The sequence below is a fragment of the Hemitrygon akajei genome, chromosome 4 (assembly GCF_048418815.1).
Source record: "Hemitrygon akajei chromosome 4, sHemAka1.3, whole genome shotgun sequence".
Lineage (NCBI taxonomy): Eukaryota > Metazoa > Chordata > Chondrichthyes > Myliobatiformes > Dasyatidae > Hemitrygon > Hemitrygon akajei.
In genome coordinates this window covers 184415998-184488086 of record NC_133127.1, presented here as the reverse complement: position 1 = coordinate 184488086, position 72089 = coordinate 184415998, and the positions used below count along the sequence as shown (strand labels likewise).

General features: G+C 42.5%; 1 protein-coding gene across 2 annotated transcripts; it reads left to right on the top strand.

Annotated features, from left to right (window-relative positions):
- The first annotated feature begins 17215 nt into the window (after nucleotides 1-17215).
- Nucleotides 17216-49074, top strand: LOC140725982 (P2Y purinoceptor 8-like). 2 transcript variants are annotated; one of them, XM_073041887.1, is made up of 2 exons: nucleotides 17216-17274; nucleotides 46223-49074. In XM_073041887.1, the coding sequence occupies exon 2, from the start codon at nucleotides 46258-46260 to the stop codon at nucleotides 47251-47253; it is 996 nt and encodes a 331-aa protein (XP_072897988.1). In that variant the 5' UTR covers nucleotides 17216-17274; nucleotides 46223-46257; the 3' UTR covers nucleotides 47254-49074. The 2 variants fall into 2 exon arrangements, with proteins under 2 accessions (XP_072897988.1, XP_072897987.1); XM_073041886.1 differs by lacking the exon at nucleotides 17216-17274 and adding an exon at nucleotides 30661-30747.
- The last annotated feature ends 23015 nt before the right edge of the window (nucleotides 49075-72089 follow it).

Sequence of the window (72089 nt, the reverse complement as noted above, 5' to 3'; positions counted from 1 at the left end):
ATTGCAATTAGCCTATCATCACAATAGGTCAACGGCAGACGCAATCTCAATGGCTCTTCACACGGCTTCAGACCACCTGGACACCTACGTCAGGATACTGTTCATCGACTATAACTCAGCATTTAATACCATCATTCTCACAATCCTGATTGAGAAGTTGCAGACCCTGGGCCTCTGTACCTCCTCTGCAATTGGATCCTCAGCTTCCTAACCAGAAGACCACAGTCTGTGCAGATTGGTGATAACATATCGTCCTCGCTGACGATCAACACTGGCACACCTCAGGGGGGTGTGCTTAGCCCACTGCTCTACTCTCTATATACACATGACTGTGTGGCTAGGCATAGCTCAAATACCATCTACAAATTTGCTGACGATATAGCCATTGTTGGTAGAATCTCAGGTGGTGATGAGAGGGCGTACAGGAGTGAGATATGCCAACTGGTGGAATGATGCTGCAGCAACAACCTGGCACTCAACGTCAGAAAGATGAAAGAGCTGATTGTGGACTTCAGGAAGGGTATGACAAAGGAACACATACCAATCCTCATAGAGGGATCAGAAGTGGAGAGAGTGAGCAGTTTCAAGTTCCTGGGTGTCAAGATCTCTGAGAATCTAACCTGGTTCCAACATATTGATGTAGTCATAAAGAAGGCAAGGCAGCAGCTATACTTTATTAGGAGTTTGAAGAGATTTGGCATGTCAACAAATACACTCAAAAACTTCTATAGTTGTACTGTGGGGAGCATTCTGACAAGCTGCATCACTGTCCGGTATGGAGGGGCTACTGCACAGGACCGAAAGAAGCTGCAGAAGGTTGTAAATCTAGTCAGCTCCATCTTGGGCACTAGCCTATAAAATACCCAGGACATTTTTAGGGAGCGGTATCTCGGAAAGGCAGAGTCCATTATTAAAGACCTCCAGTACCCAGGGCATACGGTTTTCTCACTGTTACCATCAGGTAGGAGGTACAGAAGCCTGAAGGCACACACTCAGTGATTCAGGAACAGCTTCTTCCCCTCTGCCATCTGATTCCTGAATGGCCATTGAAGCTTTGGACACTACATCACTTTTTTCAAAATACAGTATTTCTGTTTTATGTGGCAAACACAAGGAAATCTGCAGATGCTGGAAATTCAAACAACACACACAAAATGCTGGTGGAACACAGCAGGCCAGGCAGCATCTATCAGGAGAAGCACTGTCGATGTTTTGGGCTTCTCCTTATAGATGCTGCCTGGCCTGCTGTGTTCCACCAGCATGTTGTGTGTGTTGTTTCTGTTTTATGCATTACATTTTATGTTTTGTTTATTTATTTTTTATTTATGTTTTATTTTATTTATTATTATTATTTTCTCTCTCTGCTAGATTGTGTATTGCATTAAACTGCTGCTGCTAAGTTAACAAATCTCACGTCACATGCCGGTGATAATAAACCTGATTCTGATTCTGGTTCTGAAGGGGGGCAATTATCAGAAGTTTGAGAAATCGATGTTCATGCCATCAGGTTGCAGGTTACCCAGACGGAATACAAGGTATTGTTCCTCCAACCGGACTGTGTCTTCATCGCAGCAACAGAGGCAGATTCATATTTTCTGGTGGTTGGAGCGTAGGTGCTCAGCTAAGCAGTCTCCTAATCTGTCAGGATACAGTAGATGACTGCAGCTACTGTTGTGTTGCCTCACCTGGAAGGATTGTTTGGCGTCCTGCTGTTCTGATTGGTGGAAGAGTGTTGCAGCTTTAGAATGATGTTTTTTTCTCCACGGCCTGCTAAAAATCTGAGTTGCACAGAATATATCACCAGGGATGGTGAGGGAGTATCTTCAGACAGAAGTTGCATGAGTATCTGAAATGAAATATTTTGGAGATCAGAATGGAGAAGTGGGACTAACTGCTATTTATAACTGGTACATTCGTGACAGGCCAAATTGTCTCTTCCCATGGTATAACCACTCTGTGATTTCCTGTGAACCAATGAAATAAAGGCATCGCTAGTTCATTATCTTTGCTAAAATTGGATTAAAAGTGAATAGAGAAATTGTTATTACTCACTCCTTGAACCTGTAGTGAGCTTTGTTGGAAGAGATTTCAGAGAGAGAGAGAGAGTGTGTCAGTGAAGTTAAGTGTTGCAGTTATTGAGAAAATATTCAATTTTTTATTTCCTTACAGATCCTGCACAGGATAGGCCCTTCCAGCCCTTCAAACCACACTACCAGAAACCCCTAGTTTAATCCTAGCCTAATCACTGGACAATTTACAATGACCAACTAACCAGTATGTCTTTGGACTGTGGGAGGAAACCGGAGCACCAGGAGGAAATCCACGCATTCTACTGGGAGGACTTACAGGCGACACCAGAATTAAACTCCAAATTCCGACACCCCAACATCTCTGATTAGTATAACAGAGTTGCACTAAGTGCTATGCTACCATAGCACCCCATACCATATGACAGTGATCAGAGATATTAAATCAAAACTGCACTTCTGTATTTATTTGTAAATCTGTAAATAGATTAATGCTGCTTCAAAAGTCGTTTCTCCTCTCCGCACCTTGTAGCAACCTTGCCACTTCTTTAGCATTTGTCTATATTTTTATGAGGCTGAGTTGCTAACTTGATGCTTAATCCAGCACGGATAGAAAGTGTGCAAGGAGCCGGCCGGATTCGAAACCTGGACCACTCACCTCAAAGTCTGGTGCCGATGCATTACACCAGCAGCCGGCGGCCTCAGAAAGTAACTGTTTTATTTTGAGGGTTTTTTTCTCTCTCAAAACTTTGTGATTTAGAAGACTTATAGCGAGGTCTGCCATTCATTTATTACATTCCCCTAATTTTTCCACCACCAGTGTTCATTCCAATTAGGGAAAAGGCTGTTCAAGGCATCCAGCATTATGCAAACCCAAAGCATTGCTGAGCATTTGATTGTTTCGACATCTAAGTGTAATGTTCTGGCTAAGATTTTTACTGCTAATGCTGTAGGGTATTCTATTTAGTAGCTTTCTGTCAAAGAAGTGTGTCCTGCTGGTAGAATGTTTCGGTTTCGGCTAAAGATAAGAGGCTATGATGTTCAATGGGAAAGTGAAGGAGTCCAAGATGGGAAGCTCTACCACAGGAGGGAATTCAATGCCATGAGTAATAATCAAACCCTGCTTTTTGACAATATGAGCTCCAACAATAAGCACATTTAGTTTGGTTTAATTGCAATGGGCCTTTTTATATTTCCAAAGTTGAGAGAGTGCAACTGCCCCAATGGAACATCTTTTCTGCTTTAAAAACTCACCTGCTCAGCTGTCTATTGCCATCGTGAGATACGACGGACAGCCCATTAATGCTGACTTGCTTATTGTGCATTCCATTGGTGGAATTCAACCAGCTATGATTTCATTGAGGGGCATGTTCATATCTTCCATTTTAGATCGACCGTGTTGCATTTCAGTAAAAGTGATGAGGTTCGTTAGAAAAACAATAAGGAGGAATTTGTTCAGCCAGAGGGTGATGAATATGTGGAATTCATTGCCACTGATGGCAGTGGAGACAACATCTTTGGATATATTTAAAGTGGAGGGTGACAGATTCTTGATTAGTAAGGGTGTCCGCGGTTACAGGGAGAAGGTTGAGAGTGATAATAAGTTAGCCACGATGGATTGGTGAATCAGACTTGAAGGGCTGAGCGGCCAGTTTTGCTCCGATATCTTATGGTCTTAAGGTTATTTATTTTTGCAAGAATCTCCCTCAAGCACAGAAATAAGCAGAGTGGTGAAAGTCTGGATTTCATCTTAACACTCCCACTGAGTAAAAAGCCTTCCCTGTCTCCCAGTTCTCAGTTCATGAATGAAGTATCGGCATTTTGATGGCTTAAAGAGTGAGTTGAGGCAATAATATTAAATCAATTTTTCTAAGTGAAAATTAGATAGAAGGGGATAAAAGAGCTAAGTGAAATTGAAGAAAATCACAGAGAAATCTGGGTGCAAAGAGATTTGGACTCAGAAACTCCCCAACTCACAGACACACTCCCATCCTGCAATGGTCACTTTTCATCTTTTAATGCTGCTGTTTCACTTATTTATACTACTCTTGTTTTATTAAAATAGTGCCAGTAACATTACACTGTCTTACATAAGCATTAACCCCACACTCTATGTTAACCTGCCAGACTTCAGCCATTGACTCGCCGAGAATCGTGCTAATGTTATTTTGTGATGTCACGTGCAGGATCTGGAGCCGGACTCCCTAAGGCAGTTCTACGTTGAGTTCAACACTGACTGGCAACTCCCGCGATGCCGCTGGTGCTAAATTGTCTCAGTCTCTGCCATTCTTTGGAATAATCAGCTGCATGAAGAGGAGACAGCTGAACGGGGAGCAGCTTGCTCTCTGTATCATACTCCCAAGGCTTGTGTATCACGTAGACAGCTAGGATGCAATATCCATGGTCAAACCCAACCCACAGAGGGCCTCATGTTTTACTAAAATAGTGCCAGTAGCACTCACATATGAAGGGTCTTGGCCCGAAATGTTGACTGTACTCTTTTCTATAGATGCTACCGGGCCTGCTGAGTTCCTCCACCATTTTGTGTGTGTTACTTGGATTTTCAGCATCTGCAATTTTCTCTTGCCAGTAAGATTATCCTATCTTACATAAACATCCACCTCGCACTTTTTGTCAATCTTCAGGCCATGCCACTCAGGGACTTGTTCTAATATTATTTTGTGACTGTATGTGCTGGATTGTAACTATATGTGTTGTGTGTGACTGTATGTACTGTGTTTTGCACTTTTGCCGCAGAGGAACGATGTTTCGTTTCACTGTATACATGCGTATGGTTGAATGGCAATAAACTTGAACTGGAACATAGATAGAGGAGCCAATTTTGTCATTCTGTGAAATTGTGGAAGTTTAGCTAGATGACTTGTTTTTGTTATATTTATTTCGATCAAAGAATCATTAAATCACAGAAATGTTATGACACTGTAAGAATGTTATTCAGCCTAGTGAGTACATGCGGTCTATAACAAAAGCAATTCAGCTAGTCCCACTTCTCCATCCTTTCCTCATAGTTCTGCAATTATTGTTCCTTTAAAGTGTTCAGTTCCCTCTTGAATAGTTTAAACCGCCCCCTTTATCCCACTCCTGGAAATACATTCCATCTTCCAACCAGTTGCTTCCCGGAAGGATTTTCCACAGGATCTTGGAAGGATCTTCTGTTTCGTTGAGCACCTCCATCCGCCAGAAGTGGAATTTCTCCGTGGCCAAACATTTTAATCCCGATTCCCATTCCTGTTCTGACATGTTGGTCCAGGGCCTCCTTTTGTGCCAAGACTGTCGGGTAAACAATAGTTTTTGTTGACTGCAGATCGTGGGCTCTCTTTGGGGATTTTGCTGTTGTTTGGTGGGTGGTGGGTGCTGATGCTCCAACATCAATACCAATTTCTCTTTCTTTTGAAGAAAAAGTTCCCTCCCCCTCCCCTCTTCTTCTATTCCTCACTCTGGCCTTTCACCTTTTCTCACCTGCCTATCACTTCCACTGGGTACACTTCTCCTTCCTTGCCTCATACGGTCTACTCTCTTCTATTGCACTCCTTCTTCTCCAGCCTTTCTTTACCTTTTCTATCCAGCTGACATCACATCTCACTTCCTACCCCTCTCCCCACCTTTTTATTTTGGCACCTTCCAACTTCCTTCTCAGTTGCTGGAGAAGGGTCTTGGCACGAAATGTCGAGTGTTTATTAATTTCCATTGATGTTGTCTGACCTTCTTCACTTCCCTTTTTGCATTTTAAACAGAGAGTTATTAGTGTCCAGCAGAGGAGGCTGCTGAGGGAACTGGTGAAAGCAGAAATGACAGTACCATTTAAGAGGTTCTTAGACACTTGAAGCTCTCAAGGAGTGGAGGAATATAAACAATGTACAGGCAGAATATATTTATTTTCATTTGGAATTGTGCTTTAACACAGGCATTGTGCGCTAACGTGTCCGTTCTTGTGCTGCATCGTTCTCTATAATGTTGTATTATTGCAATATAGATGGAAATCAGTTCAAAGTAAATTTATTTTTCAGGTATGAATATGTCACCATATACTACCCTGAGATTCATTTTCTTGCAGGCATTCATAGTAGAACAAAGAAATGCAATGGAATCAATGGAAAACTACACCCAAAGACTGACAACCATTGTGCAAAAGAAGACAAAGTGAGCGCATTTTTAAAAACTAGTAACAATAATAAATATATAATATTGAGAAGGTGAACTGTAGAGCCCTTGATAATGAGTCCATGGGTTGCAGAGTCAGCTCTGTGTTAGACTGGTTCAGGAACCTGATAGTAACTGCTCCTGAATCTTGTGGTGTGGGACCTAACGCTCTGTATCTCCTTCTCGAGGCAGCAGGGAAAAGGAGCATGGCTTAGACGATGGGGGTCCTTGATGGATGCGCGGTTTGTAGATGTGCTCAATAGTGGGGAGAGCTTTGCCTGTGATGGACTGGGCTGTATCCACCACTATTGGTTCATTGGGACCATTCCAGCGTCAAGCATCAATCCCATTTCCACACAGCCCTATCACAGATACTCTCTCATACACCCATAATTTCCCTTTGATTCTTTGTGCCAACTTAACCTACACTGAGGGACATATTGCTTTCCCCATTTAACCTACCAGCCCATAGCTTGGGTGTGGGCAGAAGCCAGAGTGCCCAGCAGAAACATGTGTGGTCATGGGGAAAATGTGGGAACTCTTGTTTGATCAGTAACTGAGATCAGAAATGAAACCAGGTCCCTGGAGATGTGAGATTGTAGCATTAGCCCATAAGCCAGTGTGCTTCACAAACCACCAAAGCTCTCTGTTCCTGTATCGTTTTTTCTAATATTGGCTGCCCCACTTTCAATTTTTTAATGTTAAATTTTACCAGTCAATTGTTCACTCATTTCACCAATTCTGTGTTCCCCTGCACTGTCCTCTTCCTGGTTCATCATGTTTACTTGCAGAAAACATGCTGGGCACACACAAAGATCAAAGATCAAGGTCACTGGATAGCAATGTTTTTCAAAACTGTTGCTTCCTCAGAATTCTTTTTTGTTTATGATAGACTGCTTGAAGCTGAACATAAATATAATTTCTGACTACTTGTATCATGTAGGAATATAACGGGCTTAATTGAATAACGGTGTTGATGTTTTGCAAAAGTTCAACTAGGCTAAAAATGTTTTGTTAATTATTTTCATTCTTCCTTATTGTCTGAGGTTTATTGCTTAAGTATCCAACAATAATATCCCAGCAGTGGTGGATTCCCGTTGCCCCGATACCATTTCTCCATGATCGCAAGATCCGGTGAAACCTTTCACCATGCTCGCCATTGACAGCGCTAAGATTTGCAGGGAAGAAGTCTAAATGGGAAAGCAGAAAATGGATCTTCAGTGACATGTTGCACTTCATGGTTTCGTACACTTGAAGCATGTTGTCAACCAAATGAACGTAGCTTGGTGCTCTGTGGTTGCCAGGAAAATTTTCAACAACGTCCTTGAATGCCTCTGTGCGATTTTCTCCAATCCCTCTAGAAGTTCTTTGAATTGCCTGTCATTGATGACCTGCTTGACCTGTGGATCAACAAATATGCCTTCCTCAATCTTGACATCAGGGAAACATCTGTCTCAAATATCAAAATCCTTCACGGAAGATTTTGTGCCTGGAGACAGCAGATTCCATCCTTGCAGTCTTGAACCCAGTAATACTGCTTTTGTCTTTGACAAGTCCAAGTCTCTGATCAGGTCATTTATCTTAATTTGAGTTATCAGGTGAGGCTCACTCTACATAAGGGATTCAAAATCTGTATCAGTATCAGTGTTGTTTTCCATTCCTGGCTCGTGCATCGTGGCACCTTTGCCTGCCCCCTCTAGACTCCAGGTCTCTGGTGGCTTCGATATGGGAACACTATTGTCATGTGGCACAGGTCTCACGGCTGAAGGGAGATTGAGGCATTCAATGGATTTCTTGGTTTCAGCATAGAAACCAGGCACACTAGTCAGACAGAGGTAGCAGTCTATCACACGATCCTTCTGCTCTCACTGGGAGAGCAGACGGCATTGACTTCCGTGTGCTCTGACCCAAGATTTAAGATTGACAGCATATGTTGCACAACAAATGTGGGAGCCCAGGCTTTGTCTTGGTCACCAACTTTACACCCAAAGTAGAGCTCATAAGCTTTCTAAATAAGAGAAGTCACGCTCTGTTTTTGAGATTTAAGCATACATTTGACACAAATATAATAGAAAGTATCGTGGCTGTTACAGCATTAGTGAGACATTTTTTCTGTCATAAGTACTCCTGAGAATAGAATTAGTTTATTATATTGAGCTCACTCAATATGCTATGCATGTAGAGCATGTGCATCAACAGGATCACAACCCGATATACTGTACATGTAAATGCAATGCATAGAACAGTGTGTGTGTTTAAAGAGCAAACACGAGGAAATCTGCAGATGCTGCTCCCTCTGGTGCTCCCCCCCCCCTCCTTTCTTTCTCCTGAGGCCTCCCGTCCCATGATCCTTTCCCTTCTCCAGCTCTGTATCACTTTTGCCAATCACCTTTCCAGCTCTTAGCTTCATCCCACCCCCTCCGGTCTTCTCCTATCATTTCGTATTTCCCCCTCCCCCACTACTTTCAAATCTCTTACTATCTTTCCTTTCGGTTAGTCCTGACGAAGGGTCTCGGCCCGAAACGTTGACAGCACTTCTCCCTATAGATGCTGCCTGGCCTGCTGTGTTCCACCAGCATTTTGAGTGTGTGTGTGATGCTTTTATAGCCTTTGCAAAACCTGTCCTGCCGTGCAGCATCTGCCCTGCCGAAGCATACTTGGACAAGATAGATAACTTTCCAGCTTACATTGTGGGCAACATTTTAATTGACTTGAATTATGAATTGAAATAACAAATGTCAGTGATTTTTTTTTTAAACTCTGTGGCGGGGAAATTTCATGAAGATTTTCATGATCATCAGCCGAAAATCCATAAGATACACCCAAAAGTATTCAGGAAGCGAACTCCTTGCCCATTGGTAATACACAGTTCAGTTAAAAAAGGGTAGTGAGATAAAGATATGTCTCTACCAAAGGAGGTGTAAAACACTCCTTCCCTCGCTAGCCTGCAGGTCACTTTTGGGTAAGGTGTAGCACTTGCTTAGCCCTCTGATTAGTTTATGTGAAGCTATGAGAGCAGGTGGGCTGTGATCATACGAGCAGCTGGTACATATCACAAGTCCTAGTTATGTGACCACTGACACCAGGCGGATAATCTCTTACGAGTATTGATCATGGCTGAGATCACCCGTCTTGTAAAGATACTGCCCAGAAGAAGACAATGGCAAACCATTCCTGTAGACAAATTTTCCAGGAACAATCATGATCAAAGTCCTTGATCGCTCACGTCATACTACACGGCGCATAACGATGATGATGATGACATTTAAAAGTATTAGATGTGTTGGCATGACATGCATCAACAAACAACAATGTTCAACATTCAACAATAATAAAGGTTTGAAAAAAAGTTTAAAGGTTAAAGTAGAGATATGGAATAAAATGTGCAGAAACTCATAAATACCAGCATGTATTTACAATGTAAGCAGTATTATAAGAAGTGGTTTAAAATGTTTACAGTGAAGTGCAGCAAATATGTTAGTGGATAGAAGTGTGGGGCTATCTAGGATTATTGGGCAAAGTAACTGACTGGGGGAAGAAAGTTTTAAGGAGGGGTGATATTTTAGTTCCAAAAGCCCTTTAGCCACTTTACAGAAGAGAGCTTTTGGAAAAGGCAGTTTGCAGGGTGGGTGTGTCCGCAATGATTTGTCCTCCTCTGAATCTTTGTCCTACACACATACAAGTCCCGCAGTGATGGTAGACTTGGGTTGTTAACTTATTCTAGACAACAGGGTGACCCGATGGGGCCCCCTTTGAGAGAAAGGTAGTGCAAGTCTGATGTGACCAGAATGAACATTAACTTTCCCTGAATGCTATTGGTGTCGCTTTGCTTTGGAAATTGAAGAAGAAAACCTCAGTTTATTAAAGAATGATGCGTAGCAAGACAAATATCGCTCCTCCTCATTTAACGAAGGAGATTTTTGATTTCTGGTTGATCTGCCACCCTTGTGCCTCTCGTTGTCATTCTGGAGACGTGCAGTCCTTTCATCCCCCCGTCTCTTCATCTCTTCTGCTGTTTGTTGTTTGTCTCTGATTCTGGAGATGTGCATTTCTCAGCTCCTTTGTCTCTTCCTCTCTCCTCCTTCTGTGCCCGTTGTTGTCATTCTGGAGACGTGCAGCCCTTTCATCCCCCGTCTCTTCTTCTCTCAATGTTTTTGTCCTGACTCTTTGATCCTGGAGTCGTGTGGACCTGGCCTCATCCGATTCTTGTTCTCTCCCTCTCCTTGCCGCTTCCTGATGGCGTTTGACGTCATCTTTTGCCCATAATGTCCCCCTTCCCTTTCCACATGGCATAATTAGGCTGTCCATATTTTTTTTACCCCAATGCTGGATAGAAGATACGAAGCAGGAACACCAAAGCCTCCAGGATGCTGATTATTCTTGATGATGTGGTTGGCGCTCTCCTAAATGGACGTGATATAGTCACCACTGTCCTTTGACTGCAGCAAAGTGTTTGATGGGTGTCTCAAAGTACGTCATTACAATAAGATTTAATTATCACTTATTGATGGGTCCCAATCCTGCACATACTGATGGTGATTATCAGAATGTGACCGCTCGAAATAGAGCTGCCCTGCCCTTTGGCTCCAGTTGATGTCGCTGCTGTGAGAATCGTGAGTCGCTGCTGAGGCTGGCCCTGCGCATGCGTCGTGGTGTCGCGTCACGGTTTCCATCATGGCTGACATCGGCGCTCGGGTGAAAGCGGGGCTGTTGATTTTGATGAGTGAGCAATTTTATACAAATATATAACCCTGAACTTTGCCTGCATTCTGTAAGTTAGCACATTTTAAGTTGATTTAGCCAAAAATTAGTGCCGCTGTAGTACACCATTTGCACTAATTGGAGGTCACAAACAGAGCATGGGAGTAGTATATGGATTAAAAAATAATGGAGCAACTCTGTTGCTGTTTTCTGCAGAACTCCACTTCATACTGCCCTTTAGTCGGGAAAATAATGATTCACCAATTCTTGGATTGAAATAACTGCAGACATTGGAAGTCAGAAATAGAAGCAGACGATGCTGAAGCATTCAGTAAACCACAAGGAGAAAAACACATTCAGCATAAGATGATAATACACAGAAGCAGAAGTAGGCCAATTCAAAGGCTGGTCCCAGACTCCTCCACTAAAGGAAACATCCTCTCCATGTCCTTTCTGTCTAGGCCTTTTAATAGACAATAGGTTTCAATCAGATTCCCTCCCCCCCCCCCTCACCCTTATTCTTCTAACTCCAACAAGTACAGGCCCAGAGCCACCAAACTTTCTTCATTCTCAGAATCAATTTTGTGAAGTTCCGCTGAACCCTCTCCAATGTCAGCGCATCCTTTGTTAGATAAAGGGAAACAAAACTGCTCAGAGTACTCCGCTGCTGATTCACTGGAAAAGTGAGAAACCAAGCTTGCTTCATTTGCAGAGAGAGGGAGGGTTGGAGAGAAATGTCTGCCATAGGGTGGCAACCAGAAACCTGAAGGTAATGATTTCTTTACAAATCCCTAAGGGACTGAAGGGGGAAAAGGAAATAAAGTGAAATTATTGAGGTTCTTTCTTGGTAACATGTAAAGTCCAATCCCCTTTAATGGATTTAACAACAACATCCCCTCAAAAGTAATCAGTAAACACCAAGACCTGGGCCTCATACCCTTTGTGCAATTGGATTTGGATTTCCTCACTTGTAGACTCCAGTCAGTTCCAACTGGCAAAAACATCTCCTCTACAATCTCTTCCAGCACAGGAGCACTGCAGGGGTGTGTGCTTAGCCCCCTGCTCTACTCACTTTACACCTATGACTGTGGCTAAGTACAGCCCCAACACCACATACAAGTTCGCTGATGATACCACTGCCATGGACTGTATCAAAGGCAGTGATGAATCAGCTTAGTGGAGGGAGATTAAAAAATTGGCTGAGTGCTGTAATAACAACAACCTCTCACTCAATGTCAATAAGACCAACAAATTGACTGTGGTCTTCAGGAGAGGGACACCAGAGGTCTATGAGCCAGTAATTGGAGGATCAGAGGTGTTGAGGTGTCACCATCTCAGATCCTAGACACATCAGATAAATATCTTGTGAAGAAAGCATGACAGCACCTTTACTTCCTCAGGACTCTGCAGAGATTTGATATGTCAACAAAAACCCTGACAAATTTCAGTAAATGTGTGGTGGAAAGTGTGCTGACTGGCTGCAGTACGGACTGGTATGGAAACACCAATGCCTTTTAGTGGAAAATCCTACAAAAGGTAGTGGGTTCAGCCCAGTACATCACGGGTAAGGACCTCCCAACCATTGAGCACATCTATATGAAACGTTGCTGTAGAAAAGCTGCGTTAATCATCAAAGATCCTCATCACCCAGGTCATGCTCTTTTCTCGCTGCTGTCATCAGGTAGAAGGTATAGGTGCCTCAGGACTCATGCCACCAGATTCAAGAACAGTTACTACCCCTCAACCATCAGGCTCTTAAACAAAATGGGATAACTACACTCTTTCTGCTTCTGTAGTTCCCACAACCGATGGTCTCACTTTAGGGACTCTTTTATCTTGTTATTTCATGCTCATTATTTATTGCTATTTATTGATATTTGCATTTGCACAGTTTGTTGTTTATTGATCATGTTTACAGTTACTGTTCTATAGATTTGCTAAGTATGCCCACAGAAAAAGAATCTCAGGACTGTACATGGTGACATGTATGTACTCTGATAATAAATTTTACTTTGAACTTTGGAGAATCCTACAGAAGGTAGTGGATACAGACCAGTCCATCACAGGTAAAGTCCTCCCCACCAATGAGCACATCTACACAGAGCATTGTTGCAGGAAAGCAGCATTGATCATCAAGGGACATCCAATCTCCAAGTCATGCTCTCTTCTCACTGCTGCCACGAGCAAGTAAATACAGGAGCCCTTAGGACTCACACCACCAGGTTCAGGAACAGTTATTCCTCCTCAGCCACCAGGCTCTTGAACCAGAGGTGATAACTTCACTTACCCTATCACTGAAATGTTTCCACAATCAATGGACTCACTTTCAAGGACTCTTCATCTCATGTTCTCAATATTTATTGTTTATTTATTTATTTTATTTGATCTATTTCTTTGTTGAAATAGATAAAATAAACAGTTTGTTGTCTTTTGCACAATGGCTGTCCGCCCCGCTGGTGAGGTCTTTCATTGATTTTATTCTGGTTATTGGATTTATTGAGTATGCCCACCTGAAAATGAATCTCAGGGTTGTATATAGCGACATAGATGCACTTTGATAAAACGTTGACCTTGAATTTTGAACTTTAAACTTCTGTAATGGGGTTTAGGATTACAGGAAATGATTGAGAACTGGGTTGAGAGAACAAATCTTCTGCCATGATTGAATGAGGGAGCAGACTCGATGGGTCAAATAGTCTAATTCTGCTCCAATATCTTGCAGTCTATAATTAAGAAATACGGCAGAGGAACCCAGCAGCATCTATGGAAGGGTATAAACAGTCAATGTTTCAGGCCGACACCCTACACCAGAATTGGGGAGGAAGAGGGAGGAAGTCAGTATAAGAAGATGGTAGGATGAGAAGGATTACAAGCTGCTGAGTTCCTTCAGAATTTCGTGTGTGTTGCATTGGGTCTGCAAATCCCTTGTGCTTAAGTATAGTCACATCTGTGGAGAAGGAGAGACGAAGAGAGTGTTGATCTGAAATAACACTCAAAACATGTTGGAGAAACATATATCTATGTAGGGAAATGAACAGTCAACATTTCAGACACTTCATGAGGACTGGAAAGAAAGATGGCGGAAACCAGAATAAAAAGGTGGGAACAGGGCGGGGAGCACAAGCTTGGATAGGATAGGTGAATCCACTTGAGAGTGGGGAGGCGGGAGGATGAGGAAGAGGGGAAGTTGGAATGATGTGTGAAGCTGGGAGTTGCTAGGTGGAGCATGGAATAAAGGGAAGGAGGTAAGAACCAGCAGAAGGAAGGTGTGGATGAAGGGCAGGTCATGAGGGTGGAGAAGGGGGAAATGGGGCAAGAGGGATAATGGAAAACATAGGGTGGGGAATATGGGAGGAAAACGGAGCACCTTTAGGAAACCCACATGATATTGGGAAGAATGTACAGTACAAACTCCTTACAGACAGCAGTGGGATTGACCCCTGATTGCTAATGCTGTATACTGTTGTACTAATCACTATGTTATTGTGCCACCGATTCTGCTTGCTGCCACTGAACTTAATTCCTATCCACGCTACCATTGCCTTTGGGTGTGAAAACTCTTAAAAAACAGAAACTCAACTTAAATCATTCTCCTGATTGCACAGGACTTAGTGCAACAGAGCACAGGCCATTCCCACTTCTTTGGCAAGCAAGAGAAAATCTGCAGATGCTGGAAATCTGAGCAACACACACACACAAAATGCTGGAGGAACTCAGCAGGCCAGGCAGCAGCTGGGGAAAGAACACAGTCGACATTTCAGGCCGAATCCCTTCAGCGGGACTTAACAACCACAAACAAGAGAAAGCCCGCAGATGTTGGAAATCCGAGCAACACACACAGGGGGTTTTGGTCTGAAAGGTCAGAAGTTTATCTTCTCCATAGATGTGGTCTGACCTGCTGAGTTCCTCCAGTATTTTGTGCGTGCATCTCTGGATTTCTAGCATCTGCAGAATACCTTGTGTTTACAATATGCCTTCTTTACCAGCCTATCTAACAACATGTCCACTTTCAGCAGGGGCATGGATTTGTACTCCAAGGTCCCTCTGTACATTAATGCCAAAAAGTTCCTGCCGTGATCCACATACCTTCCCCATATTTTTGACCACACCAAGTGCGGCTCCTCATACTTGACTGAATTAAACTCCATCTGTCATTTTTTAACCAAAAACGTAACTGATCTGCATACGTTGGCCACTTTATTAAGGACTTCCTGTAGCTAAAAAAGTGGTCACTGAGTGTATGCTTGTGATACTCTGCTACTGTAGCCCACCCACTTCAGTGTTTGATGTGTTGTGCATTCAGAGGTGTTCTTCTGCACACTGCCGTTGCAACACATGGTTATTTGAGTTACAGTCACCTTCCTGTCAGCGTGAACCGGTCTGCCTATACTTCGCTGACCTCTCTTATTATTAACAAGGCATTTTCACCCACAGAACTGGCACGCACTGGATGTTTTTTGTATAGTTAGTTGAATTCTTTGCATTTCTTAAAATCCATATTTTAACACACCAGAAAAGCTCAGTGGTTCAGGCAGTATCTATGGAGGAAAAAAGATATTTCACTCCACAGCTGTTTCCTGACCCGCTGAGTCCCTCCAGCTTCTCGTTTCTTGCTCCAAATTCAAACATCTACAGTCACTTATGTCTGCAATGTAATTCTTATGATTGTTACTTACTTATTACTCACTGGCTACAACTCATATTTCTTTAGCTCTTGATGTAATACAAAGTCACATAGGACTTCACTTACACAAACAGAAGCAAATATACTCAGTGGCCACTTTATTAGGTACCCTGCTCCTTAATGCTAATATCTAATCAGCCAATCATGTGGCAGCAACTCAATACATAAAAGCTTCAGGGCTTGGTCAAGGGGTTCAGTTGTTGTTCAGTCCAAACATCAGAACGGGGAAGGAATGTGATTTAAGTGAGTTTGACAGTTCAATGATTTTTGATGCCAGATGGGGTGGTTTGAGTATCTCAGAAACGGCTGATCTCCTGGGATTTTCACACACAACCGTCTCCAGAGTTTACAGAGAGTGGCATGGAAAGCAAAAGAGCATCCAGTGAGCGGTAGTTCTTTGGGTGAAAATACCTTGTTAATGGGAGTGGTCAGAGGAAAATGGCCAGACTGGTTCAAGCGGACAGGAACAGGAAGGCGACAGTAACTCAAATAACTACACATTCCAACAGTGGTGTGCAGGAGAGCAACTCGGAAAGCACAACATATCAAACCTTGAAGTGGATGGGCTACAGCAGCAGAAGACCACAAATATACACAAAGTGGCCAGCTGATTCAGTACAGCAGTGGCCACCAGGAGTATAAAGGTTGGTGACCTAAAGTTTGGTCAAAAATGTAGTGTAAGATAAATAAGAGGTGGGAATCACAGAGCTTATGACCTTGGCAAGTGAAGATGCAGCCAAGCCCTTGCAAGACTCTGAAGAGAGATAAAAATACTGAGAATAATAGAAACATAGAAAACCTACAGCACAATACAGGCCATTTGGCCCACAAAGTTATACCAAACATGTCCCTACTTTAGAAATTACTAGGCTTAGCTATAGCCTTCTATTTTACTAAGCCCCAAGTACCTATCTAAAAGTCTCTTAAAAGACCTTATCATATTCACCTCCACCACCATTGCTGACAGCCCATTCCACACACTCACCACTCTCTGAGTAAAAAACTTACTCCTGACAGCTCCTCTGTACCTACCACCCAGCACCTTAAACCTGTGTCCTCTTGTGGCAACCATTTCAGCCCTGGGAAAAAGCCCCTGACTATCCACACAACCAATGCCTCTCATCATTTTATACACCTCTATCAGGTCACCTCTCGTCCTCCGTTGCCCCAAGGAGAAAAAGCCAAGTTCAATCAACCTATTCTCATAAGGCAACATCCTTGTAAATCGCCTCTGCACCCTTCCTATGGCTTCCACATCCTTCCTGTAGTGAGGCGACCAGAGCTGAGCACAGTACTCCAAGTGGGGTCTGACTAGGGTCCTATATAGCTGCAACATTAAGTTGAATAAGTCCTCCACAGGAACACTTAGTCCATTTATCATCTACAATAAAATCAGGCAGTGTGAATTGTTTTCAGCAAACTTTAAAACATGCTATAATTAGTTTATGAACAGGGAGAACCACATACTGAAGTTGTTTAATAATCAGTGTGCACATTAAACAGTGACACCATTATGCTGAGCTAATACTGAGGAAAGCTGTGTGGCTTGCTCTGTCATTTCCTCTGGGTTTACTGCTTTGTGAGTGATCTTGAAAAAAATGCTTTGAGAGTAGCCTGCCTTGTTTTAATGTTGCTCAGTCCTAGGTCCAGTCTCGACAATTCAACATCAGCAAGCAGAAGCACTCAGAGGCAATTAGGAAGGTATTAAGATGCTATTATTTAACTGTTAGTTTTGGTTTTTTTTTGCAGAATGCTTTAATCCAAAGGGGCTTTGCAACATTTTGGGAACTGAACCATCTTCTTCAGATGGAGCCAATTCTATTTTAGGTCTTAAACTGAAATTTTTGATTATGCAGTTGACTTGGTGTAAACGTTAAAGTTTCTGGCCTCTGTATTATAATGTGTTTAGAGAAATATCAAAAGAAAAAAAAAGAAAGATTCATAAAATGATTCAGAGTAAATCATACAAATTGCTGGAGGAACTTAGTAGCGCAGGCTGTATCTACGGAGTGGAATAAACAAGTTGATGTTAGAGCTCGGTCCAGAATGTTAACTTTTTATTCCTTTCCACAGAGTTCCTCCAGCATTTTCTATGTGTTACTCTGGATTTCCAACATCTGCATAATCTCCTGTGTTTAAAATGTATCAGATCTGAGTTTATGACAATTTGAAACAGCTAAAAAGCATTGTTAGCCTACTTTAACGTGGTTTTGCATTCTCAACGTGTACTTAGTATGCTTCGTGTTAACATTATGGTTGGAAAATTGCTGAGGTTTTAACGTTGTACCTGAACAAATGTTGGTCTGCTAAGAAAACAGTGCAAGAATGTATTGTTGATTGATGTAATGACACCAAGTAAAGATAATGAGAGATAAGAAGAATGCAGGTCAGTAACGAGGATGCTGCCAAATAACTCAGCCTCTTGCCAGGATATTGTGACGCCATAATGCTGAGCTGACACTGGGAAATGAGCAGCCCGAAGTGCTTGAATACGAGAAAAAATTCATCAAAATAAATAATGGCGGCAAAGTTTTACTTTGTTGCTCTCACTTTGTAGCTTCACAGGTACTAGATTGTTTCTAATATGGAAACAATTTGGCACCGATAAGAAGCAGATTACTGAAGTGGCAAAGATCTGCAGATCTCTGAGCTGCAGAAGGAACAGCATGCATATCGCACTAAAGAGAGTATGCAGTTTAACATTATTGCTAGGGCAAGTTATGCTTCAAACATGGCATTGATGATACTGTATGACAAGCTGACCATTTGACAATCTGCTCACTTATGAATGTTGGAGTAGATCATTCAGCCTACCAATCCTCGTCCATCCTTCAATAAGATTGTGACTGAACTAACTATAACTTCAGGTCAATATACCTGTCTACTCACGGTAAGCTTTCACACCTCCCGCCCGCCCCGCCGACTTCAACAATGCCATGAAGATATCAAAAACACACTGATCTTCGAAGAAAGGAATTTTGAGAACTTGTGGCCCTCTGAGGGAAGAATTATTTTGCCCCATTTCTGTCCTAAATGAGCAACCTACATTTTTTTTAACTACTAATGTCTACTACTAGATTCTTCCACAAGTAGAAACAATTTTTGAAAAAGAAAGATTCATAAAATGATTCAGAGTATCTCATAAAAATTGCTGGAGGAACTTAGCAGGGCAGCCTGTATCTACGGAGTGGAATAAACAAGTTGACATTAGAGCTCAGTCCAGAATGTTAACTATTTATTCCTTTCCACAGATGCTGCCTGGCCCACAGAGTTCCTCCAGCATTTTCTATGTGTTACTCAAGATTTCCAACATTTCCAAAAATTTATTCATTCAGAAAAGTACATAAAATAATTAGGGGTTCAGAAAGCTATTAAGGATTTCAAATTAAAATATAATTATTATTACATTTCTACAAAACACTCAGTCCCCTGGGGGGGGGGGGGCACACTTTTCCAGGAATTCCCTCATTGAACTCGTGCTGCTTCTTCAAAGACACCTGGGCTACAACATAACGCTGGAAGAGAGGCAGGCAGTGGGCTTGGAAAGAGCCGTCAACCACCTCTGCTTGGACAAGGCTAATCTGTCCGACCTTTTCCCATAAAACAACCATTCTGTTCCCTTTATATACAAGAGAAAATCAGCAGATGCTGGAAATCCAAACCAACACACACAAAATGCTGGAGGAACTCAGCAGGCCAGGCAGCATCTATGGAAAAGAGTACAGTTGATGTTTCATGTCAAGAACATTCATCAGGACTGGAGAAAAAGAGAAGAGGAATCACAGTTAGATGGAGGGGGGGGGGAGAGGAGGAAGAAACACAAGGTGATAGATGAAACTGGGGGAGTGGGTGGCAGGGGAAGGGTGAAAGAGGTACAGGGCTGGAGAAGGGGGAATTTTCAACACGAAACCTTGACTGTTTACTCTTTTCCATGAAATCTGCCTGGTCTGCTCCTCTATCATTTTGTGTGTGTTGATCTCATTTATTTATCTATGTTAATAAACTACTTCAAACACTTTAAAATCCTTCTTTTAATAATGAAACCGCTTTGACCATTTTGCATTAAAATGAACTTTGTTTTTTTGCAACAAACACGAAACGCTGGAGGAACTTAGTAGATCAGGCAGCATCTATGGAATGGAGAAAACAGTTGACATTTTGGGCTGTGACCGTTATTCCTGATGAAGGGTCTGAACACAAATGATCTAGTTTATTCTCCTGCATAGATGCTGTCTGACTTGCTAAGGTCCTGTGTGTGTTGCTCAAGATTTCCAATATCTACAGAATCTCCTGTGTTCTTTTTCCATTCTAATTGCTTGTGTTCTTGTAAAGATTATACATAATTTATAAAGTTGACTTTGACTGTATATTCATACAAGTGTGCTCTCATCAATACCATATTTGAAGCAAACTTGCCCGAACAGTGAGTGATAACATTCTGTTGACATTATTGCAATAACTGCATACTCTCTTTAGTGTGATATGCTTATAGTTCCCTCTGCACCTCAGCAATCTACAGTTCCTTGCCCTTTCAAAAATCTGCTTCTTTGTAATAGGTATGAGTGGTCAGAAGTAATGATGTTTGCTGATAATTGCACCATGCTCGATGGCAAATGATAACACTAAGGCCCTCCATTGGTTGGAGTTGACCACAGATATTGCATCTTAGCTGTCTACGTGATACACAAACTGGTATGGAAGCCACAACAATACGATATGGAGAGCAGGCAGTTGCTCATCCAGCAGGCTCCCCTCTCCATACAGCAGGTTCCCCTCTCCATACCGCAGGCTCCCCTCTCCATACCGCAGGCTCCCCTCTCCATACCGCAGGCTCCCCTCTCCATACAACTGATGAATCTAAAGGAATAGCAGCGACACATACAGTTTAGCATCAGCGGTGTCGCAGGAGTTGCAATTCAGCGTTGATGCCTTAGAGCCTCCAGCTTCTGACTTTTCTTTGGGGTTTACTTCATAAGTCTTCCTCGTGAGTGGGTAGAACTGCTAAACAGTAGAGCATTGAGATCAGAGCTTTTCTTTTCCTAGATGAGCTGCCAACCACAGCTGACAAGCCCCGTCTGCCAGAAGTGACTGGTTTTAAAGTGCCAGGAACCCATCTTTGCCCCTTCTTCTATCAGTAGAAATGGTTTTGCCGGGCTTAGTAACTAAGCTGCATTTGACAGCCAGGAGCTGTTCAGAGGCTTTTTGGAGAGTGTGCCATTGGGAGCACTTAATAGGTAGTGGGAGCTTATCCCCACTACCCTGTCCCCCCTGCTATGACAACCTTAAGGAGATGATAGGTGATACACATCAAGAATTAAAGCCAAATGTGTTTGTGCACTCACCGGTGGAAGATCACACCACAAAAGTACAGGTAAAAACTGTTTCTAACCATGTACTCTTGACATTCGATATTGTTAACATTAACAAGCCGCTAGTTTCCACACAGTTAAGGTCACAATTGCCCATGTATCAGCCACATCAATGCTTTGGCAGAAGAACAGCTCAGAAGCTGGGTGTGGGAAGTGAGTGATCCACCCCTGATGGCTTAATATCTTTCCACCATCTTGAAAGCAGAACACAGGACAGTACAGCACAGGAACTGGCCCATCAGCCCACAACGTTGAATTAAATTAGCAATCAAATGGCCAACCAAACTATTTTCTTCTGCCCACACAATACCCATATCCTTCCGTTTCCTTCCTATCCATGGGCTTCTCTATCTGCCTCTATCACCATCAGGCACCTACTGCTCTATAAAAAACTTGCCCCTCATATCTCCCTCGAAGTTAACTCCTCTCACCTTAAGTACATGCCTGTGGTATTAGACATTTCAACCACTGGAAATAGATTTTTTTTCTGTCTATTCTATTTATGACTCTCATAATCTTATAAAACTCAGCTCTCCTCTCAGCCTCAGCTGCTCTGAAAAGAACAACCCAAGTTTGCCTTCTAATCCTGGCAACATTCTAATAAACCTCTTCTGCACCTTCTCCAAGGCCTCGACTTACTTCCTATAAGGTGGCGACCAGAACAGTATGCAGTTCTCCAGGTGCAGTCTAACTCGAGTTTTATTAAGCTGAAACACATCGTACTGAAGTTAGGGGTGGGATAAAATATTCTCCGTGTCTGAATTGAGTGCAATTCCAACGATGTGCAGGAAGTTCAGTGTCGTCCAAGGCAAAGCAGTCACTCAATTGGCACATGGTCCCCTTCCCCGAAAGTTTATTCTTTCCCGCAATACACATAAAATGCTGGAGGAACTCAGCAGGTCAGGCAGCATCAAAGGAGGGAGATGAACAGTTGATATTTCAGGTCAAGACCCTTCATCAGGATAAGGCTTGGTCCATAACATCGATAGACAGCATGGAGAGCGGGGAAGATTCCTTAGGCAGCTGGCTCAAGAATATGAAAGGGAGGACAAAATCATTGCAGGTAACCAAGCAAACCAAGCCGATCTCATTTCATAATCAAGGCTCTTTCTGTTTGACTGGGGGTTTCACCAATGGTGGGCTTCTGAGCTTTAGCTGCTTGCCAATTAATATGGTCAGAAGCAAGGCGATTGGCTGAAGAACAAGCTGCCGGTGAAAGTGGTGGGTGCAGGTACAATTGCAACATTGAAGGGAAATTTAGATAGGTATCTGGGTGGGAGGGGTATGGTCTGCTATGGTCTGGGTGGGACTGGACAGAATAACAGTTTGGCATAAGCTAGGATTCTACTATGGGCTGAAGGGCCATAAAGTCCCTACAAAGCACTGAGGATAGCTGAGAGGATCATGCAGGTCTCCTTACCTTCCATTGGGGACATTTATCAGAAGCACTCTGTATGCAAAGCCCTTAGTATTATCAAAGATCCCACCTATCCATCCAGCATCCTCTTTGACTTTCTACCATCAGGCAGGAGACTCTGATGCACAAAGACAAGAACGGTCAGAATGGGAAACAGTTTCTTCCCTCAGGCCATTAGGCTTCTGAACTCCCTGCCACATCGCATTCAAAGTGTCACTGGATAATTTATTCAGTACCCAGCAAGATTTAATTTATGCACTTTAGTTTGTTTATTTATGTGTAATCTATCTGTAGATTTAGTTTCTTATTTTCATAGGTTATTGTGTGTTATACAGAATTGATTAAAAGTATAGAGGGGACAAGTGGGGCGACCATTACTGGGAGTAAAGGTTCCCTTTTTTCTCTCTCTCATTGTACCTGATGTAGTAAATGGCTGTTGTGTTCTTCATGCCAGATGTTGGAGTCCTGGGAAACCCAGAATCTCCCGGGAACTACATCTGCATGAAGTGCTTCCAGATGCATCTCCTTGACGACCGTGTTAGGGGCCTGGAGCAGCAGCTGGATGACCTTCGGCTTGCACAGGAGAGTGAGGAGATAATTGAACAGAGTTACAGGGAATTAGTCACACCGAAGCTGCAGAAGGCGAGTAGCTGGGTGACTGTCAGGAGCAATGGAAATGTGAATAGGTAATTAGCGCAGAAAACCCCTGTGGGCATTCCCCTCAAAAATAAGTATACCATTTTGGACATTGGTGCGGGGCACAGCCTCCCAGGGGAATGCAACAGAGACCAGGTTACTGGCACTGAGCTTGGGTTTGTGGAGCAGAAGGGAAAGAGGGAGAAGTGGGGAGTGGTAGCGATAGGGGGCTCAGTAGTCAGAGGAACAGAGAGGAGATTCTGTGGACATGAATGGTATGTTGCCTCCCAAATGCCAGGATCAGACAAGTCTCAGATCGTGTCCACTACATTTTGGAGAGAGAGAGAGAGAGAGAACAGACAGATGGCTTGGTACATATTGGTACCAATGACGTAGAAAGGAAAAGCAATGAGGTCTTGAAATGAGAAGTTAGAGAGCTAGGCAGAAAGCTGAGAAGCAGGACTTCAGAATAGTTATTTCTGGAATGCTACCTGTGCCATGTGTTAGTTAGGATAGAAACAAGATGATTTGGCTGATAAGCTGAGAAGCTGGTGCAGGGTGCAAGGCACAGGGCTTCAGGTTCTTGGATCATTGGGGTTTCTTCTGTGGGGTGTGGCCTGTACAAAAGGAACGAGTTGCTCCCGAACCTGAGGGACCAATATTCTTACAGGCAGATTTGTTAGAGCTGTTGCGAAGGGTTTAAACTAATTTGGTAAGGGGTGGGGGGGGGGGGGAACCAGAGTGAAGGGACCCAGGATAGGACGGATGGTAAAAAAGCAAAGATAGCGTGTAGTCAGACTGTCAGGAAGGGCAGGCAGGTGATATAGATAATTGCAGCTAGCAGGGTGAGTATCAGTGCATGAGGGATACAAAATCAAAAAGGGTAGCAAATACAGTACTCAAAATGTTATATCTCAATGCATAAAGTATAACAAATAACATGGATGATCTTGTTGCACTTTTACAGATTGTCAGTATGATGTTGTGGCCATCACTGAATCATGGCTGAAGGATGGTTGTAGTTGGGAGCTGAATGTCCGAGATTACACCTTGTATCAGAGGGACAGGAAGGTAGGCAGAGGGGGAGGTGTGGCTCTGCTGGTAAAAAATGGCATCAAATCAGTAGATTGTCAAAGGACAATGTTATGATAGTCATGTGAGATTTGAACATGCAGATCGATATGGAAATCAGGTTGGTTGTAGATCTCAGGAGAGTGAGTTTGTGAATGCCTGTGAGATGACTTTTTAGAGCAGTTTGCCTTTGAGCCTACTAGGGGATCGGTTATATCGGATTGGATGTTAAGTAATGAACTGAAGGCGATTAACAAGCTTAAGGTAAAAGAGCCCTTAGGAGCCAGTGATCACAGTATGATTGTGTTCGACTTGAAATTTGTCGTAAAGTCTGACGTAGCAGTATTTCAGTAGATTAAAACATATTACAATGGTATGAGAGAGGAGTTGGCCAAAGTAAATTGGAAGGAGATGCTGGTGGGGATGACAGCAGAGCAGCAATGGCGTGAGTTTCTTGGAAAAATGAGGAAGGTGCAGGACAGATATATTCCAAAAACAAAGAAATACTCAAATAGCAAAATAGTACAATGTGGATGACAAGGAAAGTCAAAGCTAATGTAAAAGCAAAAGAGAGGGCAAACAACAAAGCAAAAATTAGCAGGAAGGCAGAGGATTGGAAAGCTTTTAAAAGCCTACAGACAGCAACTAAGAGAGTAATCAGAAATATGAAAGCAAGCTAGCAAACAATATCAAAGTGGATAGTAAAAGCTATTTTCAAGTATGTAAAAAAATAAAAGAAAGATGAAACTGGATATAGGGCTGCTAGAAAATGAGGCTGGAGAAATAATAACGGGGGACAAGGAGATGGCAGATTAACTAAATGAGTATTTTGCATCGTGTATGGGACATTGGAAAAAAGGTTGAATTTCCCCATGGGGATGAATAAAGTATCTATCTATCTATCTATCTATCTATCTATCTATCAGTCTTCACTGTGGAAGACACTAGTAGTGAGCCAGATGTTGAAGGGTGCAAGGGAAGAGAAGTGAGTGCAGTTACTATTACAAGTAATTGCTCAAAAAGCTGAAAGACCTAATGGTACATAAATCACCCGGACCAAATTAACTGTACCCTAGTGTTCTGAAAGAGGCAACATTACTGATTGTGGAGGCATTAGTAACGATCTTCAAAAATCATTGGACTCTGGCATGGTGTCAGAGGACTGAAAAGTTGCAAATTTTCCACTGTTTAAGAAAGAGGAAGGCAGCAGAAAAGACATTATAGACCAATTAGCCTGACCTCAGTGGTTGGGAAGATGTTGGAGTCAATTGTTAAGGATGAGGTTATGGAGTACTTGGTGACACGGGACAAGATAGGACAAAGTCAGCATTTTCCTTAGGAGAAAATCTTGCCTGAAGAACCTGTTGGAGTTCATTGAGAAGAGTACAGTTAGGATAGATAAAGGAGATACAGTGGATGTTTTATATTTGGACTTTCAGAAGGCCTTTGACAAGGTGCCACATATGACAAGGCTGCTTACCAAGTTGAGAGCCCATGGTATTACAGGAAAGACACTGGCATGGGTAGAGCATTAGCTGATTGGTAAGAGGCTGATTGAATGAGAATAAAAGGATCCTTGTCAGGTTGGCTGTGAGTGACTAGAGGTTTCCGCAGGAGTCGGTGTTGGGACCTCTTCTTTATATGCTGTATACCAATGATTTAGATGACAGAATAGAAGGCTTTGTTGCCAAGATTGCAGATGATCCAAAGATTGGTGGAGGGGCAGGTAGTGTTGAGGAAACAGGTAGGCTGCAAAAGGTCTTAGACAGATTAGGAAAATGGGCAAGAAAGTGGCAAATGAAAGACAATGTTTGAAAATGCATAGTTGTGTACTTTTGTAGAAGAAATAAATGTGCAGACTATTTTCTGAACAGGGAGAAAATCCAAAAATCTGATATGCAAAGGGACTTGGGAGTCCTTGTGCAGAACATCCTAAAGGTTAATTTGAAGGTCAACTCAGTGGTGAGGAAGGCAAATGCAATGTTAGCATTCATTTGAAAAGGTCTAGAATACAAGAACAGGGATGTGATGCTGAGGCTTTATAAGGCACTGGAAAGGCCTCACCTTGAGCATTGTGAACAGTTTTGGGCTCCTCATCTAAGAAAAGATGTTTTGGCTTTGGACAGGGTCCAGAGGAGGTTCACAAGGATGATTCCAGAAATGAAAGTGTTATCATGCAAGGAACATTTGATGGCTCTGGGTTTGTGTTCGCTGGGAATTAGAAGGATAAGGGGGGGATTGCATTGAAACCTTTCAAATGTTGAAAAGCTCTAAGTCAGGATAGATGTGGATGGGTTGTTTCCCATGGTGAGACAGTCTAGGACAAGAAGGCACAGCTTCAGGACAGAGGGGCAACCATTTAAAACAGAGATGCGGAAAAATATCTTTAGCCAGAGAATGTTGAATTTGTGAAATTTGTTACAATGTGCAGCTGTGGAGGCCTGGTCATTGGGTGTATTTAAGTCAGAGATAGAGAGGTTCTTGATTGGACATGACATCCAAGGTTATGGGGAGAAGGCTGGGGAGTGGGGCTGAGGAGGGGAAAAAAAGGATCAGCCACGATTGTTTGGCGGAGGAGACTTGATGGGCCAAATAACCTAATTCTACTCCTGTGTCTTATGGTCTTGTATGTGTGTTATGCTTACTAATGTGCATCACACCCTGTTCCAAAGAAATGTCTCACTTGACAGTATATGTGTACCAAATATAGTTAATTGACAATGAACTTGTCTGGACAGTGCAAAAGCTTCTATGACCTTATGTGTTTTAAAGAAAAACGCTTTCCCACAGCGAGTGGCCTAACAACTAAAATGAGCTGGTGGCAGTGTTAGTTGTAGCAACTTCAGTTGTTGCATTCAAAATTAGCAAGATAAAGATCCAAAAAAAACGCAGTGTGGAACTAAGTGGGCTGTTCGTACACAGAGATAGTACAGACCTGATGGGTCAAATAGCCTCTTTCCATTCTGGAATTCTTCTCTGGTTCATCTCTACTTTACAGTCAGAGGAGGCAATGGAAGTACAAATGCAGCCAATGACACCCACTGCTTTTGCTCAATGTCATTGTTCCAACTGCCCACTCCTAAAATGCACCGATATATCGGTAACTGTTTGCAAAACACAGCTGAGGTCTCTATAAAGTACATTTCACCCACAAACCTAACCAACAGAACAAACTATAGCATTAGAAACTGCTGTGCAAAAACGTAACTATGATAATGCAATTAAAGCTCAATGAACAATATGAGAGATAATTCAATGGAAATGCTTAAGAACTGTAACATGATGTCGACTTCTGTAAGCAGTTCCCATCTGGTGCAGAATTATCCTTACCCATTCAAAGGATCAGGGTCCAATCCATTTTGACACACCTTATCACAATGCTGACCATTGCACATATAGGATACCTGACCACTTCTCAGTTAAATTGATTTCCACGTTCAATGGATCACTGTCCATATTTTCTGCCACTGTCCAAACGATATCATCACTCAGCACATCCTTACTCTCAGAAAATCCAAGACCATTCACTCTGAGTATTGGTCCAGTTCTCATCATGTGCCTGTTATTCATATCAATAAGATCGAAACAGTGCAGAAAATAAGTACAAGGATGTTACCAGATCTTGAGGACCTGAGGACCTGAGGAAAATATTGAATAGGTTAGGACTTTATTCCCTGGAGCATAGAAGACTGATGGAAGATTTGCTAGAGGTAAACAAAATTATAAGGGGCATAGATAGGGTAAATGCAAGCAGATTTTTTCTACTGAGGCTAAGTGAAAGCAGAACTAGAGGTCATGGGCTAAGGATGAATACAGAACATAAAACATAGAAAACTACAGCACATTACAGGCCCTTCAGTCCACGATGTTGTGCTGACCATGTGACCTACTCAAGAAACTGCCTACAATTTCCCTATCGAATAGGTCTCTATTTTTCTAAGCTCCATGTACCTATCTAAGAGTCTCTTAAGAGACCCTATTGTATCCGCCTCTACCACCTTCACTGGCAGTGCATTCCATGCACCCAGGAAAGCTGAAATGTTTAAGGGGAACATGAGTGGGAACATCATCACTCAGGAGGTGGTGAGAGTGTGGAATGAGCTGCCAATGGAAGTGGTGGATACGGATTTGGTTTCAACATTTAAGAGAAGTTTGGGTAGGTACATGGATGGGAGAAGTATGGTGGACAATGGTCCAGGTGCTGGTTGATAAGGCTATGTGGACTAATCATTCAGCACAGACCAGATGGGCCAAAAGGCCTATTTCTAAGCCCTAGTACTCTACTACTCTTTCAAGTCCATCAATATCACTTTCCTTCTGACTGCAACCTCCCTGCAACTGTACTTAATGCAAAACTACCCTTTTTTTAATATCCCTTCCCATCTTCCAACTTTCCAAATACTCCTTCCAACTGAAGCAGTGGCTTTCTTGCACCACTTCCAAATTGTGTGTTAATGGCCATTTCTCAAAACTGAACTGCTGTGTCACGAACTGGAAAGACTGGTTATCTGAACTCATTGGATTCAGTATTAAATCATAAGGGCCGTAGTGATGTCTATTTGAGTTGATCTTCATGTGCACAAGTACGGTGAGGGACAGTTACAGTGTAAAACATACTTGTAGAAGTATCACAGGCAGGTAGATTTAGATAATACATATAATATAAATATATGCTAATTACACTAGAGAGTGAAACAAAAGATATTGATTAATTGATTGATTTGCTTACTTATTTACTGAAATACAGTGCGGAACAGCCCCCTCTGGCCCTTCCAGCCCAGCAATCACTGACTTAATCCTAGCCTAATCATGAGACCATTTACAATGAGCTGGGTCACTGCACTGTAAAGTCTATCCTCTTGTTTTTCCAAAGTTCTAGCACATCTTTTCTAGCATCAACATTGTACACTGTCCTCACAACTGTCAAGATTCCACTCACTGGTGAATACTGAATCAAAAAGTGTTCATTAAGAGAGCCTCCCCTACTTCCTCCGACTCCAAGCATATTTCCACTGCTATCCCCGATTGGAGCTACCCTCACTCAGGCCATCCTCCACACATGTAGGGCACCTTGGGGTTTCCTTAATTTTACTCACCAAGGCCTTCTCATGCCCCATTCTACTTCTCCTATATCTATTCTTCAGTTTCTTTCTGGCTACCTTGTGACTCTCTGGAGCCTTATCTGATCCTTATTTCTTAAACCTAAGGAAGTAAGCTTCTTTCTTCCTCTTGAGTAGATATTTCTTGTCAACCACAGTTCCTTCATCTTAATATCCCTTCCTGGCTTCAGTGGGACAAACTTATCCAATATCCTATGCAAGTGTTGTCATTTTGCATTTTCATAAACACCTGTTCCCAATTTATACCCCCTAAGTCCGTGCCTAACAGCATAATAACACCCCTCCCCAATTAAGTACTTTCTCATACCATCTGTTCCTATCCCTCTTCAAGACCTTCAGTAAAGTTCTACAATATACCGCTACATCCCTCCACGATAAAGAGTTCCAGTCATCCTTTGTGATTAACAATTAGCTCTACATGCCACACATACATTGAAACATCGAAACGGACAGTGAAATGTGTCATCGATGAACAAAGTGTGAATATGTGTGGGCATCCCACAGATGTTACCATGCTTTTGGCACCAACATAGCATGCCACGAGTTACTAACCCTAAGCCATACATCATTGGGATTTTGTGGGTAACCCGAGTACCTGAAGGAAGCCCACATCTGCACGAGGAAAACATGCACACTCCTTACAGACAGTGGTGGGAATTGAACCCCTGTTGCTCATTGCTGATGCTATAAAGTGATCCATCAACTGCTATACTACCGGCACGCCTCAGCGGCCCTCCCTTGGATTTACATCCCCATATGTTACCAGGGCTTCTGATCACGACGATGGAAAATTATATCAAATCAGCCGTGATAATATTGGGAGGTTTGGCATGTTTGACGGTCCTGGTGATTAATTCCTGTCCCTATTGTCTTGTCTCGTTGTGCACTCGCATGAAAGAACAGAGGAGTGAAAATGACAGTTATATTTTGATATGTATTGGTATAATCGGCAGTTATATATTTATATGTGGTAATTGATTTATTATTGTCAATAGTATTTGTATTTGTCCGGCACAATACCAACATGAAAAATACAGTTGGACTCGAATGCGAATGGGAGAATTTAGAAGATGATGAGTGAAATGCTGGGAAATGTAACTGGCATGGATGGGCATTTTGGTCAGCATGGAGCAGTTGGGCAGAAGGGCTTGTTTGTGTGCTTTATGGCCCTATGTACTGAGACACAGTGAAAAACTTTTGGTTGCAGGAACATAATTTCATCTATAGTAATGTATAGTAATGTCTAAAAGACACACACACACACACACACACACACACACACACACACACACACACACACACACACACACACACACACACACACACACACACACACACACACACACACACACACACACAAAATTTGCACAGTACAGAAAAAGAAGAGACAGCTTCCTATAACAATGTTTCTAACTAAAGCATCTGCAATTCTAAAGTTTCGACGTTCAACGCTGGAAGATCCTCAGCCCTCAACCTCCACAGTTCCTGACTTCAGTATTACTGAGCCTCCTCCAAAGCGTCCTTATTCCCTAAACAAGACAGTGTAACAACTACTGTACAGGTATTAAAAGTTTTACTCGTTGTTTGATCATTGTTCGCCTCGCGTCTCGTTCGTTTGCTGCTTGTGTTGTGAGCGAGAGGAACATGTGCGGTTTTTTTCTTGTCAATATTCCCCAAAACAAGACAGTGCAACAACTATTTACATAGCATTTCCATTATATTAGGTATTATAAGTTATGTAATCTAGAGATGATTAAAAGTATTACTCGTTGTTTGATCATTGTTCGCCTCGCGTCTCGTCCGTTCGCTGCTTGTGTTGTGAGCGAGAGGAAAATGTAGTTTTTTTCTTGTCAATATTCCCCAAAACAAGACAGTGCAACAACTATTTACATAGCATTTCCATTATATTAGGTGTTATAAATTATGTAATCTAGAGATGATTAATGGTTTTACTCGTTGTTTGATCATTGTTCGCCTCGCGTCTCGTTCGTTCGCTGCTTGTGTTGTGAGCGAGAGGAACATGTGCGGTTTTGTTTCTTGTCAATATTCCCTAAGCAAGACAGTTTATTTACATTGTATTAGGCATTATAAGTAATCTAGAGATGATTTAAAATATACAGGAGGATGTGCGTAGATTATATGCAAATACTACGCCATTTTACACAAGGGACTTGAGCATCTGCATTTTTTGGTATCCGCGGGGTTCCCGGAACCAATCCCCCACGGATAAGGAGGGCCGACTGTAGTGTAACAATTTTATGTATTGCACTGTACTGTTGCCACAAAAAAAAAACAAATTTCATGACACGTGAGTAATGCTCAACCTAATTCTGATATGGGTCTCTACTGTGGACTGAGAGAGGGAAGGGGGAAAGGGAGAGAGGAATCTTGGTTGGGAAAAGGGGAAGTGAGAGGGGAGGGAGCGGGAAGCACCAGAGAGTCATTCTGTAATGATCGATAAACCGATTGTTTGGAATCGAATAACCTTGCCTGATGTCTCAAGGCTGGGTGTGTGTACACCCCTCTCCCCCACCATCACTGGCTTTCCTGCTCTGTCACCTTTTCTCCCACCCCTCCTGCATAGCTCCGTGACTATGGTTCCAAACATCCTTTGCTCCCGTTAAATTTACAAACTCGCTCTCAGCTCCACATGGACAAATATAGTACTGTGTACCTTAGCTCTCTATATAAAATATAGGAGCAGAATTAGGCCATTTGGCCCATCTAGACTGCTCTGCTATTTCATCATGACTGATCCATTTTCCCTCTAAGCCCCAAACTCCTGCCTTCTCCCCGTACCGTTCATGCTCTGTCTTCTTCTCTTCTTCTTCTTCTTCTTCTTCTTCTTCTTCTACTTCTTCTTTGGTTGTCCAATGACGAGATCCACTCCTTTAACGGTGAGATCTTTGATGACTATACAGTCCTATCCTGGACCCACAGTTCTATTGCAGACAATGCCCTGACTAATTAAGAATCTATCACCCTCTGTCTTAGATAACTGAATGACTTGGCCTCCACAGCTGCCTGTGATGAAGAGTTCCACAGAGTTCCATATGTGTCTATGACTGTGCAGCGTACCGTATAAGTACATTAGAGTTACACAACAGGGAAAGCAAAACGGCTGCTCAGAAAAATTGAGTACCTTGTGTAAATTGATTTGAATATTACTGAAGCCAATTTTACACAGATGAACTCACACCCACAATAAAATAATCCATTTTTTTGTGATGGTGGTTTTCAGGTACATGGCAGTGGTGTTTAAGAAGCATTAGGACAGACTGGTGAACATGAAAGGAATGGAGGGTTATGAATCAGTTAGCGTCATGGTCAGCAGAGACATTGTGGGCTGAAAAGCTTGCTCCTGTACCGTACTAAGTTCTATGATGTTGATTGAGAAATAGCATAGTACTAGAAAAATTAAAGAATCTAAGAAAGTTTTTCATTGCATGAGGATGCTGTGGACAGCATGACTCTGTTGGGCCAAAGGGCCTGTGTCTGTGCGGTGCTACTCCCCAACTCTCTGACTGCATGCATTCAGCCACCACTTTATTTGGTAAACCTGTAATTGGCAGTTATCTAATCAGCCAGTCATGTGGCAGCAACTCAATGCATAATAGCATACAAATATAGTCAAGAGATTCAGCTTGTTGTTCAGCTCAAACATCAGAATGGGGAAGAAATGTGATCCAAGTGACTTGACGGTGGAATGATTGTTGGTGGCAGACGGGGTGGTTTGAGTATCTCAGAAACTGCTGATCTCCTGGGATTTTCATACACAACAATCTCAAGACCTGTGGTCCCAACCATTTTTATGCCTTGAACTAATATCGTTAACTAAGAGGTCCATAGATCGGAGGTTAAGAACCCCTGCTCTAGAGTTTACAGAGAATGGTGCGAAAAACAAAAATCATCCAGTAAGTGGCAATTCCTTGGGTGAAAATGTTTTGTAAGTGAGAGAGGTCAGAGGTGAATGGCCAGACTGGTTCGAACTAACATGAAGGTGACTCTAGCTCAAATAACAACATCATACAACAGTGGTGTGCAAAAGAGAATCTCTGAACACACAATACATTAAACCTTGAAAAGGATGGATTACAGTAGTAGAGGACCATGAACACATACTCAGTAGCCGCTTTATTAGATTCAGGAGGTAGCTATTAAAATGGTCACTGAGAATAGATTCTAGCTTAATGCTTGCTCTGAAAGATTTAGCAACACTTAAGGCTCTGTTGCAGTTTCAACCCAAAACCCGTCCTCAACCTACGGAGTGAGACTTCAGCCCGGAATCGGCCACCTAAGCCACAGCTCAAGCTCGTGAGGTCTGATTTCTGAATGTGATATGGGAAAAGACATGGCCAAGTTGTTAACTCTTGATAAGTGCTGCAAGCAAGTCTACTTACTGCTAAAGCAAAAAAGTAAATTTAGAAGTCCGATTAGACTACACTTCTAATGTCCACAACAAATAGTGAAACATCAAAAAAACTGCAGGAATCATTTGCGTTGTTTTGAGGGCAATGGATAGGGTTACTGCAAGCTGGCTTTTTCTGCTGGGTTAAGTGTAAAGGGTGAAATATTTAAAGGTTGACCTGAGGGGTAACTTCTTCAGACAGAGGGTGGTGAGTGTGTGGAATGATTTTCCAGTGGAAGTGGTGGCTGCAGGTTCTATTTCAACCTTTAAGAGAAATTTGGGTAAGTACATGAATGGAAGGGGTATGGAGGGCTATGATCCAGGTGTGGGTCAATGGAACTGGGCAGAATAAGAGCTTGGCACAGACTAGATGGGTTGAATGGCCTGTTTCTGTGCTAAGCTTGCTGTATGACTCAATGGTCACCATATCTGAAAGAATAGTAGGGCAGAGGACTATTCCCTGCAGAAATACAAAACCCATAGATGTTGTGAAGTTCATAAGTCACACTGCTTATTGCAAATGATTACAAATCTCAGTTTCTGGGCACCACATTTCAAGATGACATCATAGTGTGATCACAGTGTGGGTGAGGATGCAAGGGAGGTTAACTGAGCTAACACAGAATGAGAGGTTTCAGTCCCATAATGAGACCGAAAAAAGCTGCCCTCTTCAGAAATGATGAAGAGGCAGTCTAAAATGATCAGAGCCAGAAAGGGCAGAGAGAAACAGTTCTTATTGGCAAGAGGGTCAATAGTAGAGGGCACTGGTTTAAAATAATTGGCAAGACATTGGGGAAAACAAAGTGAAAATATTTTACTTATTGTCTGGACAGCCAGACTGAAAACTAGCATACACAATGTACTGGAAGAAGTCAGCGAGTCAGGCTGAAAGAAAATGACTGTGTATTCCTCTCACTAGGTGCTGGCCTGGCCTGCTGTGTTCCACTGGCATTTTGTATGTGTTACATTGGATTTCTAGCATCTGCAGAATCTCTTGTCTTTATGAAGGTTGTAAAGTGTTGGTGAACACAGATTCCACTAGAAGGTTCAGATTAAAACTGAAAGATGCTCTAAACTGGACCACTCATTTCATTAGTCTGTACAGTCATAATGTAGTCCATACTCAATCTCAGCCCCATATTTCTGTTCTGTGCTTAATATTTGACATTAAAAAAAGCATACTCAAGTCTATTTTAAAAGATTAGAGCTGCTGTTCAAAGATACAGAGCATTGGTTGAATGATGCAGAGTCTGGTTTGTTTCCGAGCTCCACTCTGATTCACTTGAACGTTTTCCCTCTTTGACTGCCTCTTCAGATCTCCTTCTTGTAAACTTCCAGCTTTTCCATCTCTCTCTCTACAACATAAACGTGAGAAAGTCTGCAAAGCAACGCACACAAAATGCTGGAGGAACTCAGCAGGTCAGGTAGCGTCTATAGATATGAATATTCAGGTTTTGGGCTAAGACGCTTCTTCAGGACTGAGAAGAAAGGGGAAAGATGCCAGAATAAAAAGGTGGGGGCGGGAAAGGAGGCTAGTTCACATTGTTTGCTAGAGGCCTATCTCCACTCTGCCACCCAATATTCTTCGTTAGGTAGGGGAAATAAACCCTGACTCAAAAGTCAGAGCTAAGTTGCCTGTGCTGACCAAAGTGCCCACCTAGGCTAGTCCCATTTGCCCATATGTTTGCCACATAACCTACTAAACCTTTCCTATCCCTGACCTGTTCTCAATATTCCAGACGTGATCTTTAGAGATTAGTTTAATTTGTCACATGTGCATCAAACGTTAGTACGTACGGTGAAATGTGGTGCCTGCAACAATGACCAACACAATCCGAGGATGAGCTGGGGGCAGTCTGAAAGTGACACCGTGCTTCTGGGGTCAACATTAGTATGCCCACAACTTACTAACTTTAACCTGTATGTCTGTTTCATTTAGAATTTAGTCTTGTTAAACCACAATTTGACTTTGAATACTCTTAATAGACAATTGGATTAACATGTGCTGGGAACAGCCTGCAAGTGTTGCCATGCAACGTGGCCTGCCCACAACTTACTTCTTCCCCCTCTCCCAGTTTCATCTGTCACCTCCCACCTTGTGCTTCTTCCTCCCCTCTCTCCACCTTCTATACCCTTCCTTTCTAGACCTGAAGAAGGGTCTCAGCCTGAGACTTTGACCGTTCGCTCTTTTCCAGAGTTGCTGCCTGGCCTGCTGAGTTCCTCCACCATTTTGTATGTGCTGCTTTGGATCTCCAGTGCCTGCAGATTTTTTCATGTTTGTGATTCTACAACTTACAAACCCTTACTGACCCAGTAGTCTTCAGAATGTGGGAAGAAATCAGAGCACCTAAAGGAAACCCCACATGGACATGGAGAGAACATCGAAAGTCCTTAACTCCTTACAGACTGTGGCAGGAATTAAACCCAAATCACTGTCCCTTAAAAGCATTATGCTAGCCGCTAGGTTACCATGCCACTTGCAATGGCAAAAGTATATATCATTTGCCTTCCAAACTGCTTGCTGAATTCTCAGAGTTCAGATGCTGAATAAAAGTAATATTCTGCATCATGTGACCACAGTTGCAAAGTATGCTATTCAGAATATACACTCAGTGGCCACCTCATTCAAATGTCTAATCCGCCAATCATGTGGCAGCAACTCAATGCATAAAAGCATGCAGGCATGGTCAGGGGGTTCTGTTGTTGTTCAGACCAAACATCAAAATGAAGAAGAAATGTGATCTCAGTGATTTTGTCTGTGGAATAATTGTTGGCTCCAAACAGAATGGTTTGAGAATCTCAGAACCTGTGGATATCCTGGAATTTTCATGTATAATAATCTCTAGAGTTTACAGAGCAAAAAACTAAAAAAAATTCAGTGAGCAGGTGTTTTGTGGTTGAAAATGCCTTGTTAATGAGAGAGGAGAATGGCCAGACTGGTTCAAGCTGACAGGAAGGTCACAGTAACTCAATAACCACATGTTACAACAGTGGTGTGCTGAGGAGCATTGCTGAATGCACAATATGTCAAACATTGAAGTGGATGGGCTAGAACTGAAGACCGCAAGCAGACAAAAATACACTCATTGCCCACTTTATTAGGTACCAAATAAAATGGCTACTGAGTGTACACTGAATAATCTACTGATGAATTAAATGAAAGAGCCTTTAAATATACGTTACAACAATGATATCTTTCTTTTTAAGAAATTGCTATCTTTGATCTTTCTACCTCTTCTAAGCATTTATGTAAGCTTGTTGAAGGTATTTCAAGTGGCCACCATTCTCTCAACCTTGTTTAAAGTATATTGTAAATCAGGTTTAGTAGACAACAGCTGTTGGATGACACACAGCTGTGCACTATGACGTACTTAATGCAGAAGCATGGCATCATATGATTTGAAGCAAGCTGAGTTGGCAATTTCTCCTGAACGTGGTGTCTAAAACTAAGGGTCACATTCTCAATTTAAGGAGACAACTGTACACAACCAGGGATAGAAGAAATTTCTTCACACAAGTTCAAAGTTCAAAGTCTAAAATAAATTTATTATCAAAGTAGATATATGAGACCATATACAACCCTGAGATTCATTTTTTTGTAGGCATACTCAATAAATCCGTGGAATAATAACCATAATGAAATCAATGGAAGACTGCACCAAATTTGGTGTTCAACCAGTGTGCAAAAGATAACAAACAGTGAAAATAGAAAAATAAATATTAATAGTAATAAATGAGCAATAAAGAAATAATAAAGAAGTGTTATAGGGAGAAGGCAGGAGATTGGAGCTGAGGAAAAAAGGATCAGCCATGATGAAATGGCAGAGCAGAATCGATGGGCCAGGTTACCTAACTCTGCTCCTATATCTTATGGTTTTATAAATATCGAGAACATAAGATGAAGAGTCCTTGAAAGTTGTGTATCTGGAGTTCTCTAAGATGCTTGAGGAGACTCGGACATCAAACATATTTATGACAGGTATTAGTTTTATAAATATTAAAGGAGTGAGGACAGTACAGGGAACTGTTACTGAGGTAAAACTTCAGCCATGATCACGTTGAATACTAGGAGCTGAAGAGCCTATTCCTGATTATTTTTCTTATATTCTTATAGGGTTATAGAGAGATACAACACAGAAATAGGTCCTTCAGCCCATTGCATCCTCACTGACCATCAACCACTTTTTTTATTTTCATCTTATAAGACCATTAGATATAGGAGCAGAATTAGGCCATTTGGCGCACTGAGTCCGTTCTGCCTTTTCATCATGGCTTATCCATTTTCCATCTCCTGCCTTCTCCCCATATTGCTTCATGCTGTAACTAATTAAGGATCTATCAACCTCTACCTTAAATATACCCAATAACTTAGCCTCCACAGCTGCCAGTGGCAACGAATTCTATAGATTCACCACTCTTTGGCTAAAGAAATTCCTTCTTATCTCTGTTCTAAAAGGACACCCCTCTATTCTGAGGCAGTGTCCTCTGGTCTTAGACAACCGCAGCACAGAAAACAATTAGCCGCAACCAACCTCAGTGGAAAAAGTGTACCTGCATTTAACTATTTATACGCCTCATAATTTTGTATACCTCTATCAAATCTTCACTCATTCTCCTGCACTCCAGGGAATAAGGTCCTCACCTATTGAACCTTTCCCTATAATTCAGGTCCTCAATTCCTGGCAACATCCTTCTAAATTTTCTCTGCACTCTTTTAATCTTAGTGATATCTTTCCTGTGGGTATGTTACCAGAACTGCACAAGATACTCTAAATTTTGTCTCTCCAACACCAATATCACCAACATTTTCAGAGCTGTGCTTTTGAACTGCCTGTACAACTTGGCATTTTTTCAGTGTGAACAGATGCCTGGAGGGTGCAGTAAGGTTGTGGTGTAGTGGTACTGGCCGAATCGAGGCAGTGGGGCCCAGGCATGAGAGCAAGGATGTTTGGCTGTTTTAAGTGCTGGGCCAGATTGAGAAGATTGGGGTGTTGGGATCGGAGGCAAATGACGGGCTGGTGTTCAGCTCACTGCTCTGTGCAGTTTACTCAACTCTGCACTGAACTGAGGAAGTGGTCTGCAACTAATGGGCTCCCGGACCGGCTGTAGTAATGAACTGGCTTTGTGGCTGTGGAGTCACTTTCGTGAACTTTAGTTCTGAGTGTTACATAATTATTTTTATTGTCTGCGCATTTTTTTTTGCACTTCGGGTGTTTCATGGTCTTTTTTTAATGGGTTCTATTGGATTTATTTCTTTTGTGACTGCCTGTAAGAAGACAAATCACATGGTTGTATATAGTATACATACTTTGATAATAAATACATTTTGAACTTTGAACATGGCATCCCAACTCCTGCATTCAGTACTTTGGCTTATAAAGGGCAATGTGCTAAAAGCTCTCTTTACAACACTACCTACCTGTGATCCCACTTTCAACGAATTATGGATCTGCATTCCCAGATTTCCATCAATTTTCTGATTGTGATTCCGATTCTCCCTCAAATTCTAACAGTCACCTAAACTACAGGGGGCAATTTACACAGGCCAATTAGCCTCCCAGACTGCATGTCTTCGGGATATGGGTGGAAATAGGCACCAGGAAGACACCCACCCACATAGCCATTGGAGAAAGTGCAGACGACATACAGATAGTATCAAAGATCAGAATTGTACAGCCGCTGAACTGAGAGGCAATGATTCAATGAGCTGTCCATTGCCTTTCCACAATAAAATGTGCAGACTCTGCTCTAAACTGGTAGTTTGGTAATTCTTTTTAAATCATTGTCACATTCTACTGAGAGCTGGGCCTACCTCATTTGGGTGGTGAGATGGGGATGCGTCTCTACCAAACAAGGGGTAAGGCGCTCCTACCCTCAACTAGCCTGCAGGTCACCCATGGGCAAGATGTAACACCTGCTGAGCCCCCAGTCAGCATCATGGGAGCAGGTGGTGGACGGTCACATGAACAGCTGGTACTTATCACAAATCCTGGTTATGCGACCGCTGACACCAGGCAGACAATCTCTGAAGACTATTGATAATGGCTGGAGTCATCTGTCTTGTAAAGACACTGCCCAGAAGGCAATGAAAAACCACTTCTGTAGACAAATTTGCCAAGAATAGTCCTGGTCAAAGACCATGATCACCCATGTGATATGACACTGCACATAATGATGATGACAATGATTGTCTCATATTGAGGTAAAGGGAAAACGTGGTGTGCATACCGTTCATACAGATCATTTCATTACAAACAGTACAATGAGGGAGCGCAAGGGAAAACAATAACACAATGCAGAATGAAGTGTGGCGGTTATAAAGAAAATGCAGATCAGGCAGGCAAAAAAGGTGCAAGGCCATTACGAGGTAGATTGTGAGGTCCAGAGTTGGAAACTGGAATTGTAAAGACTCATCTAAAAGGCTAATTTTGTATTCCTTCACTATTGTTAAGAAGCTGCTAAATTTGATCACTTCCTATACTTAACAAATCAGACAGATTATTTATTGGCATTATCCCATTCAAGTATGACGCGTATTCAAGGATCTAGATAACCTGCTTCTATCTTTATTAAAGTCCTTTGATTGTATGCAATGTGAAAATAAATATTTACATTATAATTCTTAAGGATTACATAGGAATTCTTAAGGATTGCATTCATAGAAATGCATCGACATTTAAATTGGTAACAATTACAATACTATTACAGGAAAAATTTTGGGAAATGGTCACAGAAATGATTCATACAGGAGGTGCAACAGGACGAACAGCACAGTATTTAATGCCCAATACTAATTACCCTTGAACTAAGTGGCTTCTGAGGCCAACTCTGAGGACAGTAAATGTCAGTAACATTAGATCAGATCAAACAAAGGCTGCAAACTTCCTGCACTAAAGGGCATAAGTCAAATTCAAAATAGATTTATTATATAAGTATGTATATGTTAGCACGTACTGCCTTGAGATTCATTTTTTTGCAGCTATTTACAGGAAAAACAACCAATGTGCAAATAAGGTAAACTGTGCAAGTAAAAAAATAATAATGACATTAAGAGCATGGGCTGTATAAGAGCCCTTGAAAGTGAGCTTACAAGTAGCAGAAGCAGTTTGGTGTTGTGGTGAGTGAAGTTATTTATGCCAATTCAGCAGCCTGATGGTTGTCAGGTTTAATAAATGTTCTAGAAACTGGTGGTGTGGGTCCTAAGGCAGACATCCCACCTGACACCCGCAAATTATATATAATATCCCGGAAATCAATTTTTTTGAGAGCGAGTGGTGGTGGGGGGGGGGGGGAAGAAAGATATATATATATATATATATATATATATATGTGTGTGTTGAACTGGTGTCATTCGTTCATTAGCATAGCTAACGTTATTTAAACTAGCTGGCTAGTTGCTAAGGAGCTACTCAGTTGCAGACATCCCACCTCTCTCCCGGGAGTCTCCCTCAAATTGATGGTGCTACCTCCCTGAGATGAGTTTTTGCAGGGTGGGATGTCTGCCTAAGGCTTCTGAACCTCCTACCCAATAGAAGAAATAAGGAGAGAGCATGGCCCGGAGGGTGGGGGTTTTTTAATGATGGATGCTGCTTTCCTGTGGCAGCACACCATGCAAGAGAAATTAATGGTGAACCAGGTCGGTTTAATACTAATCATGATCACCATTAATCATCCCAGTATTATTCTTCGGATGTATATGATTTAATATGCCTGATAGTCAGTATTGTTGTCGTGGACTGAAGCGTCCATTTCTGTGCTATATAATTTCATGACTAGGTCTACAATATAGAAGCATAGTGTGGGCTTTTCAGCCCACTGTGTACTGACCTTTTAACCTCCCCCCATCAATCTAACATTTCCCTCCTACATAGCCCATACACCACCATTTCAGAATCAGGTTTATTATAATCAGCATTTGTCGTGAAATTTATTGTTATGCAGGAGCAGTGTATTGCAATACATAATAAAAACTGTAAATTACAATAAGTATACAGAATGTATATTTTAAAAGTTAAATAAGTACCTTTAGTGCAAAAGGAGTAAAAAGGTAGTGAGGTAGTGTTAACATGAGGAAATCTGCCTGGCCTGCTGTGTTCCACCAGCATATTGTGGGTGTTGTAGTGAGGTAGTGTTAATGGGTTCAATGCCCATTCAGAAATCTTCTGGCAGAGGGGAAGAAACTGTTTCTGAATCACTGGGTGTATGCCTTCAGGCTTCTGTACCTCCTTCCTGACGGTAACAATGAGAAGAGGACAGGTCCTGGGTGATGGAGGTCCTTAAGGATGGATGACACCTTTCTGAGGCATCACGTCTTAAAAATATCCTGAATGCCGGGGAGGTTCGTGCCCATGATGGAGCTGACTGAGTTTACAACTTTCTGCAGCTTACTTTGATCCCGTGCAGTGTCCCTTCCCCATATTAGACAGTGATGCAGCAATTAAAAGGCTCTCCACAGTACATCTGTAGAAATTCACGAGTCAATTTAGTGGCATACTAAATCTCCTCAAACTCTTAATGATATATAGCCACTGCCATGCCTTCTTTTTAACTGCATAGATCCTTAGAGATGGTGACAGCCAGGAACTTGAAATTGCTCACCCTTTCCACTCCTGGTCCCTGATGAGGACTAATGTGTGTTCCTTCTTCTTACACTTTCTGAAGTTCACAATCAATCCTTTGGTCCTACTGATGCTGAGTGCAAGGTTGTTGTTGTAACACCACTCAACTAGTGATCTATCTGTCTCCTGTATGCCCTCTCACCCTTTGAAATGCTGCCAGCAATAGATGTGTGCTCAGCTAATTTGGAGGTGCACGTGAGCTGTGCCTAGCCACACAGTCATTGGTGCAGGGAGAGTAGAGCAGCGGGCTAAGCACACATCCTTGATGCACACCAGTGTTGATTATCAGTGAGATGGGGATGTTGTTTCTGATCAGCACAGACTGTGGTCTTCCGGTAAGGAAGCTGAGGTTCCAGTTAAAGAGGTAAGTACAGGAGCCCAGGTTTTGGAGCATTTTGATCAGACCTGTAGGAAGGATTGAGTTAAACGCTGAGCTGTAGTCAATAAACAGCCACTTGACGTAAGTATTAGTATTGTCCAGGTGATCTAAGGCCATGTGAAGAGCCAATGTAGCAATAGACAAATTGCAGTAGGTCCAGGTCCTTCCTGAGGCAGGAGTGACTCTAGCATAACCAGCCTCTGAAAACACTTCACCATAGATGTAATGCTACTGGATGATGGTCATTAAGGCAGCTCACCCTGCTCTTCCTGAGCACTGGTATGATTGCTACCATTTTGAGGCAGGTGGGACTTCCCGACTGTAGCAATGAGAGATTGAAAATGTTTTTGAACACACTGGCTAGTTGGTTGACACAGGTTTTCAGAACCCTACCCGGTACACCATCGGGGGCTGTCACCTTGCCAGTAGGGTTCAACTCTTAAAAGAATTTCTCACTCATGTCTTTGTCATTGCATCAAGGATATAAGACTATTAGACTATAAGATATAGGAGCAGAATTAGGCCATTTGGCCCATCGAGTCTGCTCTATCATTTCATCATGGGCTGATCCAATGTTCCTTTTTCCTCTCACCCCTAACTCCTGCCTTCTCCCCGTATCCCTTCATGCCCTGACCAATCAAGAATCTGTCAAACTCTGCCTAAAATATACCCAAAGACTTGGCCTCCACAGGCAACTGGGTAATGAATACCACAGGTTCACCACTCTTTGGCTAAAGAAATTCCTCCTCATCTCCATTCTAACAGGATGCTCCTCTAATCTGAGGCTGTGGCCTCTGGTCTTAAATACTCCCATCATAGGAAATATCCTCTCTACATTCACTCTATCAAGGCCTTTCAACATTCAATAGGTTTCAATGACGAATTCTTCTTAATTATGGTAAATAGGGGCCCAGAGCTATCAAACACGCTTCATACGACAAGCCATTCAATCCTGCAGTCATTTTTGTGAACATCCCTTGAACCTTCAGTTTCTGCACATTCTTTCTGAGATAAGTGACTCAAAACTGCTCAAACCACTCCAAGTGAGGCCTCACCAGTGCTTTATAAACTCTCAACATTACGACTTTGTATATTCTCGTCCCCTTGAAATGAATGCTAACATTGCATTTGCCTTCCTCACCACCGACTCAATCTGTGAATTAACCTTTCGGGAATACTGCACAAGGACTCCCAAGTACCCTTGCATCCCAGCTTTTTGTATTTTCTCTCCATTTAGAAAATAGTCAACCCTTTCATTTCTTCTACCGAAGTGCATGGCCATACTATTCCCGACACTGTATTTCAGCTACTATAATTTCAGTTGGCATGACACTGCTACAGCTCGGGGTGTCAGATTTCAGAGGTCAATTCCAGCACTCTGTGTACCCCATGTTCGCATGGGTTTCCTCCCACAGTCCAAAGACGTACCGGTTACCAGGTTAATTGGTATTGTAAATTGTCCGGTCGTTAGGTAAGTGTTAAATAGGTGGGTTGCTGGGTGGTGTAGCTTGTTGGTCCAGATGGTCCTGTTTCACGCTGTATTTCTAAATAAATAAATAAAATAAAAATGAAGTCTGAGTGTTTTCAAAGGTTAGATGCAACATAACTAAAATAACTGTGGGGAGGGTGGGCTGCCTTAAGAACAGGAGTCAGTTAATCAGCCTGTATACCAATGTTTTGTTATACAAGGGGGTTATTTTATGTCTTTGAGGTTTGTGAATGATGTTGCATATTAGTTAAAATAATGAGATTTTGTAAGTGAACTTATGGATGAAATGGAAGCAAACTGACTCGCACCACGTCAAAAATCCTTTTGTTGAGAAGGTAACCAGTACCGAATGGCACAGTAGCATAATGGTTAGCACAAAGCTTTATAGGGCCAGAAACCTGGGTTCTATTCCTGCTGCTGTCTGTAAGGAGTTTGGACGTACTCTCCGTGGCCATGTGTGTTTCCTCTGCGTGCTCCGGTTTCCTCTCACCTTCCAAAGATGTACCGGGTAGTAGGCTATTTGGTCACGTGGGTGTAATTGGGCATCGAGGGCATGTTGTCCTTTGTCCCTTTGTCATTCTGTATCTCTACATCAGTGGAATAGAACCCACAGGAGAACTACAAAGATTAAACTTTTAAAAAGCGCTGATTATATAGAGAACTCCTAAACAGTCATATACAAGAAACCTGCAGAGAAAAGAAAAATAAATGTATTTTAAACAAATAATTTAAAAAAATTAACAGGGAGCTTCCCCCAAGATTCACAGTCAAACACAGAAACCAAATGAAAGCTTAACAAAGCAGAATCCTCAAGGTACAGAGGACATACAGACTCTCAAATTCATGTTGGGCCACACACACGAATGCTGGTGGACCTCAGCACATCAGGCAGCATCTGTGGAAGGAAATGAAAGTCAGCTTTTCGTGTCATGATTCTTCAACAGGACTTTAATCTCATATCTGATCAAGGTTTCTGACTTCATTAGGACACGAAACCTGATTAAGAGTCTTAACCTGAAATGGCGACACTTTATTCCCCTCCATAGATGCCGCCCGGCCTGCTGAGCTCCTTCAGAATTTTGTGTACGTCGCTCAAGGTTTCTAGCATCTGCAGATTTTTTTGTGCTTAGAATCTGTGCTGGGATTTCAAAGAGCAATCTCATAAGTACCACAGTAAAAGTAACTCATCCTCGCTTGTTTCATTAGAAACTGCACAATGTGGAGCAACACAGAAAAGTAGCATTTAGCATAACGCTTTACAGTGACAGTGACCAGAAGGTCGGGGTTCAATTCCCACCACTGCCCGTAAGGAGTCTGTACGTGTGGGTTTCCTCCGGGTGCTCCAGTTTCCTCCCACATTCCAAAAGAAGTACTGATTGATGTTAGCATGTTGTGGACAAGCTAGGTCGGTGTCGGAAGTATGGCAAGACTTGTGGGCTGCCTCCAGCACATACACTCACCAAGTGTACGTTCGTGGTTTTCTGCTACCCATAGCTCATCTGCTTCAAGATTTGACACGTTGTGCATTCAGGGATGCTCTTCTGTTGTAACGTGCAGTTAATTGAGTCACAGTTGCATTTCTGTCAGCTTGAACCAGCCTGGCTGTTCTTCTCTGACCTCTGTCATTAACAAGGTTTTCTCACCCACAGAACTGCCACTCACTGAATGTATTATTTTTCTTCATACGCCATTCTCAGTAAAATGGTGCAGGAAAATCCCAGGAGATCAGCAGTTTCTGAGATACTCAAATAATCCCATCTGGCATCAAATGTCATCCCATGGTTAAAGTCACTTAGATCACATTTCTGTCCCATTCTGGTGTTTGGTCTGAACAACGAATGAATTTGACCAGGGGTTCCCAACCTTTCTGTATGCCATGGACCAATACCATTAAGCAAGGGGTCTGTGGACCCCAGATTGGGAAGCCCTGCTCTTGATCATGTCTGCATGCTTTTATGCATCAAATTGCTGCCGCATGCCATATTCGGATTAACAAGCAGGTGTACAGGTGTACCTAATACAGTAGCCACCTAGTGTATTGGATTGTATTGGCTGTCAATGCGGACAATATATTTCACTGCATGTTTTGACGTTTCGATGTATATGTGAAAAATAAAGGTAATCTCTTTCATCTCTTCAAAGCTAAGCCTGGAGCGAACAGCTGTGCGCAAGGAGGCATGGACACGAATACAACAATGCCAATGCTGGACAACGAAACACTGGAAATGCTGAACAGCACTGCCATCCGAATCACCATTCCCACTGTTTACCTGACCATCATCGTCATTGGTCTGCCCAGCAACGGCATCTCCTTGGGACTGCTTTGCTTCCAAACCCATCCCAAGACACCCTTGGTCATTTTCATGATCAACCTAGCAATCACCGACCTCCTACTTGCCATCTTCCTGCCCTTCCAGGTTGCATACCACCTAAACTACAACAACTGGATTTTTGGCAAGAGCCACTGCACCTTTGTCAGCACATTATTTTATGCTAACATGTATTGCTCCATCTTGACAATGACATTTATTAGTATCGAACGCTATCTCGGAGTTGCCTTTCCAATATGGTACAAAGCCGTGTGGAAAAGAAAGCATGCTGTGATTGCTTGCCTGGGAATATGGGCAACTTTGCTGATTGTTCTACTGCCTTTCGAATACAGTGATTTAACATTTGATGTTCAGCAGCTCAAGATTATTACTTGTTTTGATGTACTTAAGGAAAATATACTTCCTGACCGATATGCATGGGGATTGTTCCTGTTCACCCTGTTTGTTCTGCTCTTCCTGATCCCATTTAGCATCACCATTGTATGCTATGTGTTAGTCATACTGAAACTCTCCCAGAATTCTCACACAAGGGAGCGTCAGAAGAAAAGAAGAGCGATATACTTAGCCATTACTGTGCTTTCAGTTTTCATCGTGTGCTTTCTCCCCAGCAATATCACCCTCTTAGTTCACATCATACTGAGGCTCATCTATAATAAGGGTTGCTACACAGCCTACAAGCTGACCTTGTTACTCAGCTGTTTCAACAGCTGTCTCAATCCATTTATTTTCTGCTTTGCTTCCTCAGATTTCCAGAAATGCATCTACCAGTTACTAAATTGGAGGCAGTTGCATGATGGGAATGTCTCAGTCCAACTTTCATCAGGAAGGCCTAGTACAACTTAGAGTTAATGATGTGTCAACTGGCCAAACCAAATATTCAGGGAAGAAAGATATCTAAAAGTTCTCACCTTACAATTGGTTGACTTGAACTGTAGTGGATTGGTAAGGATAAAGAAGGACTCTGATTTGATATCTTTTCTTAGATACAATCTGATGCTACCAGGTGAGGCTGAATCTATGAGCAGAAGTCAACAGGTCTTTTGGAATTGGTTAGGAAATGCTTCAACATCCAGGGAATGGAAGTACTTATCAAATTGTGATATTGTTTTCTTTTATAACTTCATGCTTCTTGACATCACACTATCAAAGATACTTCCCAGATCTCCGTCACCAAAAAAGAAAAAATGCAGCAAACAAATGAAAAGACCATAAGACCATTTGGCATAGGAGTAGAAGTAGGCCATTTGGCCCATCGAATATGCTCCACCATTTCATCATGGCTGATTTATTATCCTATCCCCCTCAATACTATTTTTCTGTCTTCTCCCACTAACCTCTGATGCCCTAACTAATAAAGAACCTATCAACCTCCACATTAAGTATATTCAATGGCTTGGCCCATAGAGACAACTGTAGCAAATAATTCCACACGTTCACCATTCTGTAAAATTCCTCCTCATCTGTGTACTAGAGGGACATCCTTCTATTCTGAGACTGTATGCTCTTATCCTAGACTCCCTCACTTTAGGAAACATCCACTCTACCTATGCCTTTCAATATTTGATAAGTTTCAATGAGATCCTCCTTATTCTTCTAAACTCTAGCTAGTACAGGCCTAGAGCCATCTTGTGCTGCTCATATGACCTTTTCATTCCCATGATCCTTCTGTGGACCCTCACCAATGCCAGCATATCCTTTTTTAGATAATGGAACCAAAGCTTGCTCAATATCAAAAGATGCTTCCCAAAACAAATACAGCAGGCACAGAAGAAGACTTCTCCAAGTTACTTAACCATCCCAAGATGGTATGACAGTACTGTTCCTTCATTATTGTTGGAACAGATTCCTGAAACGTACTTCCTAACAAAATTTGGGTGGTGGTGGCATCCGTCAGTCTCGAGAGACCATGGATCTGCGCCTGGAGTTTCCAGGGCGTAGGCCTGGGCAGGGTTGTATGGGAGACCGGCAGTTGCCCAAGCTGCAGGCCTTCCCCTCTCCACGCCACCAATGTTGTCCAAGGGAAGGGCACTAGGACCCATGCAGCTTGGCACCGGTGACATCGCAGAGCAATGTGTTGTTAAGTGCCTTGCTCAAGGATACAAAGACGCTGCCTCAGCTGAGGCTCGAACCATTGACCTTCAGGTTACTAGTCTGATGCCTTGCCCACTAGGCCACGCAAAATTTGGGTAGTACCTTCAATATGCAGATTACATTAGTTCAAGAAGACAAATCAATATTAGTTATACAAGAACAACAAGGAATAGGCATAATTTGCAAGTTTTACTGGTGATTCCCACATAATGCACCATTATTTGCCCTAATTTACCTGAGATTTTGAGTTCCACATTCCAAAGAGAACCTGCATGAAGAGACTCCTCCTGAAACAGTTATTGGATTCATCAAAGACATTCACAGGTCAGGAGATCTGGGTTCAAAATGAAAAATAACGTTATTATCGAAGTACATATATGTTACCATCTACAATATTAAGATTTATTTTCTTGTGTGAATACTCAATAAATCGATAGAATAATAACCATAACAGAATGAATGAAAGACTACTCAACTTTGGCATTCAACCAGAGTGCAGACGACAACCAACTGTGCAAATGCAAAAAGAAAGAAATAATAATAAAATAAGTAAGCAATAAATATTGAGAAAAATGAGATGAAGAGTGCTTGAAAGTGTGTTGATTGGTTGTGGGAACATTTCAATAATGAGGCAAGTTAAGTTGAGTGGAGTTGCCCTCTTTGGTTCATGAGCCTGATGATTGAGGGGTAATAACTGTTCCTGAACCCAGTGGTGTAAGTCCTGAGGCTCCTGTACCTTTTTCCTGATGGCAGTAGCGAAAAGAGAGCGTGTCCTGGTGGTTGTGGTGGTTCTGACCTTGGGTATTCTCTGTATGAAGTCTATGTGATCTCCTTGCAGCTCATGTGCATTCCTCCTCAGGTGCTGCAGTTTCCTTCCACATGCCCAAGATGTGCTGGTTCTCTGAAACATCTGGCCATAGTTAATTGTCCAGGTGGGTGGTGGGAAAATCAGGGAGGGGCTTTGGAGTTGATGGAAATGTAAGAGGGAAAACAGGATTTGTCACAGAATCACATTGCATGTACGCAGTCTTTCAACCCACTGCGCCTACCTCAACCACAAACCTACTCCTCGTCATGAACTCCTCACTCTGGTTCTCCACCTGCTCTGGATCTTTTCCCTCTGAACCTTATGTTCTCTGAACACACTGACCTCCATTCTCTCCGCACCAATGCCAACCTTACCATCAAACACACAGACAAAGGGAATGTTGTTGTAGTGTGGTGGACTGACCTCTACCTTGCTGAGGTCAGGTAGCAACTCTCAGACACCACCCCTTATCTTTCCCTTGAAAAGGACCCCACTACAGACAATAGGAAACCTGTTTCTGACATCACCACTGACCTCATTGGCTTCAGAGACCTCCCATCCATTGCCACCAAACTCATAGCTTCCTTACCCTAACTGTTGGGGGTAGGCCCATTTTCTCTGCCCCACTGAACTCGTGTCCATATAGCTCAGCTCTATTCTATCCCCCTTAGTTCAGTCCCTTCCCACGTACATCCATGACACTTCCCATGCTCTGGATCTCCTCAATAACTTCTAATTTCCTGGACCTAACTGTTTCATTTTCACAATGGATGTCCAGTCTCTATATACTTCTATTCTCCCACCCCAACTCTGATCAAGAAGGCCTTAAAGTTCACTGCATTTTTCTCAATGAAAGACCCAAACATTTCCCCTCCACCACCACCCTACATGGTCTGGCAGAACTGGTCCTCACCCTCAACAATTTCTCTTTCAGCTCCTCTCATTTTCTACAGACTCAAAGGTAGCCATGGGCACCAACATGGGCCCCAGCCATGCCTGCTTTTTTGTTGTCTAAATTGAACAGTCTATGTTCCAAGCCTTCACTGGTACCGCTCCCCATCTCTTCCTCTGCTACATTGATGACTGCATTGGTGCTGCTTCATGCACCCATGCTGAGATCGTCAATTTCATCAACTTTGCCTCCAACTTCCACTCTGCCCTTAAATTCAGTTAGTCCATTTCTGACATCTGCTTCCCTTTTCTAGATCTTTCTGTTTTTCTTTTTCCATCTCTGGAGACAAAAGCTGACATCTTTTAGAAACCTTCCGATTCCCATGGTTATCTTGTCTCTACTTCTTCCAATCCTGTCTCCTGTAAAAGTTCTACTCCCTTTTCTCAGTTCCTTTGTTTCTGCTGCATCTATTCCCAAGATGAGGTTTTCCTTTCCAGGACTTCAGAGATAGTCTCTTTCTTCAAAGAATGGGGTTTCCCTTCCTCCACCATTAATGCTGCCCTCACCCACATCTCGTCCATTTCCTAGACATCCATTCTTACCCCATCTTTCCAGTGGCTTAACAGGGATAGAGTTCCTCTTGTCCTTCCCTACCACCTATGAGCCTCCACATCCAACACATTATTCTCCACAACCTCCACCATCTTCAATGGAGTCCCCACCAGTAAACACATCTTTACCTCCCCATCCCACCCATTGCCACAGGGATCATTCCCTCCATGATTCTCTTGTCCATTCATTCCTCCCCACTAATCTCTCATGTCACATATCCCTGCAAGGAACAGAAATGCTATACCTGCTCATTTACCTCCTCCCTCACCTTCATTCAGGGCCCCAAACAGTCTTTTCAGCTGAGACAACATTTCACCTGCAAATTTGTTGGGCTTGCCTATTGTATCTCATGCGCTTGATTGTGGCCTCCTCTACATTGGTGAGGCAATCATAAATTGGGAGACCACTTTGTTGAGCACCTCTGCCCCATCTGCCAAAATCTGAATTTCCTGGTGGACAACCATTTTAATTTCCATACCCATTTCTGCTCTGATATGTCAGTCAATGAACTCCTTTCTTGCCATGATGAGGCCACTGTTAGGGCTGAGGTGCAACACCTCACATTCCGTCTAGCTGGACTCCAAACTGATGATATGAACATTGAGTTCTCCTTCTGGGTAATTTGTTCCCTCTGCTTTCTCTATTCTTCTATTCCCCACTCTGGGCTCTTGGCACTTTTCCACACCTACTTATCAGCTCCTCCTAGTGCCTTCCCTTTCTCCCATGGCCTGCTCTCCTCTTCTCTCAGATTCCTTTATCTCCAGCCCTTTACCTTTCCATCTCACCTATCACCTTCAAACTTTCCCTCCTTCCCCTCCTCTAACACCTTTCTTCTGACTCCTTCCCCCTTCCTTTCCAGTCCTGAAAAGGTGTCTTGGCCCAAAACATCAACTGTTTATTCATTTCCATAGATACTGCCTGACCTGCTGATTTTCTTAAAAATTTGGAGTACCTACTTATTTTCTCTAATTCTACACTAATGCATTTTATTCTTCTCAACTTTCCTCAGACTTCATCATGCATTTACACATTAGGAGCAACTTTCAGTGGCAGATAAACCTATTGACCCACATACATCTGACCGGTGATAGGGAACCGGAGCCCACGCCTCATAATGAGAACAGGCAAACTCCACACAGACAGCACCCAAGGTCAGGATTAAACCTGGGTCACTGGAACTGTGAGGCAACAAATTTACATTCTGTGGCCACTTTATTAGGTATTCATTCATGCAAATATGTAATCCGGCAATCAGGTGGTAGCAACTCAATGCACCAAAGCGTGCAGACACGGTTAAGAAGTTCAGTTGTTGTTCAGAACAATTGGGAAATGACTTTTACTGTGGAATGATGGTAGACTGTCTCAGAAACTGCTGATCTCCTAGGATTTTCACACTCAACAGTCTCTAGAGATGACAGAGAATGGCAGGCAAAACAAAAAAAAAATCCAGTGAGTGGCAGTTCTGTGGGTGAAAATGCCTTGTTAATGAGAGAGGTCAGAGGAGAATGGCCAGGCTGGTTCAAGCTGAAGCTTAGGTAGGGTAGATACTCAGAAATATTCTCCCGAGATAGAAATATCAAACACCAGAGGATATTCATTTAAGGTAAGATGGGGAAAATTTACAGGAGTTTTTAAACACAAGAGATTCTGCAGATACTGGAAATCTTGAGCACCACACAGAATATGCCAGAGATACTTAGAAAGTCAGGCAGCATCTACGGAGGAGAATAAACAGTTGACGCTTTGGGCTGAGACCCTTCATCAGAACTGGAAAGGAAGGAAGCAGAAACTGGAATAAGAAGATGATGGGAGGGGAAGGAGTATAGCTGGCAGGTGATAGCAACAGGAAAGTGAGATATTTGGCACTTCAAACCTGCTTTACTATTCCATAAGGTTACAGATGTGTCATGGTAAGGACTGGCAATCACTGAGTCCAGGTGTAGAGGAATGGCAGACTCCCACGCAGAGACAGAAACTAAAGGTATACATAGGAATTCCAACAGAATATCAGTGGCACAACTGAACGACTCCACAAGATGAATTTTCTCAATACAGGGACTCCACAATGAGTGCCAATCAGGAGTCCGCTTTAAATAATCACAGAATGCAGAAATCCCATGCCAGCCACAAATAAACTTGACAAGATTAAACAGAAAGCCCCACAAGGGCTTAACAACTCAAGTTAAGACAACAATTAGCAAATACTGGTAACTGAGAAACTTAGAAGCCCAACGCTCTACAGCTCACCAGAGAGCTCATGACAAGATAATGTGATTTACACTTCAGCTTCACTTTCTGACCTGTTGCTCCAAACTCCATCCATCTCGTCCTTTAATATATGTAGTGATCCCACCTCCACACTTCTCTGAGTGGAGAGTTGCAAAGATTTATAACCATCCGAGAGAAGGGACTCCTCCACATCTGTATTATAGTAAATGAACAAAATACCTTATTCTAAAGCAACAAGATTCACCTTATCAGGCTCCTTCCCCTCCCAGGATCTTACATATTTCAGTATGTCCATCCCCTTTAAACTCTGAACTTCGAAGTGCAGGCCCACAGACACAATCCACTCAGAATTTCCTCCGAAGGGAACTATAAACACAAGAGTTTTTGCAGATCCACAACAAGACACACAACGTGCTGGAGGAACTCAGTCAGTGAATACGGAAAGAAATAATGAGTCAACGCTTTGGGTCACGACCTTCCTCAGAACCGGAAAGGAAGGGGAAAGAATCCAGAATAATACTGTGCGGGAAGAGGAAGGAGTACAAACTAGAAGGTGAAAGGTGAAACCCAGTGTGGGGGAAGGTAGGTGGGTGGATGGGTGAGGGGGCATGAAATGAAAAGCTGGGAGGTGATAGGATGAAAAGGTAAGGCTATCGAAGAAGGAACCATCTATCACCTTCCAGTTTCTCTCTTCAGAGATGCTGCCTGACCCGCTGATTTTCTCCAGCATCTTGTGTGTGTTGCCCTGAAGAGAAATGCTTGCCCTGTTCCTATGCTGTAACTTTCAGTGCAATTTTATATAACTTTTGATCACATTCTATTTTTTTTTCATATGAACACTTTTGTAAAGAGGTAAATCATCCTCCCATTAACCATGCTTATTGTATCTGGGATGTTTGTAATTGAATGGGGTGTTCCCATTCCCCTTGTTATTTAGTGCAAGGGATGTAGAATTTATGTAAGTGTTGTCATTAACTTCATTTTCATATAATAAAAGCTTTTGATAACATTTTAATGGTATATCAGTACACTTTTTTGATGTTGTTCTGCATATTATACTGTACAATTACAGTGAAGTCTTAACATTGCTTTCAATGATCAAGGCCATGCCTATAACTGCAGGATGAACTCAATTCAGTAAATTGACCTAATCACAGACACAGGAAAAGTAATATAGACTTTCCAGTACATAGAACATAGAACACAGAACGGTACAGCACAGGAACAGGCCATTCGGCCCACAATGTTGTGCTGAACCAGCTGAGCACCCAAACACTAAACCCTCCGACCTACACCATGTCCAAATTCCTCCATCTTCCTTACATCTATGTACCTATCCAAACATCTCAAAAAATCTTCAAATGTATTTACCTCTACCACCATACCAGCTAGTCCATTCCAGGCATCCACATTTCTCTGAGTAAAAAGCTTACCCCTCACTTCCCCCTTGAGCCTACCACCTCTCACTTTCAATGTATGCCCTCTGGTATTAGACATTTCAAGCCTGGGAAACAGATACTCTCCGTCCACTCTATCTATGCCTCTCATGATCTTGTTAACCTCTATTCTCTCTCCCTCTCTGTTGAGAGAAAAAGTCAGAATGTATGAAAGAGGAGAGTCAGTGTGTATGAGAAAGGAGATACAGCAAAAGAAAATGTGTGTGCATGAAAGAGCGAGAGAGAGGAAGAGAGAAAGAGGAGAGAGCAGTATGAGAGAATAAGATGAGGAAAAGTGGGAGTAAACAATATTTTTTGAGTCATTGAAAGAGACAGAGAGAAGAGAGGATTTGTTAGAGGGAAAGAGTCAGAATGTGAGAGAGTCAATGTACGTAAGAGAAGAGAGAGAATGTCATCTGAGAGAGCGAGACTGACTATTAGGGGAGGGAGAGTCAGTATCTATATGACTGCAAGAGAGATTGAGTCAGTGTTTGTGAGACAGGGAGACAGACAGACTGAGGATGAAAAAACTACATGTGAGAGATGGAGATAGTTGTCTGAGAGGCAGACAGGCTGTGTACGTGAGAGAGAGTCTGTAGTCAGTACCTAAATGAGACAGAGGAAAAATTAGAGACCGTATTTAAGACAGAGAGAAAAGAGAGTCAATCTGTGGAAGAGATGGAGACCCCCCAAAGACTAGAGAGAGAATCAGTGTGTGAGAAAGGAGAAATGGAATGAGAATGAGGGAGAAAGAATGTTTGAGAGAGAAAATCAGTGGGAGAGGGAAACTCATTGGTGGTGGGGGGGAGGTGTGTGTGTGTGTGTGTGTGTGTGTGTGTACGAGAGAGAGAGAGAGGGAGGGGAGAGAGAGAGAGAGAGAGAATGAATGTTATTTATTTATTGAAATACTGTGCGGACGAGGCCCTTCAAATCAGGCCGCCTAGCAATCCCAATCCCCCCCCATTTAATTCAAGCTTAGTCATTTCTCAATTTACAGCGACCAATTAACCTACTAACCAGTACATCTTTGGACTGTGGGAGGAAACTGTTGTACCTGCAGGAAACCCACACGGTCACGGGGAGAATGTACTAACTCCTTACTGGCAGCTGCCGCAATTGCACCTGGGTTGTCTATACTGTATAGCGTTGTGCCAAACTCTGCACTACTGTGCCACTCAAATGTGAGGAAGAGCCTGCACCAGCATGTAAAAAGTGGAGACGTTGAAAGAGAGGGATTCACTCAACACTGATAGGCCAAGCAAGAATAAGTTGTGCAATAGAGGTCTCAATATCTTGGAATCTACAAGCTCCACAAAACTACAATTTAGCAAAGATCTTACTGATAATATAATGTAGTGTAATCCAGTTGAAGCTTATCCTCTTTCAACAGAGACATGTATACAGCTAAACAAAATATCGTTCTTCTAGGACCAGAGTGCACATTCAGTACATATAGTCACACACAGCACACTGAGTTACAATCCAGCACATGCGGTCACAAAATAATATCAGACTGAGGTTTTCCTACACTGCGGTGGAGAGAGAATTTACTGTGCACTCTTTATGGTGAACTCTACAGAGAAGAGTACTCACTGACCAATGAGATACTTTAGCAGAGGTTTGGCCTCGTAATAAGTTTGTTTCCACACTGAATCTGGGGGCAGGCAAATTGGCAGCCATTTCAAGAAGTCATAGACCAATTGTTCTGACACCAATCTCAGGACAAAATATTCGGTTGGAACAGAATCTATTCAAACTACAGGCTCTCTCAGGGGCATGTGTAAAGTGCAGAATGAGTCTGATTAACTGAACAAGCTTATTGGTGCACAACATAGAAGAAATGGCTGGATTGTCACTGAATGATATTAGCTATGCTTAGAATGTTAAGTGACTTAAAATGGAAATATATGCTTACAGAGGAAACTTACTAACAGCCCTACATCAAAAGCACCACATCATGCACATCTTTAAATTTCTTGGAAGAGCATATTTGTGGGTAGATGAGTCTATAAATCAATCAGCGCATTTTAATATCTTACTTTTATAAGACCATAAGATATAGGAGCAGAATTATACCATTTGGCCCATCAAGATTATTCTGCCATTTCATCATGGCTGATCCATTTTCCCTCTCAGCCCCAATCTCCTGCCTTCTCCCCGTATCCCTTCATGCCCTGACCAATCAAGAATCTATCAACCTCTGTCTTAAATATACCCAGTGACTTGGCAACAAGTTCCACAGATTCACCACTCTCTGGCTAAAGAAATTCATGCTCATCTCCATTCTTAAAGGATGTGCATCTTTTCTGAGTGTGTGCCCTCTGGTCCTAGACTCCCCCACCATAAGAAGCATCCTTTCCACATCCACTCTATCAAGGCCTTTCACCACTCATTCTTCTGAATTTCAGTGAGTATAGGCCTTCAGCCTTCAAACGCTCTTCATATGATAAGCCCTTCAATCCCGGAATGATTTTCATGAACCTCCACTGAGCCCTCATCCAAGATGATTATTGCAGAATGGGATCTGCGGGGCAGCGATAAGTCATTGCTTTCCCAAGTTTCTGCACAGCCCTAAACTCTGAATTATTGCAACTAATCTGGGAACATTTGTCTGTGACACTGCCAATACAAAGATGTCAAAGTCAAGTCACTTTTATTGTCATTTCGACCATAACTGCTGGTACAGTACACATTAAAAACGAGACAACGTTTTTCAGGACCATGGTGTTACATGACACAGTACAAAAACTAGACTGAACTACGTAAAAAAAACAACACAGAGAAAGCTACACTAGACTACAGACCTACACAGGACTGCGTAAAGTGCACAAAAACAGTGCAGGCATTACAATAAATAATAAACAGGACAATAGGACAGTAAAGTGTCAGTCCAGGCTCTGGGTATTGAGGAGTCTGATAGCTTGGGGGAAGAAACTGTTGCACAGTCTGGTCGTGAGAGCCCGAATGCTTCAGAGCCTTTTCCCAGACAGCAGGAGGGAGAAGAGTTTGTATGAGGCGTGCATGGGGTCCTTGATAATGCTGTTTGCTTTGTGGATGCAGCGTGTAGTGTAAGTGTCTATGATGGCGGGAAGAGAGACCCCGATGATCTTCTCAGCTGACCTCACTATCCGCTGCAGGGTCTTGCGATCCGAGATGGTGCAATTTCCGAACCAGGCAGTGATGCAGCTGCTCAGGATGCTCTCAATACAACCCGTGTAGAATGTGATGAGGATGGGGGGGGGGGGGGGTGGGGGTGGGGGTGGGAGGCGGACTTTGCTCAGTCTTCGCAGAAAGTAGAGACGCTGCTGGGCTTTCTTTGCTATGAGGGACCATGTGAGATTCTCTGCCAGGTGAACACCAAGAAATTTGGTGCTGTTTATGATCTCTACCAAGGAGCCGTCGATGTTCAGCGGCGAGTAGTCGCTCTGTGCCCTCCTGAAGTCAACAACCATCTCTTTTGTTTTGTTCACATTAAGAGACAGGTTGTTGGCTCTGCACCAGTCTGTTAGCCGTTGCACCTCTGCTCCCTTTAAAACAGAGATGAGGAGGAATTTCTGTAGCGACAGGCCTGTGATACTGTGGAATTCATTGCCACAGGTGGCTGTGGAGGTCAAGTCATTGGATACGTATATTTAAAGTAGAGGTTGATAGGTTCTTGGTTAGTCAGGATATCAAAGGTTGAATGTGGTTGAGCGGGATAATTAATCAGTCATAATTAAATGATGGAGCAGACTCAATGAGACTCAAAGCACATGGACATCAGCCAGTGAGAACAGCAAGAAGAATTTTAAAGGAAACAGCTTTATAGAGCGGGTGCAGGAGGAGTGGGCAATGAAGCGAGACAGAGTAGGAAGGCTTTGGCTCAAGAGGGATTCTGCGATAATGGGTCGAGGCCAGGCAGGCTATTTGTGCAGAATACAGACAGGAAATCTGTGTGTAAGGCCGGTGTTCTGTGCTGGGTGTCAGATGTGGAAAGTCCGGGAGACTCCCAGCCTCCCGGTTGGCCACATCTGCACCAGGTGTGTCGAGCTGCAGCTCCTTAGGGACCGTGTTAGGGAACTGGAGATGCAGCTCGATGACCTTTGTCTGGTTAGGGAAAGTGAGGAGGTGATAGAGAGGAACTATAGGCAGGTAGTCACGTGGGGGCCTGGGGAGACAGATAGGTGGGAAACAGACAGGAGAAGGAAGGGAAAGAGGCAGAGGCTAGAGAGTGCCCCTGTGGTTGTCCCCCTTGACAATAAGTACTCCTGCTTGAGTACTGTTGGGAGGGACGGCCTACCTGGGGGAAGTAACAGTGGCTGCACCTCTGGCACAGAGTCTGTCCCTGTGGCTCAGAAGGGTAGGGAAAGGAAGAGGATGGCAGCAGTGATAGGGAACTCTATAGTTAGGGGGTCAGACAGGCGATTCTGTGGACGCAGGAAAGAAGCACGTCTGGTTGTTTGCCACACAGGTGCCAGGGTCTGGGATGTTTCTGATCGCATCCATGATATCCTGAAGTGGGAAGGAGAACAGCCAGAGGTTGTGGTACATATTAGTACCAATGACATGGGCAGGAAAAGGTAGGAGGTCCTGAAAGCAGACTACAGAGAGTTAGGAAGTTGAGAAGCAGGACCACAAAGGTAGTCATCACTGCCTGTGCCACGTGAAAGTGAGTATAGGAATAGAGTGAGGTGGAGGATAAATGCATGGCTGAGGGTTTGGAGCAAAGGGCAGGGTTTCAGATTTCTGGATCATTGGGACCTCTTTTGGGGCAGGTGTGACCTGTACAAAAAGGACGGGTTGCACTTGAATCCCAGGGGACTGATATCCTGGCGGGAAGTTTTGCTAAGGCTATTGGAGAGAGTTTAAACTAGGATTGCTGGGGGGTGGGAACCAAACTGAAGAGACGGAGAAAGAGGTGGTTGGCTCACAAATAGAGAAAGCTTGGAGACAGTGTGAGAGGGAGGATAGGCAGCTGATAGAGAATGGATACACTCGAACTGATGGTTTGAGATGTGTCTATTTTAATGCAAGGAGTATTATGAACAAAACAGATGAACTTAGGGCGTGGATCAGTACTTGGAGCTATGATGTTGTGGCCATTATACAGAGTTGGATGGCTCAGGGGCAGGAATGGTTACTTCGAGTGCCGGGCTTTAGATGTTTCAGAAAGGACAAGGAGGGAGGTAAAAGAGGTGGGGGTGTGGCACTGATGATCAGAGATAGTGTAATGGCTGCAGAAAAGGCGGAAGTCATGAAGGGATTGACTATGGAGTCTCTGTGGGTGGAGGTTAGGAACAGGAAGGGGTCAATAACTCTACTGCGTGTTTTTTATAGACTACCCAATAGTAACAGGGACATCGAGGAGCAAATAGGGAGACAGATTCTGAAAAGGAGTAATAATAACAGGGTTGTCGTGGTGGAAGATTTTAATTTCCCAAATATTGATTGGCATCTCCCTAGAGCAAGGGGTTTAGATGAGGTGGAGTTTGTTAGGTGTGTTCAGGAAGGTTTCTTGACACAATATGTAGATAAGCCTACAAGAGGAGAGGCTGTACTTGATCAGGTGTTGGGAAATGAACCTGGTCAGGTGTCAGATCTCTCAGTGGGAAAGAATTTTGGAAATAGTGACTACAATTCTATACAATAGCATTGGAGAGGGATGGGAACAGACAAGTTAGAAAAGCATTTAATTGGAGTAAGGTGAAATATGAAGTTATCAGGCAGGAACTTGGAAGCATAAATTGGAAACAGACGTTCTCAGGGAAATGTACGGAAAAAATGTGGCAAATGTTCAAGGGATATTTGTATGGGGTTCTGAGTAGGTACATTCCAATGAGACAGGGAAAAGATGGTAGGGTATAGGAACCGTGAAAAACCCCAAGGCATTCTACAAATATGTGAAGAGCCAGAGGATAAGACGTGAGAGAACAGGACCAATTAATGTGACAGTGGAAAAGTGTGTATGGAACCAGAGGAGATGGCAGAGGTACTTATTGAACACTTTGCTTCAGTGTTCATTACGGAAAAGGATCTTGGCAAGTGTAGGGATGACTGAAAAGCTTGAGCATGTAAATATTAAGAAAGAGGATGTGCTGGAGCTTTTGAAAAACATCAAGTTGGATAAGTCAGCGGGACTGGACAAGGTATACCCCAGGCTACTGTGGGAGGAGAAGGAGGAGATTGCTGAGCCTCCGATAATGATGTTTGCATCATCTATGGGGATGGAAGAGGTTCTGGAGGATTGGAGAGTTGCGGATATTGTTCCTTTATTCAAGAAAGGGAGTAGAGATGGCCCAGGAAATTATAGGCCAGTGAGTCTTACTTCAATGGTTAGTAAGTTAATGGAAAAGATCCTGAGAGGCAGGATTTATGAACATTTGGAGAGGCATAATATGATTAGGAATAGTCAGAATGGCTTTGTCAAAGGCAGGTTGTGCCTTACAAGCCTAACTGAATTTTTTGAGGATATGACTAAACACATTAGTGTTTAGAGCAGCAGAGGATGAGAGGTGACCTGATAGAGGTGTATAAGATGATGAGAGGCATTGATCATGTGGGTAGTCAGAGGCTTTTTCCCAGGGCTGAAATGGCTAGCATGAGAGGGCATAGTTTTAAGGTTCTTGGAAGTAGGTACAGAGGAGATATCAGGGGTAAGTTTTTTACGCAGAGAGTGGTGAGTGCGTGAAATGGGCTGCCGGCGATGGTGGTCGGATTGATCAATTTCTCAAGATTCCTACTTCAGACCAGGTTTCCTCCTCCCAGGTAAATGGAAAGAGGGAGTGAGAGATAAAGAGTGAGGGAGTCAAAGAATGTGGAATAACAGTATCACTCTCGAGCCACTCCAGGTTCAAAACTCTTTCTCTAGTTCTTCACCAATAAAACTCTGCCCTGTCAACAGTGCCACAATAACTTGGAGTCCTGATCTCACAACCTACCTTGTTATGATCCAACACCTGCACTGCATTTTCTTTGTACCTGACTCGAGAATGGTCCATCAGATTCAAGAATCCCCAGACAAGGGCAACATTGGCTCCACATCTATCCCTTCAGAATTTTATACATTTTTACTTAGGTTATCCTTCAAAACTTGAGTGAGCACTGGATAAGTCTGATTGATCTCTCCTCCAGCAATTAACTTGTCATCTAGGAATAAGCCACTGATGATTTTTCACATACTTTCTCTGTTGTATGCATATCCTTCCTTATATAAAGTATTAGACTTGCACACAGTACTCCAGATGCACTCTGACAAGGATGGGATGTAATTGAATCAAGCCTTCTCCAACTCTCTTTCCTCCAAGAGGATCACAACCTTGTGCTTCAATGACCTGGAGAACTATGCTAGCTGGAGTCAGGGCTTTATGCTTTGGCTCTTGCTAAACAGGTCAAAGGGTAGAGGCCAGAATAAGAGTTGTCCACCTTCAGGTTCGGGGGTTCAACTCAGGGTTACCAACAGTGACTGGTCAAACAAAACTATTACGGAAATAGCAAAGAAGCATCGGTGTGCAACGGTATTCCTGAGCCTCCACCTGAGACTTGCATGACTGACGGTTGTTAAAACTGAGAGGAACCCACTGATATGATGAAGGAAGCCCTAAACACCAGCAATGTAACAATCAAGAGAAGAAGAAAATAATAAATATTGAGTACATGAGTTTTAGTGAGTCTCTAGGTTGTGGAATTAATTCAGTGTTGGGGTGAGGGAACTTATCCACACTGGTTCAGGAGCTGGATGAGTCTGATTCTTCACACTTTCGAAGTTCAAAGTAAATTTATTATCAAAGAACATTTATGTCATCATGTACAACACTGAGATTCATTTTCTTACAGGCATACACAATAAATCCAAGAAGCGTAGTATAATCAGTGAAAGGCTGCACCAAATGGGCAGACAACCAGTGTGCAAAAGTCAGCAAACTGCAAGTACAAAAAAGGAAAAAAAATTGTAATAATAATAATAATTAAGCAACCAACAAATATTGAGAGCATGAGATGAAGAGTCATTGAAAGTGAGTCCATTGGTTGTGAGAACAGTTCAGTGATGGGGCAAGTGAAGTTGAATGAGGTTATCTCCTTTGATTCAAGAGTCAGATAGTTGAGGAGTAATCATTGTTCCTGAGCTTGGTAGTGTGAGTCCTGAGGCTCCTGATTTTTTTTTCTGGTGGCAGCAGCAAGAAGAGAGCATGTCCTGGGTGGTAACAGTTCCTAATGATGGATGCTGCTCTCCTGCGACAATGCTCCATGCAGACGTGCTGAGTAGTGGAGAGGGCTTTACCCATGATGGACTGCGCCCTATCCACTACTTTCTGTCGGATTCTCCATTCAAGGATATTGATGCTTTCATATCAGGCCGTGAGCAGCCAGAATCAGGTTTATTATCACCGGCATGTGTCGTGAAATTTGTTAACTTAGCAGCAACAGTTCAAAGCAATACATGATAACTCAGAAAGAAAATAAATAAAGAAGTAAATGAGTTACAGTAAGTATTGAAATAGTGCAAAAATCATACATCACCCATCCACACATTAGGGACAATTTACAGTGACAAATTAACCGATCAACCCACGACCTTGGAAAGTGGGAGGAAACCAGAGCAGTCAGAGGGAACTCCCAAGCAGATCGTGCAAACTCCGCACAGACAGCATATGAGATCATTCGGGTCTCTTGGGACTATGAAGTAACTGCTCTACGAGCTTTGCCACTGTGCTGACCATACAAGCCCTTTCATAATTTTAATCATAGTAGTCTTGGCATAGAGAAGGCTAATAATATTGGTATTGGTTTTGGGTTATTATCATCATAAGAACCAAGATACAGTGAAAGGCTTGTCTTGCAAACTGTTTATACAGATTAAGTCATTGCACAGTGCAGTGAGTTAGAATAAGGTAAAACCATAACAGTGTAGAATAAATGTATTGAAAAAGTGCATTGCAGGTAAATGATAAAGTGCAAAGATCATTCTGAGGTAGATTGTGAGGCCAAGAGTAGATCTTATTGTACAAGAGGTCTATTCAAGAGTCTGGTAACAGTGGGAGCGAGCTGATGAGCCTGTTGGTCGGTGCTTTCAGGCTTTTGTATCTTCTGCCCAATGGGAGAGGGGAGAAGAGGGAATATACAGGGTGGATTGGGTCTCTGATTAAACTGACTAACTTCCTGCTGCAGCGAGATGTACAGATCCATTTCCAAACATTCTTATTTTAATGATACTCCTGTCCTCAGCAGAACTCAACATTGCTTTTCTCAGACCTTTGGTTACTTTTATCTGGCTTTTGCTCTCGTCAGAAATGTGTGCTCCACTTCCTTGAGAAGCACACACATCACCTAAGAATACTGCCTTATAAGGAGCTCACACTCACAAAATCCAAGGTCACAATCTTGATTTAAATGGCGTTATTCACCTATCTCAGTGCTGTGCTTAAAAAAATCAAAGCTGACGTGGCTGAGCAAAATAAATTTGTCTGATTAGTTTCACACAGATGACTTTACTTCTGTCGGATGTTTCAGTTCTTATAAAATTAAATAAATTTACATACTTTTGATCTAATGAGCAGAGGGAGTTTAGCGAACTCAAGCACTATGGTGAGTGATGAAAAAAAATGCCCTCTCTCAAGATAAAATTACTTTCTAAATGTGTAATGCATGCTCTTAGTCTCCAAAAATATATGACAATGGTATTTTATTGAGGTGATGATTGTCTTTCTGGATCATAAAATGCTAAAGTCAGCGAGTCACATAGCATAGAAACAGACTCCTTGGCCTAGAAATTCCATGCTGGCCATCTGGCCATTTTCCATCTGGTCAAGATGGTGCAGAGCTCCAGTATTCACGGAGGTCGTGGCTCAGATTTAGCTGTTTTTTTAAGTTTGTAGAGATGGTTTTAGGGACAGAGAGAGGAGTTAAAGTTCAGGTCAGTCTTTACGGACAGTGATGTGGAGCAATTAGAGGATGGATTAGGGTTTGGAGCAGGGGTTCTCAGCATGAAGTCTACAGACCCCTTGAGAGTGAATGGATGGGTTCCAGGGGTCTGTGAACTTGGATGGGAAAAAATGTACATCTTTCTTTTCACTACTCACCAACTGAAATTTCACATTTCCTTCAATTACGAATGTAGGCAACAAACCACAGTGGTATAAGCAGCACCTGTGCCTTTATCACCAATAGAAATCACTGAAATTTGCAAATCAATTTACAATTGTTACAAACATCTCAAAATATCATTTACAGCACGCTCATCACCACGTCGGAATTACGGTAGTTATTAGACCCGCTGCTAGATCGAATATGATTGCAACTTTCCTGTCTGCACTCATGCAAAGTAGCAGGCCAACTACCGTGTAGCCCTTCACCTAATCACCTTCCAACCACCAAACAGTGAAGTCCCTCGTTCTCACATTTGTGACCCAGATAGCTACGTTGCTCTCTATTATTCCCTATATACAATTGCTTGTTAATCAATGCATTGATGAGGATGAGTTATTTTTATTGTTCATTAACGTTTTGCAAAACTGGACAGTTCAGATGAGAATTCTTAACTTTTCATTTTGCTGTGTGGCCTTTTGTCAAACCATGCTGTGGTGAACTACATATACCTGCCTGGACTGCTCCCGTGGCTCCTCCCACAGGCCCCTGTATAAAGGCGATTGAGGCCTGAGCCCGGCCTCATTCTCCAGGATGTAGTGTTGTTCATTCTTCCAGTCAATAAAAGCCGATATCTCGCGTTTTGCAAAACTGGACAGTTCAGATGAGAATTCTTAACTTTTCGTTTTGCTGTGTGGCCTTTTGTTAAACCATGCAACTCCTTGTGCAACACTATCCGGATTCTAGGAAGGATTCTTTCCTTCGATTAATTGGATTCTAGGAATAATCGGATTCTAGGAATGCCCGAGCTACTGCGGTAATCCCTGTGCCTCTCCAAGTATCGAAAAGCCATTAAAAGTGTTAAACTTCGGATAAATTCTAAAATCTGCCTTATTTTACTTACTTGTTACACAAATTGTTTGAACATCATACACTTCACTCAATTAACATACAGATTAGTTATTTCTTGGCAGATTTAGCAAACAAATTACTTGCAAACCATACGAAAATAGTGAGCTTCAAATAAAAAAATGTCAATTGAAACAAATATTTTATTTTAGCTTTATTTATTTTACGTATTTTTGCAGACCCAATTTAAGTTGAAATGTCGAAGAATGAAAACTATGTATTATATAACTTTGCTTGCATTAGTAAATGTGACAGGACATCAAAGCCAGCACTTTTTGTGCAGAAAAATTGTTACAAGCGAAAGTACGAAGCCAGCAAAACTGAAAGAGCACCTTGTCTAAACATCTTGAAACTGCATCTAAAGATGTTGGTTTTTTTGTGTGAAGAAAGCTCAATTCGAAAAAGTTGGGACATGTCCAAAACTTGGGTCTGCCATTTCTCAAAAACTTTTTCTTGAAGTTGCTTACTGGTTAGCCAAAACGAAGCCCCGCACTGTTGAAGAGACTTTAGTAAAGTTATGTGCACTGGAAATGGTAGAGCTGGTTTGTAGGCAACAGGGAAAAATTGGAAGTGGTTCCCTTATCAAATAATGTGATACGTTCTTGAATAGTTGATATTTCTTGTAACATTTTGAAGAAGGTCACTGAGGAATAGGCAGCCTCTCAATTCCCATTCGGTATGCAACATGACAAAACTACAGACAATCTCAATGTAGTCAGCTCCTTGCTTTTGTTTGTTATGCATGTGCTGATGCCGTCAAAGAAGAATTCTTATTTTGTGAGTCCCTTTTGGAAATTACAAGGACCATGAACATTTTGGAAATAGTAAAAAAAATTGACAAACAAAACCTTCATGAGAAAGAAATACTTCATATTCTTTGCTGAGATGGAGCTCCTGCGATGCATGGTAATATATCTGCTATTGACACTTCAGTGAAAAAGGAAGCTCCTCACATCATTGTCACTTACTGTTTTTCACACGGATGTGCAATGACATCAAAGACTCTTCCAACAACCCTGAAATAAGTTTTACCAACAGCCATAAGGTCATCAACTTTATTAGAAGCAGGACTCTGAATGATTGCATTTTTAAAAGACTTTTAAAAGTCCAGAAATGGGCACAGAATACAAAGTGCTTCTCCACCACGCAGAAGTTAGCTGGATTTCAAGAGGACAAGTCGTGAAGTGCTTGTTCCAACTAAGGACAGAGTTGCACTTTTTCTGAAAATCCACTCTTGGAACAGTTTGGTATCTATGGGTTGGCTTACCTGGCAGATATTTTTAACCATATTTATGAAGTAACTCTTTCAAGTCAAGGTCCTGAAGTCACCATTATGGATGCTACTGGAAAATTACAAACTTCTTTGTAATGCTGATATGCTCATGCTGATATGGAAGAGAAGAAGGGAGTAGAGGCCACTTTCAAATACTGAAGGAAGTGCTTTACCAACACGGAGTTGAGATACAAATTTTCTTTCAATTTCTTTGAAGAGGCACATATGCGAGCAACTGGAAACACTTAAAAACTCTTTTAAATGTTATTTCCATCTTGATGGTATTAAAGTTGAACCTTGGATCAGCAATCCTTTTCTTTCTGTTATGAACTGTATCAAAGGTGTCGATCTACCCAAAGATGAACTCATTGTTCTCAGCACAAAAAATCCTACAACAATCGGAGGTTAACTCAAAAAGCCTTGGAGAACTCTGATGTTCCTTGAGAGAAGCCTAACCATGCCTTGTAAATCAAGCTATGGAAGCTTTACTTCTGTTTCCAACAAGATACCTTTGTGAATCAGGATTTTCAACACTTGTAACCATTAAAACAAAAAATTGAACTCGATCGGATATCCAACATGACATGCATGTTACTTTGTCAAGGACCGCCCCACAGTTTAATGTTCTTATTCAAGCTGAGCAACAACAGTCTTCACATTGATATATCTTTAAAAATAAAATTTCATTTTAACTTGCCTATATTTAAAATGTATAGTGTTGTTATTTAATGCAAGAATAAAGCGGCACAAACATTACTATATCACAAATTTATAATTTTTGATATTTTGTTAACTATATTTCAATGTAATCTTTTATTTGTCATCCTATGTATTTTATTTTATATATTTAAATATATTATACTGAAAAGGTGTTCATAGGCTTCACCAGACTGCCAAAGGGGTCCATAGCATAAAAAAGGTTAAGAACCCTTGGTTTAGGGACAATGATGTGGAGGAGTTAGAAGTCAGGCCACTGCTCTCTGGATGAGGTCCAGCGAGATGGACAGGGCATCTGAAGTCTAGACCTCTGCCCCACACACCATGTTCGATGGGCAATGATGTGGACAGGTGACAAAGTACATCTGGATTCTCAGCCTCTGCCGCATGCTCGAAGGCCAGTGAAACGGACAGGTGATGAAGGGCATCTGCAGACATGGAGCTATCCAATGTTATTAGGTCCCGGGATTAGATACCCATGCGAGCAGGATGCATGGGGATGGCATGAGAGCCTGTGGGTCGGCATGCCCAGAGTTTGATCCTGGAGACAGAGGTCCCATCGTCAGCTAGACCAGGTTCAATACTAATGACCAAAGCCCAAAAACTTTCCTCAAAACACCTTAAATTATGCCCCCTCACAATAGCCATTTATGTTGTGAAATGGACTGAATGGATAGCATGCAAAGCAAGCTCTTGCAGTGTCTCAGTATGTGTGACAATAATAGACCAATAACCCAAGGTTAAAAAAAACGCTGATTCCCACGTTTAGCTGTTTACGAGGAAGAAACTGCAGAGCTGTAAACAGAAGAAGACCGTTGATGCCCAACTGCTGGCTCGGCACAACCCAGATAGGTTGATTGGCTTTGAACTCTTGGTGGCTTTTCTGAAGATATGATGCCCTTAATTAGTCAGCCCTGTATAAGCAGGTCTATGCTTAAATGGTAACCACAGAAGACATCAGTTGCTGCGGAGGGATGTTGCAGCTTTAAGCAATTTGAGCTATTTTTAGGTGACTGAAGGAAACCATGTTGCATTTCACGAGGATTATATATGAGGTTAAGCTGGTGCCTTTTTTGTTTTATGTCCTTGTAATAACGAGATAAATCAGTGCCATAAAAAAAAACGTAAAAATCTGTTAACAAGATTGGGACAGAGTAGTGCTGAATGGTCAGAAGAGTTTCAGAGGGATTCAATGGAGCAGCCTTCAAAAAGGCAACGCTTACCATCAAAGATCTCCTCCATCTGGGTCATGGCACGTTCTCATAGCTACCATCGGGCGGGAGGTACAGAAGCCTGAATTCCCACACCATCAGGTTCAAGAACAGTTACATCCCCTCAGACATTCAGTTCTTAAACCAACCTGCATGACCCTGACTAGTACCTCAATACAGCAGCACCATGACCACTTTACACAACAGTTAGCTTTTTTTTTTCTAATCGTGTTGTTTCTTGTAGAAATTGCATGTAAGTTTTTTTCATTTCCCCTGTGCACACATGCATGGGCATATCACAATGAACTCCACTTTGAATCTGATATCTGTCACATTGGAGGATCTCTGAGGATCTATCCTGGGTTCATCAGATCGATGCAGTTACAAAGAAGGCACGACAGCAGCTATATTTCATTCGGGGTTAGAGGAAATTTGGTACGTTACCAAAGACGCTCGCAAATTTCTACAGATGTATGATGGTGAACATTCTGACCGGTTGCTTCACTCTCTGGTATGGTGGAGCCACAGCGCAGGACTGCAAGAAGCAGCAGAGGGTTGCAAACTCAGCCAGCTTCATCACGTGCACTAGCCTCCCCACCATCTTCGAGGAGCGATGCCTCAAAAACGCTGCATCCGTCATTAAGGACACCCATCTCCCAGGGCATGCCTTTTCTCTTTGCCACAATCAGAGGGGAGCTACAGAAGCTTGAAAGCACACACTCAGCGGTTCAGGAACAGCTTCGCCCTCTCTGCCATCAGATTTTTGAATGGACATTGAATCCATGAAAACTACCTCACTATTCTTTCTCACTACTTATTTAATTTTAAATTCAATAAACTATTTTATATATATATATGTATAAATATTAGCTAAATTAAATTAGCTATTAAATATATATAAACAATAGTTAAATAATAGTGATAAAAAAAGTAGTGAGGTAGTGTTCACGGGTTCAATGTCCATTCAGAAATCTGTGAATTACAGGAAATATGCAAGGTGCTGCTGCTGTATGACAACAAATTTTATAACATATATCAGTGATATTAAAACTGATTTTGATTCTGATTTCACCAAAATATTGAGATTAGTTTATATTCATTTATACCAGGGTGCATTGAAACTTACTTGCATGATTGAAACTCACAGAATAAACAAAATACATTCTAATAATAAATACAACAGTAAGTATAATAAAGAAGGCAAAACAACAGAATGGTCCAAATATTGTAGTGCAATCTGAAATAGGGCTAACAGAAACACTGAAGTGTCAGCGACAGAGTAACACACACAACATGCTGGAGGGACTCAGCAGGTCAGGCAGCATCTATGGAGAGGAATAAATGGTCAAAATATCACACTGAGATCTTGATGCACCATCAATAACTCTCGGAGACGGGAGGTGAACGATAGGCTTTTATTAGCAGCAAAATGGAGCACGGCATCTCGGAGACTGAGGGGGGAGTTAGTGCCTCCAATCGCCTTTATACGGGGGGTCTGTGGGAGGAGCCACAGGAGCAGTCAGCAGCAGTCAGCAGAGGGGCGTGTCCAGACAGGTATACATAGTATACCACAGACCTTTCATCAGAACTTTAACTGTTCATTCCTCAGATGCTGCCTGACCTGTTGGGTTCCTCCAGTATTTTATGTGTGTTACTCTGGATTCCCAGCATCTGCAGAATTTCTTGTGTTTAGTAATAGAATAACCAAAAGGCAGAGTCGATAGGTCAAGGGGTACATTAGATGACAGAGAAATGTATATAATATACATCTTGAAATTCTTTTTCTTCGCAAACGTCCATGAAAACAGAGGAGTGACACAAAGAATGAATGACAGTTAAAATGTTAGAATCATGTAAGTCTCCCAGCTTCCCCCCTCCCACACACAATCAGCAGCAAGGCAATGAACCACCCCCACTGGCAAAAAAGCATCAGCACTTCCACCGAGCATTCAAGCGTGCAGCAAAGCATCAATAAAGACACAGACTTGCAGCACCCCAAATACTACTCGTTCACCCGGTAATCCGACATACCACAGGCGCTCTCTCGCCCTAATAAGGGAAAAAGAGGTGTCCCCATTTCACAGAGAGAGGGGAGACATAACAGACAACTCGCTGATTTACGGTGTTAAAAGTCCGTTGCGTCACTTTTTCCGAGCTCTTGCGCCCAGAGACTCGGCATCAGATGGGCACAGCTCTCTGTACACACGACCCCCGGCAGCTTACCCGCTGCTCCCGATGTTCCGTGTTCTCCCGCGACTCTGCTGTCAGGGGCACCGGCCTAGAATCAGCAGGTCCCCAGAGCCGCAAATATCCGGAACCCTGAAGGCACACTTATCATCCAGACCGCATCGTTGGCACATCAAAAAGCGACCGGTCGTGAGGCCCTGAGAACGGGTCCCATTCCCGCAAAGAACCAAAATCAGGGTGTAACTCCAGGTCAAAAGAACCCCCCACACCCTGAAAAGGAAAAATGGAGATATCGACGATAGAAATAAAGCTGTTTCCAAAGATGCAAGCAGAGGAGTCGCCACTTAGTGTGATCTTGACTTTGCTCAGCCTTCTAAGGGTGGTAGAATGTGGCAACTCCATTGGAGAAGGGGATTTGAAGCAGGGAGTTGGGTCAGAGGTCAAATGGCAGTGGGGAAAAAACTGTTTATAAATCAGGACACCCCAGTTTTCAATCTCCTGCCTCTTCTCCCAGAAGGTAGAGGAGAGAAAAGGACAGATAACCTTTACAATACTACTACCCTCCCTGGAGCAATGCACCATGTAGACAGACTGGATGGAAAAAAGTGATGATCTGCACTGTACTTATCACCCTGCAGGTTCAATCAGTCAAGAGCAGATCTGTTACCATAGCAAACTGAGATCAAGCTGACACAAGTATGAGGATATGTTCAAAGTGCAGACAGAGAGACACTGAAGCAGATGAGCAGCTCATTGACTTTGAAAAAGGACAGTGCAGAATTAAAGAACAGAAAGCAATAAATGCTTGGGCGACAGGGCTGTTAACCAAAGCTCTCAAACTGAAAGTTGACGCCCGACACTGTGGGAGGCAGCAACTTAATACTAAATGAATACTGCTCCTTTACAGTGTCAACCAGAACAATAGTCGTCTTTCCCGGAAGAAGGGTGAAGGTAAGCTGGAAGCATAGACAGTGCTGTGCTTTTGGTCAAATCTCAACAAGACTGCAACGAGAGGAAGGGAGTTAAAAATTCCCCACAATGAAGCACTAACTGGTTGGAACATGCATACTCACAAGCTTAATTGACAAGTCCATTCCGCAGCCTGCCTGCAAGTCTGTGCAAATCCTGCAGCACAGTTTGTGGCAGTGACACAACCCCTTAGGATATATTCTATGACCTCTCTTTGAGAGATCATAATGTAAGTGGAGCTCAAACCATAAGACCAGAAACATTCAAAGTTCAAAGTTCAAAGTAA

Bases quoted from the DNA above. Each gene is read 5' to 3' on its own strand.
- LOC140725982 (XM_073041887.1), top strand. From the start codon at position 46,258: ATGGACACGAATACAACAATGCCAATGCTGGACAACGAAACACTGGAA.